This window comes from Jaculus jaculus, chromosome 4, assembly GCF_020740685.1.
Source record: "Jaculus jaculus isolate mJacJac1 chromosome 4, mJacJac1.mat.Y.cur, whole genome shotgun sequence".
Taxonomy (NCBI): Eukaryota; Metazoa; Chordata; class Mammalia; order Rodentia; family Dipodidae; genus Jaculus; species Jaculus jaculus.
This window is the reverse complement of record NC_059105.1, coordinates 140,828,119-140,900,207: the sequence shown is the minus strand read 5'-3', so window position 1 is coordinate 140,900,207 and position 72,089 is coordinate 140,828,119. Positions and strand designations below refer to the sequence as shown.

General features: G+C 37.2%; 1 non-coding gene across 1 annotated transcript; it reads left to right on the top strand.

Annotated features, from left to right (window-relative positions):
- Window positions 1-46,991: 46,991 nt before the first annotated feature.
- Window positions 46,992-47,182, top strand: LOC123460574. Its single transcript, XR_006637108.1, has one exon. It is a non-coding gene; the product is annotated as a U2 spliceosomal RNA (small nuclear RNA).
- Window positions 47,183-72,089: the final 24,907 nt, after the last annotated feature.

Below are 72,089 nucleotides of genomic sequence, written 5' to 3'. Positions count from 1 at the left end.
AGACTCTAGAGAGATGCTCTCACTGTTCTTTCTCCAAGAAAAATTGCTATATTCAACAAAATATCACTCAATTACTATGCTTATCCTCAATCCATTGAATAATGCCTTTTTCTTTTAAAGAATGCAGCAAAAAATATGGGAGAATCTATATGACAAGAAAAGATAGCCAGCTGTATAGCAACTATGAGCCACCTCTAGCACATCATCCAGGTTGTATTAAACATCATACACAACGTGGTGATTTCAAAGTGAGTCCTGTTCTCACTGCTAGCCTGACAACCTGCTCCAGGGATATGGTGATAGGTACTGAGGAAACTCAAAACTCAACAAATCAGAAATTCAGGACTAAAAAGACATCAACTCTAAGGTAGACCTAAAATACTTGCCAAGTCTCAGGGAATATTGCAGGACAGAGAGTGTAAAGATTGTAAGAGCTTTAGGATGGGAAGAAATATCTTGAGGCATTGCCCCCACCCCCAGAAAGAGACTGACTAATGCATTCATAACCCCATGGTTAATACCAACAACCCCATTGAGGAAGACCCTATATGGAATAAGGAAGGGAAAGGGTGGTATAAGAAAGGATAACACAAGGGGGAATGGGAACAACAGAGGACTTGTTCATATTGTAATGTTCAAAATCAATAAAATATTGCTATACCATACAAATATTAATATGTGAATTAAACTAATATTCATAATTCAATGATCATTCTAAATTTAACTACCTCTTAAATTTTATTATAAAAAGAATCCTGTGCTTATTTCTATAATAAGAATTAATAATTCTTTTGGTATTAATTTTCATTGGAATATACTAAATAAAAATTCTTGTAGTTTCTTAATGTTGAAAACTGTTAGAGTATATTTTGAAAAATTATTTTCATCATGATAACATCAACATAAAAAACACATGTATGAATAAGTATATGAGTTAGTGTAAAAAGACTTCTATAGGGGATGTTAGAAGAGCAATAGAATTATTGTTTAAATATGCTGATTTCTAATTCCACTGTAAGTAGAAAAATATGAGGAATTTCTTTTAGCATGTAATGAATGCCAAAATTTAACCAATATATCCATACTATGAAAACATTTAAATTTGCTTAAAATTCTTAATGATAGAGACAGACAAATTGGAAAACATCTATCATGTAACAGGAAATTAATAATGACATGACCCAAATATGAATATAAGTATTATCACAAGTATCACAACTAAGAGGTATATGAAAGTTTACCTAAGTAATAAAAATAATTGAAAAATAATTTTCATACATAAACACATTTTCTAAATTCATTGCATTAAAGAAAGAAGTTTAAATAATGTATAAACATCACTGCAAGAGAGTTTCTCCTGCTGATCACATGCATTTATTTTATATGCAACAATTTTCTCTATTAATATAACTAATTAAAAGTGGAATCATGTATTTCTTGCACTGAATATGAACTTAAGAATATAGTTTATTTTATTATTTTTATTTTTTGTTTATTTTTTATTTATTTGAGAGCAACAGACAGAGAGAGTAAGAGCAGAGAGAGACAGAGAGAGAGAATGTGCAGGGCCTCCAGCCCCTGCAGATGAACTCCAGATACATGAGCCTTGTGCATCTGGCTAATGTGGGTCCTGGGGAATTGAGCCTCAAACCAGGGTCCTTATGCTCCACAGGCAAGTGCTTAATCATTAAGCCACCTTTCCAGCACAATAATATAGTTTTCAAATACTACTATATCTAGGGCAAAATAAAGACTAAATAATATAAATACTTTTCAATGCATGGGAAAAATACCCATGAAAATTGGGCTATAAATTCATAGAAAACCCCATCCCTCTGCCTTTCTGAGCTAGTGAATGTGTGTAAGAACATTTGAGTTGATGCTAATGGGGTTCACTAAAACAGTCTTTTCATGTGACATTCTTTGGCAATAATAGAACCAAAAGCCTTTCTGAAGAGAAGAAAGGCTTTAATTCTCATATGTGGATGATGTATATTAATCAGCAGAAATCAAACATCATTTTTCCACTAAATGCTTTAATATGAATCTTTGTAAGAGCCACATTTTTATTATAAACAAATTCAATTTTCCAAAAATTTCAGTTTATTCTAATATTGTTTATGTTAAAGTCTTACTAATTATCTTTCAAACATTCTTTTACTTCTTCAATTACTGACAATTATTTTGGAATATTAGAACATTTATTTAAGTAGGTCAGGGTTGTTAGGCATGAAGTTTCCAGGTCTAATGCCAGTAAAAAGCAGCTATAGGAACACTTACTTACAGTTATTTTAACTATATGTGACATTATTGGAATGACCTGCCATATGAAATACTAAGTTTATAGGCATTGTAAACATTTATGAAACACTTCTGACTTCCAATATTTCAGAGATAAAGTACTGAATACAAATACACAGCATAAAGAGTGGTATAACTCACTATGAGTCAATGATTTTGAAGAAAATGTTATGCGTTTATTATTTAAAGCTTGCTATGCTTAATGTTCACTGTACATCTTTAAAGTGTCTCAATCATGTGATTTGTGGTTGATAAATAAATGTTATAGAAAATAAATTATCATGCTTTTATTTCATTATACATCACTACTGTACATAATTTTCTCTTTATGTCATTGAATCTTCTATGATAATAGTTCTTTAACACTGATCCGAGAAGGCATTACTTAAAATTTTAAACATACACAAAAGAGAACTAAACTCATGGCCAAAGCAAATCACTCAGTCAGTTCAATGTACCTCTTAGTGGTTGTAATTATGTTGAAGCTGTTGTTCATAGCTTAATGTCATTGTGTTCTCAGTCACTTTTTAACACTAGCTATTAATATTTAAATAAGTCAAATATCTAACACAAGCTCACTTAAACTATTAGGGAATATTAAACCTAAGTAATTTAACATAAACACTATATCTACATGATCTTTCATATAATATATATGATTTCTACTATAAGCTAAGCTGGATAATGATGAATGAGATCAGAAAAACAAAAAAGCAAACAAAATGTATTAAACAACATTTTTTTTTTTAAAAAAAGAGTGGATGCCATATCATTAAGGAAACTTACCTTGAGAGATGGGAGATAGCATATAATAACTAATAGGCCACAGACTATTTGCCCTGAGACTGATTCTGGTAATACAGTGCATAGCTTATGCAGAACCCATGTAGAATGTAGTCAACTACCAGATTTGAGGAGGCAGAGAAAGTGGCAAGGCAAAACCACTGCACTGATATCATTCAATTAACAGAGCAACAGCCAATAGCTACAGGTAGACAAATGTGTGGAGGTTGGCATTCAGTCACCTCTATGTATAAATGCAGTATTGAGATAAATGTTTGAAGAAACTATGAAATGGCCAAGTATGATGAAGTTAATGAATAATGATATTGAGACAAATAGATATTTTTCTTAAATGACCAACAAAATAAAATGTGAAATGACAAAACACAAAAATAATATTAAAAAAAACCTTCAGAAGTTTTAAAGAGGATATAGCTCTTCTTTTCTTAAAGAAACAAATGAGTTGGAAGTAAATAATTGAAGACAAAAAATCATGCATCAATAGTAATTTAAAGAAAATTACATCATGCATTATGTGATGGTATTTGCCTGTATTTCTAACAAGTGAGGAGGTGTAGATAATATGAGTGCCATAAATTGAAGACCAATTTGAGCTACGTAGTCAAACTCCATAATTAAGAATCTAGAATTACTATCTTGAAAGCAGAAAAAAAATAGGTTCAGATGATGCATCATGGTTGCCTATTAAATAAATAATTTCATATTATTAAATGGTTCAGTTTCTCAAGCAAATTAGTAATCTTAAATATCTGTGAAAATAGTTTTAGAGCTTTGAAACATGAAGAAAAATTGATAAAATAAAGTATCAGGACAGATTCAGAATTGACTTTCACGAATCCAATAATGTCAATAGAGACACTGTCAAAATTTAAGCAAGTTTAAGAGATCAAACACTACATCCAGCAACAGAACAGACATATTTTAAGCTTACACCTGCAAGTCAATGGAAAGAAGTGTGGTGATTCAATGCATGCATATAAGATAAGTCAGGTTGTTAGCATATATCCATGTTCTTAAATGATGAGTTTTTGATTGCATGAAATGGAATGGTGTGGAAATCTGTGGGGTCCAGTGTGTTACCCTAAATGTTTTTAATATAAGAATCAAGGCCAGGAAACGAAATTAGAAAATAATTTGAATTAAAGCAAGAAGTGCTGTACCTAACAGATATATAAATCAGCAAACACACACACACACACACACACACACACACACACAAATGACAATGAGGGAGCAGATAAAACACATTCAAATATTGAATACTGGGTAGTGAATACATTTTTTAAAATATTCAAATTAGACATTTTAAATACATATGCTAATAAGAGGTGAATTCATGCCCTTTGATATTGCAGATTTTTATAATTAATTCACAAGATATAGGTGGTGTAAATTAAACAAGAAAATAGTTCTTGAAACAAAATCTGTTGGGAAATATTCTGAAATAATCTTTGACATCCACAGAAAATAAAATGAGTGCTAAGATCATGTATTGGGCCAAATTATGCATCTCAACTCTCTGGCTGGTGGAACAAATTATAATTATTTATTTGTTTAGGATGCCAATTTCTACTTTATTGAAAAAGGAGATATTTTTTTCTGTAAGAAATCTTAGTCACAGGAAGAATTGTTAAATAAAACACCAATTTAATCAAGTTATGATGTTAGCAATTTTATATTAAATCTGTTTAAGGGCTGGAGAGATGACTCAGCAGTTAAGGCATTTTCCTGCAAGCCTAACAATCAAGGTTCAATTCTCCAATACCGACGTAAAGCCAAACGCACAAAGTGGAACACCCATCTGGAGTTAACTAGAAGTGATTAAAGGTGCCAGAATGCCCATTTTCTAAGTCTATTTCTGCTCTATCTCTCTCTGGTTGAAAATAAATGAATAAAATAATATCTTTTAAATGTGGGGCTGCAGAACTGCCTTAGTGGCTAAGGCACCCAGGTCTCTCTCTGTCTCTCGCTCTCTCTCTTATCATCTCTTTCTCTCTTTCTCAAATAATTAACTAAATAAAATATATTTAAAATTGTTTTAAAATGTGAAAAAAAATCCTTACTTTACACCTATTAATTTATACACAAAAATAATAGGTATGATTTCATATCTTTTTTTTTCCTAAGTAACTCATGATTTGAACATGCCTATTGCTTTTTAATTCTAGCCTATCTATATTCCAATGTATTTTATGTATGTCAGCATTCCCATTGTATACGGAATGGAAACTCATTTTTTTCCTTTCTTTATTAATTAGTATTGTATTCAGCAAATACAGTCAGTTTGGTACCATTATGAGGCTCACCCGTGATGTACCCCTCCCCATTGTCCCCTTGCTGTTGAGGTATATGGGTTAGCCCACAGTTATGGGTAAGATAAATGTCTCTGCATATCATGACCCAACATGTGGCTCTGACATTATTTCCACCCCCTCTTCCTCAAAATTACCCTGAGCAATGTTGGGTTCATTTTTGGTCTGCTTCAGTGATGAGGTCTTTTGGGCCTCTGAGGCTCTGGCTCTCTGATTTGGTAGAAGTTGATTTTTCTCTGTGTTGGTTTCCTTCCCCCTTGTGCTGGTATCCGGTTCATCAGGAAAATAGCACCCTTGTTAGTTTCCTAAATTTTTCTTAGTTTCAGCTGGGGTCCTTTTGAGGTATGATGGGGTGGCTCTCTCCTTAGGATCTACATCTATCTGAAAAAGGGAAGCAGATTATACAATAGAGAATAAGTTAGCACTAGGACAAATGAGATAACCCTTACTTTTTCGTGGAGATTTTAACAGGTCTAGGCCCTCTTGTAGCCCATAATTGATGTTAGCTTGATATTGGAGAGTGAGATCATGTTTGGATATGGTTCTGACTTGTTTCCCAGATCTAGCTATGGGCCCCATATCACTGAAGGGATCAGTTAGTCAAATCAAGAGCAGTTGGTTCCCCACCATGGCTGTGTGTCTATTGCACTTGTGTGGGCATTGCAACAGGTTATTTGCTGCTAAGTAGGTAAAACCATGAGTTGCTTGGACAGATATTGGTCATTTTCCCCCAGTCGCCCAAGTAGCACCTTCTGGCACAACACGTGCTGACTGTCTGGGGACTCTCTCCTAGCTTCCAGCCATGCCATTCCATTTTATGTGTCAGCTGCATATGGTGTTGTGGTGGTTTGATTCAGGTGTCCCCCATAAACTTAGGTGTTCTGAATGCTAGGTTCCCAGCTGATGGATATTTGGAAATTAATGCCTCCTGGAGGGAGTGTATTGTTGGGGATGGGCTTATGAGCTTTATAGCCAGTTTCGCCATGCCAGTGTTTGGCACACCCTCCTGTTGCTGTGTTCCATCTTATGTTGGCCAGGGGGTGATGTCCACCCTCTGCTCATGCCATCGTTTCCCCCTGCCATCGTGAAGCTTCCCCTCAAGCCTGTAAGCCAAAATAAGCCTCTTTTTCTCAGAAGCTACTCTTGGTTGGGTGATTGCTACCAGCAATGCGAACTGGCCTGCAACAGTAAAGTGGTACGGAGGAGTGGGGTTGCTGCTAGACACCTGACTATGTGGCTTCGGCCTTTTGTAGCTGATTTTCAAGGTGGAAGGAGTTGAAATCTTGCTCTAAGAGATGCCTTGCAGTACTGTAAGTACAGCCTGATGGACTAATCTGGTCAGAGCTGAAAGCCCTGAAGGCAGTAAGAACTATGGACTGTGAGGTTTGGCTTATGAGGGGGAGAAAAAGCTTTGCCTGGACTGGGCTAGCAGTTTGTGTGAGAAGCTTGCTCTTGTGCCCATGTCCTGAGAAGTTGTGCAGAGTTGCTTTGCGAAGAAATGAACTGGTGTGTGCAGAGGGATATGGCACAGAAAGAACAATCTTTGGGTGAACTATTGCCCGTTCAGCTGCAACTGAGAGATTACAACCTTTGAGACTGGGCTAGCTGACCTGCGCTGGGGCAACAAGAAGAATGTAGACTCTTTTGAAGGGGCCTGAGTGCTCAAGGAGTCCTGTTCTTCAAAGTCTGCTTTATTCCCCCCTAGATTAACAAATTGGCACCCTACCTGGTATTGTGGAGTATAAGAAATGCTGGAAAGAGGGTCATTGAGTTTGCAACACGGTCTTGTGTTTTGGAAATGGCCATGGGCAGTGTGAAGCAGGTTTGCTGGTTGCCTGCATAGAGACCCCATGGGGCCATGAGGATGAACTGTGGCTTGCAGTGGAGACCCAGTGGAGATGCCGGGACCATGAGATGGCTGCCGAGGAGCTGACGGACCCGATGAAGTTTCCCAGGACTGTGAGTAGCCTAGCTGGAGGGGCGGAATTGGAATGCCAGAGACTTGTTGCTGGTTAGAATTATCGGACTTGGAGATTTGTCACTGGCTAGAGTTGCTGGACTTGAAGCTACAGAGTATGATATTTGCACTGGTTGTTTAAAATCTTGTATTGGTTGAATGTTTCTTTGCTATGCCCAATGCCATCTTTTGCAGTGTGAATATTAATCTGTGCCAGTATGGGTTTTTTGCGGTTATATTTTGGTATTATGACTCAGTTAAAAGATCTTGAACTATGGGGATGTATGAACATCATTGAGATTGATAAAAACTATGGGGACTTTTAAAATGAGATGAATGCATTGTATTTTACATCATGTATGGATATCAGTTTATGGGGGCCAGGGGCGGAATGTGGTGGTTTGATTCAGGTGTCCCTCATAAACTTAGGTGTTCTGAATGCTAGGTTCCCAGCTGATGGATATTTGGGAATTAATGCCTCCTGGAGGGAGTGTATTGTTGGGGGCGGGCTTATGGGCTTTATAGCCAGTTTCGCCATGCCAGTGTTTGGCACACCCTCCTGTTGCTGTGTTCCATTTTATGTTGGCCAGGGGGTGATGTCCACCCTCTGCTCATGCCATCATTTCCCCCTGCCATTGTGAAGCTTTCCCTCAAGCCGGTAAGCCAAAATAAACCTCTTTTTCCCAGAAGCTACTCTTGGTGGGGTGATTTCTACCAGCAATGCGAACTGGACTGCAACAGGTGTCTTCAGCGGTAGGTTCTTAACACTAACCTTTGGTGGGTCATCAAGTACTGTGACAGAAATCTGTCTATCTTTCAGGAAACCTTGTAGGTCTCTCTGATCAAAAGCGCATTGTGGGTGATAGCCCCATGCTAGTACGGGGAGTTACAGGTCATTGCTCACTAAGAAAATAAGGAAAAAGATAATAATATGCAAGAGTTAGAGATAAGAGAGAGGGGCGGGGGAGAGGGAGAGGGAGGGAGGGAAGATGTAGAAGATTAAGGCTAGACTTGATCCTACACTCTCCAATGTCTTGTGGTTCAGGTGTTCCCTGTAAGGGCCTGGTGAAGGTTCAGACATTTGGTCTGCCTTTTAGGAAGTAGAATTTTATGGTACCATTGCCATTTGGGTCAAGATTTGGGTTTCCCACCCCTTCAATTCCCTCCCCTCCCTCCCCATCCATTCTAGTGTCTAGTCAACGAGATGCTTGCTGTGTATGTAAAGTACCTTGGGTAGATTCAGGTTAGGTGCTGCAGATGAGTGAGACTATGTGGCGATCTTTTTTCTGTGATTGGGTAAGTTCACTGAGAATGATCTGTTCCAGGTTCAACCATTTTCCTCAAATTTCATTGTGTCATTTTTTTCTTACTGATGTATAGAATTCCATTGTGTAGGTATACCACATCTTAGTTATCCATTCTTCTAGTGATGGACATCTGGGTTGTGTTCCTACTTCTCCACATCCTCACCAGCATGTATTTTCATTTGATTTTTTGATGTTTGCTATCCTTATTGGGGTAAGGTGGAATCTCTTAGTTGTTTTAATTTGTACTTCTCTGATGATTAGGGATGATGAACATTTTCTTAGGTGTGTGCTTACCAGTTGTATTTCTTCCTCTGTGAACTGCCTGTTCAGCTCTTTGCCCCATTTTGTGAGTGGGGTGTTTGACTTCTTACTGTTTAGATTTTTGAGTTCTTTGTAGATTCTAGAGATTAGGCATATATTGGTTGGATAAACCACAAATATTTTCTCCCAATCTGTGGGTATTCTATTGCCTTTGCTTATTGTATGCTTGTCTTTAAAGAAACTCTTCAGCTTCATGTGATCCCATTGGATAAGTGACTGTTTAAGATCGTGAGATACTGGGATTTTGTTCAGGAAGACTTTTTCCATTCCTATATAATGGAAAGTAATTCCTAAATTTTCTTAGAGTAGTATTCAAATTTCTGGTCTTATGTTGAGGTCTTTGGTCCATTTGTATCTCAGTGTAGTGCATGCTGAAATGTGTAGATGAAGTATCAGTTTCCTGCATATGGTTAGACAGTTTGTGCAGCACAATTAGTTGAAGATGCTGTCTTTTTTCCAGCCTATATTGTTTGGGCCTTTGTTGAATATCAAGTAGCTGTAGTTGCTTGGCCCAAAGTCTATTCCATTGGTCTATACTCTTGTTTTTACACAAGTACCATGCTGTTTTTATTACTATGGCTTTGTAATATAGCTTTAGATCGATCAGGTATGGTGATGCCTCCAAAAGTATTTCTTTCACTGAGGATATGTTTGGATATGCGAGGCCTTCTGCCTTTCCATATGAAATTTGAGATCATTTTTCTGTCTCTGTGAAGAACACTGTAGGGATTTTAATTGGAATTGCATTAAATCTGTATATTGCCTTTGGTAGGATTGTCATCTTCCCAATGTTAATTCTGCCTATCCAGGAGCATGGGAGGTCTTTCCATTTCCTCAAGTCCTCCTCAATTTCTTTTTTGAGTGTTTTTATGTTTTCATTGTATAGCTCTTTCACTTCCTTGGTTAACTTTATTCCAGGGTATTTTATTTATTTATTGTTGTTGCTATTGAAAATGGGACCATGTCCATTATTTCTTTCTCTGTGTCTTTGTCATTTGCATATAGAAAGGATACTGATTTTTGTGCACTGATTTTGTATCCTGTGACCTTGCTATATGAGTTAATCACCTTTAGAAGTTTTGGGATGGAGTCTCTTGGGTCTCTTACATATACAATCATGTCATCAGTGAATAGAGCTAACTTAACTTCTTCCTTACCAAATTGTATCCCTTTTATTTCCTTTTCATTTCCTTCTCCTGTCTTATTGCTTGAGCTAAGACTTCCAGTACTATATTGAAAAGCAGAGGTGAGAGTGGACAAACCTGTCTTATTCCTAATCTTATTGGGAATTACTCCAGTCTCTCTCCATTAAGAATTATTTGGTCCTTCGCAGTTAATATATGCACCAACTATGCCAATTCTCTCTAATGTTTTGATCATAAAGTGATGTTGTATCTTGTCAAAGGCCTTCTCTGCATCTATCGAAATGACACTTTGGTTTTATGTTTAACCTTGTTTATGTGATGTATTACATTGACAGGTTTCCATATGTTGAACCATCCTTGTGTTCCAGGGATGAACCCCACTTGGTCATGGTGGATAATGCTTTTGATGTGTTGTTGGATTCAGTTTGCGAGGGTTTTGTTCAGGATCATTGCATCTAAGTTCATCAGTGAAATAGGCAGGTGGTTTTCTTTTTTGTGGCATTTCTGCCTGGTTTTGGAATTAGGGTGATACTAGCTTCATAAAAGGAGTTGGGTAACTTTCCCCTGTTCTCCAATTGTGTGGCACAATTTTAGAAAGGTTGGTTTGAGTTCTTCCATGAAAGTTTGATAGAGTTCAGCTGAGAAGCCATGTGGTCCTGGACTCTTCTTTTGGGGAGGTTTTTTATTACTTTTTCAATATGCATGAGTGTGATGGGTTCATTGAGGTATTTAATCTGCTCTGAGTTTAGCTTTGATAGATGGTATGTGTCCAGGAATTTATCCATGTCCTCCACATTATCCAGTTTTGTGGAGTAGAAGTTTCTGAAATAAGTCCTGATGATTCTCCCAACTTCACTTATGTGGGTTGTGATCTCTACTTTTTTCATTTTGAATTTTGTTAATTTGAAGCTTTTCCTTTCTTTGCATGATCAAATTGGCCAGGAATTTGTCAAGCTTGTTTATTTTTCCAAAGAACCAGCTCTTTGTTTTGTCAATTGTCTTAATTGTTTCCTTGGTTTCCAATTCATTAATTTCTGCTTTGATTTTAATTATTTGTTTCCTTCTGGAGCTCTTTGGGTTGAATTTCTTATTTTTTCTTTTTCTTTTCCAGTGCTTTTAGGTGGATGGTTAGGTTGTTGATTTGGGATCTTTCTGTCTTTTTTATGAAGGCATTGAGTGCTATGAATTTTCTGCTGAGAACCACCTTCATATTGTCCCATAAGTTTTGGTACAATGTGTTATCATTGTTATTCAATTCCAGGAATTTGGCAATTTTAGGTTTTATTTCATCCACTATCTATTTATTGTTTAAAAGTGTGCTGTTCAGTTTCCTGGTGCCCTTGGGATTCTTGGTGGGTCTTTTGTTGTTGATTTCTAGCAATATAGCATTGTGATCTGATATCATGCAGGGAATTATGTCAATTTTCCTACATATGTGGAGCTAGTCTTTGTGACCCAGTGTATGGTCTACTTGAGAGAATATTCCATGGGCTGCTGAGAAGAATGTGTAGTCTGTGAATTTGGGATGGAAAGTTCTGTAGATGTCCATTAGGTCTAAGTGCTCTATGGTTTTATTGAGCTCTCTTACTTCCCTATTGAGTTTCTGTTTGTGTGATCTGTCTATTACTGATAATGGTGTATTGAAGTCCCCAGCTATGATGGTGTTGGTGGTTATTTCTATTTTATTGTCAAGCAGGTTTTATTTTATGAACTGTGGTGCCCCTGTGTTTGGTGCATACAGATTTAGGATTGTAATATCATCTTGATGGATTGTTCCCTTGATAAGTAGGGCGTAGCCTTTGTCTCTTTTGATTATTTTTGGTTTGAAGTCTATTTTATCTGATTTTAATATAGCAACTCCTGCTTGTTTCTTATTCCCATTTGCTTGGAATATTGTTTTCCACCCTTTAACCCTGAGGTGGTGTCTGTCTTTATTGGTGAAGTGTGTTTCTTGAAGGAAACAGATTGAAGGGTCTAATTTTTTGATCCATCCTGTTAGCTTGTGTCTCTTGATGGGTGAATAAAGGCCATTAATATTTAGGGTAATGACTATGAGATTTGATATGATCCCTGCCATATTGGGATGGTAGATGTGTGTTGGTGTTTTCATGGACTTTGAAGTTTTTGTGTGCCTACTCTGCGTTTGGCTATTGTGATGTGCTTCTTGTATGCATTTGAGTTTGATTATTTGTTTCTTCTCTGTGGAAAATTTCCTGAAATACTTTCTGTAGGTTTGGTTTTGTGTTCATATAGTTGTAAAGCTGAGTTTTTTCATGGAAAGTTTTTCTGTCACCATCTATTATGAGGGATACTTTTGCTGGGTAGAGTAGTTTGGGTTGGAAGCCATAGGTTGTTAGACTTTTCAGTGTTTCTTTCCAGGCCCTTCTAGCTTTCAGGATTTCCATTGAGAAGTCTGAAGTAATTCTAATGGGGTTACCTTTGAAAGTGGTGCACTGTTTTTCCCTAGCTGCTTTTAGGATTTTCTCTTTGTTTTCAGTGTTTAGAGTCTTAATGACAATACATCTTGGAGAGTTTCTCTTTTGGCCCAGTCTATTTGGAGTTCTGTTGGCTTCTTGTATCTTGATGGGCCTTTCTTTTAAAAGACTGGGGAAGTTTTCCTCAATTATTTTGTTAAATAAGTTCTCCATGCCTTTGGTCTGAATTTCTTCTCCTTCTGGTATTACAGTGATCCTGATATTAGTATGTTTAAGTGTATCCCACAATTCCCTCATGTTCTGTTCACAGGAACTTTTGAACTTACTGAAATTTCTGACCTCTCAAATTGTTTCTTCCATCTTGTCTTCCAGATCAGAGTTTCTATCCTCCACTTGGCTGACTCTATTCTTGAGGGCTTCTAGAGAGTTTTGGACTTGTTCAATTAAGTTTGCATTTTATACTAGTTTTCTATGTATAATTTCCATCCCTCTGACAAGCTCCCTTTTCACAACATTTTCTGATTTTCTTGATGATTCTTGGAATTCCTCCTTGCATTTCTTTATGTCTTCATTTAGCATGGCCAGCTGATTTTTAAGGTCTTTTTCTTTTTCACTCTCCCTCAAAACTCTTAACTCTCTTTGAACTCCTTCCAATTTCTTATTGATTAGTTCTGGTTTAGTGATGGCAGCATCCACATGATTGTCAGTCCTTTGTTGCTTTCCTACAAGATAGTCAGGGATGCATTGCTCATAGCTTCAATTTGATGTCCTGATCCTAATGACTCTTCTGTGTTTTAGTTATATATATTCATTGCAGAGCTAGGTGATCTAACTGGATTTTCTTGCATTTTATTTTTCATGTTATTTCTTTTGCGCTGTGGTCTGCCCATGACAGTGTATGGGCACATAGGTGATTGGATCAGCCTGGGCTCAAGCGCAATGGGAATCTGAGGCAGTCTGGTGCAGTTACCAAGCAGCCTGGGCTTTGGCTATCACTTGCCAAAGCTGCCTATCTACTGCCTGGCAGGGGCTCCAAATTTGCCTGAATTCTCAAGCATTAATAGGCAAATGCTGCCTGTGTTGGAGCTAGGAGGGACCCTGAGGTATCAAGCACTGAAGCATCTGAAACTCTGGCTGGGAATACTGGGATCCAGAAGCAGTCTGTGCTCCCCTGCCACAGGACAAAGTTGGATGGCTGGCATGGCAGACAGGTAGGGGATGGCACCTTAGCTGTTGTAAGTGAGAGACAAAGTCTGAGCTTGTCTGGCAGTTGCTGTGGGACTGGGCTCGCTGAATGTGCAGCAGCAGGAGCAGTATGCAAGCAAGTGGGCCGAGCAGTCTAAACTTCCACACACAGTGATGGATCTCGAGTAGCTGTGCTGTAGATACAGGAAGGGGTGGGCATCAGAGATTCCATGTTGTTGCCAGGATTCGCTGAGAGCGGTGGCCAGAGCATGGATGGGTGTGTGTTCTGAGCAGTATAAGCTTCCGCTCATGGGGATTGATTGACATGCAATGGCTGTGGCCATGGACATGGTGGCTATCTGGGGGGAGGGGTGGGCTCCCCACCCATGAGGGGGATCCACGATTAAATGTTTTCACCCCCTGAGCCCTCTTACTGACAATCTTTTGGAGATTGCTCTCCCCTAAAAGCCCCAGTGTACCATTAATGTCTTGCCTTTCTTTCCCTGGGATTTGCAGCACAGCTAGGTGGTCACCATCTTGGCCGGAAGCTGATTTCAGATCTTAAGGTTTAATTTCAGTAACAAATTTTGCTTTGGTATTTATAGTTAAAATTTTAAGATAATTTTATTTCATTTTATTTATTAATTAGCTTTGTACTCAGAGATTACAGTCAATTTGGTAGCATTATTATGCTCATCCATGTCGTACCCCTTCCTCCTGGCCCCTCCTTATTGAGATATATGTCATGCATTCTGGAGTTAGCCCACTGTTATGGGTAGTATAAATGTGTCTACATATCATGACCTAACATGTGGCTCTGACATTCTTTCCACTCCCTTTCCACAGAATTTCCCTGAGCCATTTTTGGCCTGCTTCAGTGATGAGGTGTTGGGGGCCTCTGGGTCTCTGAATGTCTGATTTGGTGGGAGTTGTTTTTTTCTCTGTGTTGATCTCCTTTACACTTGTGGTGGTTTCCAGCTCACCAAGAAAACAGCACCTTTGCTTGTTTCACCAATGGTTCTTAATTTCAGCTGGGGCCCTTTTGAGGTATGATGGGGTCGCTCTGTCCTTAGGATCTACATCTATCTGAAAAAGAGAAGTAGATTCTCCAACAGAGAGTAAGTTAACAACAGACAAGTGAGACAACCCTTACTTTTTTATAGAGAATTTAAAAAATGTAGGCCCTTTTGTAACCCACAATTGGTGGTAGCTTGATAATGGAGAGCAGGCTTATGTTTGGAGATGGTTCTGACTTGTTTCCCAGATGCAGCTATGGGTCCCATACTACTGAGGGAATCATTTAGTCAAATCAAGAATAGTTGGTTTCCCACCATGGCTGTGAGTCACTTGTGTGAGCATTACAACAAGTTATTTGCTGCTAAGTAGGTTAGACCATGAGTTGCTTGGACAGATATTGGTCATTTTCCCCCAGTCACCCATGTAGCACCTTTTGCCACTAGATGTGCTGACTCTCTGGGAACTGACTCTCTTTTAGTTTCCATCCATGCCATTCCATTTTATGTGTCAACTGCATACCGTGTCTTCAGTAGTAGGGTGTTATCACTAACCTTTGCTGGGTCATCAAGTACTCTGACAGAAATTTGTCACACTACATTCAAGTCAACTTCAATTTCATGTTGTTCATAAATTTAGTTTATAGATTCCATTAAAAATGTAATCATTAAGCCAGGCATGGTGGCTCATGCCTTTAATCCCAGCACTTGGGATGTAGAGGTAGGAGGATCACCATTTGTTCAAGGCCATCCTGAGAGTACATAGTGAATTCCAGGTCAAGGTAAACCTAGGCTAGGGTGACACCGTAACTTGAAAACTCAAAAAAAAAAAAAAAAGAAAAGAAAAAGAAAAAGAAAAAGTAATCATTACAGAAATTTTAATACGTGAGAAAAATATAGAATTAGCGGAAAGGGAATTGAATATATTCAAATTTATATAAATTTTAAACTAATTTAAAATTAAATAGAAAATGGATGTTATTAATTGAGAAAATTTAATCTTAGCCGAGTGTGGTGGTGCACGCCTTTAATCCCAGCACTCGGGAGGCAGAGGTAGGAGGATCTCTGAGAGTTCGAGGCCACCTTGAGACTACATAGTGAATTCCAGGTCAGCCTGAGCCAGAGTGAGACCCTACCTCGAAAAACCAAAAAAAAAAAAAAAAAAAAAAATTAATCTTTTTTATTTATTTTTGTTAAGCCCTGGTTTGCTTGGACAGGTTTTGGCCACTTCCCCCCAGTAGCTCATGTAGCACTTTGTAGCATTAGAATGGCTGTCTGGGGGTCTTTCTTTGGATCCTGGCCAGATCTCTTCATATACCGTGCTAACAGCATATGGTGTCTTCAATAGTAGGGTCTTACCATTTACCTCAAGTGGCTAATTAAGTGCTTTGACTGAAGCCTGTCTTGTTTTGGGAACCTTGTTGGTATCCAGTCAACAGCTCATTGTGGGTGATAACTGAATCCTGGTACTGGGAGTTACAGGCCAGAGCCAAGTACAAAATAATAAAGAAAAGAGAAGAAAAAAATTAAGATTATGCTTCATCCCACCCTCTCCAACTCCCTTCTCTTCAGGCGCTCCCTGTTCCTGTTCCTGTTGGGGGTACAACCTTTTAGCCTAGCTTAAAGGATAAAGGTTTTGATGATACCAGTTCATTTTGGGTTAAATTTAATGTTCTTCTTCATCCTTCCCCTCCCCCAAAGCCTTTCCTTCCCTATTGTCTGGACCACATGTTGTTGCCTATCAGATAAATTTTAAACTAATTTTAAATTTCAAAAGAAAATGAATGTTATTATTTAAGAAAGTTTAATCTGTTATCTTGAAGGAAACAAAAATAAAATATAAGAATTGTTCTGATGATATTACCTTTTGTATGTGATAAGCTACAGGAGGGCCTAAACCTACTAAGTTTGGGAAACAAAGCCTTATATGTATAAGAAAGGTAGTTGGAAATTAATTTTTTAAGCTGGAAGAATGTACTTTTTTCCCTTTATTAGTTAATGTGCATGCTCAGTACGTAAACAGCCATGTTGATACCATCATTAGCCTCATCCCTGTCGTCCCTCCTCCAAAGTGACCATCCTCTTGGGGAATGTGATTCATGCATTTTGTGGTAACCATCAGTTATGGAACAGAGACAATGATTCTGTGCATAATATCCCAACTTGTGGCTCTAACAATCTTTCCTCCCCCTCTTCTGTGAATATCCCTGAGCCATGTTGGGCTCATTTTAGGTCTACTTCAAAGATCAGGTCTTGGGAGCCTCTGTGTCTCTGGATATCTGATTTGGTAGGGGTTGAGTGTTCTCTGTGTCTATCTCCTTCACTATTGTGCTGATACGATGGTCAGTGAGAAAGCAACACTCTTCCTAATTTCCCCAGTTCCTCTATGGTTTCAGCTGGGGCACTGGTGAGGTGTGATGGGCTGATTCTCTCCTCAAATTCTGCATCTATCTGGAAAAGAGAAGAAGATTCAACAATGGAGTGTGAAGTCAGCACTTGATAATTGGGATAACCATTATTATTTTAGAGAGAATTTAAAAGGTGTAGGCCCTCTTGTAGCCCAAGATTGATGAGAGGTTGATATTGGAGAGTGAACTTGTTTTTTTGGACATGATTCTGACTTGTTTCCCAGCTCCAGCTATGGGTTCCATTCTACTGAGTGGATCTGTTAGCTAATTCAAGAGCAGCTGGTTACATGGTTACAAGTGCCACTATTGCACTTGGATGAGCATCACATCAGGTTGTTTGCTTCTTAGTAGCTTAGACCATGACTTACTTGAACAGATGTTGGCCATTTTCCCACAGTCACTCATGCAGCACCTTCTGGTACTAGACAAGTTGTCTGCATACTGACTCTCTTCTATATTCCAGCGAGGTGTCTCCATGTTTGGTACTAATAGCATATGCTGTCTTTGGCAGGAAGGTGTTATTATTGACCTTTGCCGGCTAATAATGTGCTCTGAGAGAAATCTGTATTGTTTTTGGAAACCTTGTAGGTCTCTTCTCACCAGCTCCTTGTGGATGTTAACTGCATCCTGGTACTGGGAGTTATAGGCCAATGCCAAGGGAAAAAGACAGGTAATATACAAGAGAAAGGAGAAAGAGAGAGAGAGAGAGAGAGAGAGAGAGAGAGAGAGACAGAGACAGAGACAGAGATAGGGAGAGAGAGAGAGAAACAGAAGATTAAAGTTAGTCTTCATCATATACTCTCCAGGGCCCTTTGATTCAGGTGTTCCCTCTAAGGACTTGATGAAGGTATATATAATTTAGTCTGTCTTTCATGATATAGGATTTTATGGTTCCATTTGTGTTGTGCCCCCTACTCTACCCACCTATCCTTCCCCAACCTCCCTGTTTTTCGGTCATCACGATGACTATTTTAGATAACCCCATCAGAATTACTTCAGACTTCTCAATGTAAACCCTGGAAGCCAGAAGGAATTGTAATGGAACACTGCAAAGTCTCCTAACCTTAAGGAGTCCCATATCCCCACCCTGCCTTGTCATATAGTAGATGGTGAAAGAAAAATTGTCCATGATAAAACTAAGCTTTAGGGCTGGAGAGATGGCTTAGCAGTTAAGCACTTGCCTGTGAAGCCTAAGGACCCTGGTTTGAGGCTCGATTCCCCAGGATCCACATTAGCCAGATGCAAGAGGGGGTGCATGCATCTGGAGTTCGTTTGCAGGGGCTGGGAGCCCTGGTGACCCATTCTTTCTCTTTCTGCCTCTTTCTCTCGCTGTCTGTCACTCTCAAATAAATAAATAAAAATAAATTAAAATAACCTCAGCTTTACAACTCTGTGAGCACAAAGCCCAATGTACAGAGAATACTTCAGGGACTTCTCCACACAGGAGAATCAAAGAACCAATCACAAGTGCCTACAAGAAGCAGATCACAATAACCAAACACAGAGAAGACACACACACACACACACACACACACACACACACACAAAAAAAAAAAAAAACCTACAAAATCACTGGGCATGGTGGCACACACCATTAATCCCAGCACTCCAGAGGCAGAGGTAGGAGGATTGCCAAGATTTAGAGGCTACCCTGAGACTACACAGTGAATTCCAGGTCAGCCTGAGACAGAGTGAGAACATACCTGGAAAAACAAAAAACAAACCAACCAAAACAAAAACAAAAATAAAAACAAAAACAAAAAACAACAAACTACAATGTCCAAGAAAACACCAAGCCACATAAACCACCACAATATGTCATGGATTAAGTTAAGCCTCACAGTTATTACCCTAAATATTAATGGCTTTAATTCACCCATCAAAAGATATAACAGGGGCTGGAGAGATCGTTTAGTGGTTAAGCGCTTGCCTGTGAAGCCTAAGAACCCCAGTTCAAGGCTTGATTCCCCAGGACCCATGTTAGCCAGATGCACAAGGGGGCGCATGCATCTGGAGTACGTTTGCAGTGGCTGGAAGCCCTGGCATGCCCATTCTATCTCTCTCTTTCTCTCTCTCTCTCTTTCTCTCTCTCTCTCTCTCTCTCTCTCTTTCTCTCCCTTTCTCTGTCACTCTCAAATAAATAAATAATAAACAAAAAAGAATTTTAAAAGATATAACATGGTGGATCAGAAAATTAGACTCCACAATCTGCTGTCTTCAAGAAACCCACCTCACCACTAAAGACAGACTTCCTCAAAGTGAAAGGGTGGAAAATAATATTCCAAGAAAACAGAAATAAGAAACAAACAGGCATAGCTATACTAGTATCAGTTAAAATAGACTTCAAAAGTAATCAGAAAAGACAAAGAAGACCACTTCTTACTTATCAAGGGAATGATCAAACAAGGATATCATAATCATCAACCTTTATGCACCAAAAGCAGGTACACCACAATTCATGAAAAAACAAAAACAAACAAACAAACAAACAAAAAAAAAAACAAAACTACATGACAACAAAATAGGAATAATCACCAACACCCTCATAGTTGGGGACTTCAATACTCCACTATCAGCAATAGATAGATCATCCAAACAGAAAATTAACAGGGATGTAAGAGAGCTGAACAAAACCATAGATCATTTAGACCTAACAGACAGGTACAGAACATTCTACCCCAAATCCACAGACTACACATTCTTCTCAGCAGCCCATGAAGCCTTCTCTAAAATAAATCATATACTAGGTCATAAAGCCTGCCTCCATGTAGTCAGGAAGATCAATATAATTTCCTGCATATCAGATCACAATGCTGTATTGCTAGAAATTAACAACAAAAGTTGTGCCAAAAATAAACACCATCTCCTGGAAACTGAACAACACACTTTTAAACAATAAATGAATAGTGAATGAAATAAAAAAAATGAAATTGCAAAATTTCTAGAATTGAATGACAATGAAAATACAACATACAAAACTTATGGGACACAATAAAGCAGTCCTTAAGGGAAAATTCATAGTACTAAATGCCTTCATAACAAAGACAGAGAGATCCCAAATCAATAACCTAATCATCTCATTCACCTAAAGGTACTGGAAAAACAAGAAGAATACAACCCAAAATGATCCATATAGAAAGAAATAATTAAGATCAGAGCAGAAATTAATGAACTGGAAACTAAGAAACAATTAAGAAAATTGATGAAACAAAGAGCTGGTTCTTTGAAAAAAATAAAATTAATAAGCCCCTGGCCAATTTGATCAAGTAAAAACAAAGAGAGAGAGAAGAGAGGGGGGAGGGGAGAGAGATTTCAAATTAATAGAATTAGAAATGAAAAGGAAGAGATCACAACAGACAATCATAAGTGAAATTGGGAGAATCATCAGGATTTCAAAAATCTCTACTCCACAAAACTAGATAATATAGAGGAAATAGATGAATTCCTGGACACATGCCACCTACCAAAGCTAAACTCAGAGCAGATTAATCTCCTAAACAAAGCTTTCATACCAATTAAGATTGAAGAGTAATCAAAAAACTCCCCCAAAAGAAGAGTCCAGGAGCAGATGGATTCTCAGCTGAATGCTATCAAACCTTCATTGAAGACCTGCAACCAGTTTTTCTCAAACTGTGCCATGCAATCAGAGAACAGGGAAAGCTCCCCAACTCATTTTATGAAGCTAGTATCACCCTACTACCAAACCCAGGCTGAGATGCCACAAGAAAAGAAAACTATAGGCCTATTTCACTGATGAATTTAGATCATGAACAAAATCCTCACAACCTGAATTCAACAACATACCAAAAGCATTATCGACCTGGATCTAGCAGGCTTTATTCCAGGAATTTAGGGTTGGTTCAACATATAAAAATCTGTCAATGTAATACACCACGTTATACAAGTGTAAACACAAAAACAACATGCTCGTTTCAATATGTGGAGAATAAGCCTTTGGCAAAATCCACAACATTACTGCATGATCAAAGCATTGGAGAGAATATTCATGGATCATTTATATCTCAATATAATAAAGGCTATATATAAAGCTTCTAAAACCCACATAATACTTAATGGGGAGAAACTGAAGAAATTCCTATTGATATCAGGAACAAGACAGGGATGCTCACTCTCCCCTCTGCTCTTCAACATAGTACAGAAAGTCCTAGCTCAAGCAATAAGACAGGAAAAAGAAATAAAAAGGATACAAATTGGAAAGGATGAAATTAGCCCTATTTGCAGATGACATGATTCTATACTTAAGTGACCTGAGAACATCCATCTCGAAACTCTTAAAGGTGATTAATTCCTTCACCAAGGATACAAAATCAACACACAAAAATCAGTAGTAGCCTTTCTATATGCAAAGGACACAGATAAAGAGAAAGAAATTAACAACATTGTCCCATTTTCAATAGCAACAAAAAAGATAAAAATACCCTGGAATAACATTAACAAAGGATGTGAAAGACTTATACAATGGAAATATAAAAACACTGAAGAAAGAAATTGAGGAGGACTTGAGAAAATGGAAAAACCTCCCATGCTCTTGGATAGGTAAAATATGTACTATAAAGAAGTAAAAGATTTGCAGACATCCCTCTTGTATCAAACAGATACATGTAAATATAAAGAGAAAGGTTGATTTGATAAAAGGCCTTCTGTTCTTAAACCTTCTATATAAGGATAATTAAGAAAATGTAGATAGATATTTATAAGGAATAAATATTTCAACATCATCACTTTCAACCCCATAGGTCTGAACAGAAATCATACTAAATATAGTCTATTATACCTAAATAACAACACATAAATACACCATACACACACACACACACACACACACACACACACACACACACACACAAACACACACACATACACTATGCTATAATTAGTGTTTCTAACATTCAAAGTTAATGAGAATTCAAGAAAATTTAAGTTGCCACAAATGAATAGTCTATGGATTTTATAGTGGTCAAAAATAGAAGGTCTAAAGCTGGGCCTGGTGGCACATACCTTTAATCCCAGCACTTGGGAGGCAGAGGTAGGAGGTGCACCATGAGTTCGAGGCCACCCTGAGACTCCATAGTGAATTCCAGGTCAGCCTGGGCTAGAGTGAGACCCTACCTTGAAAAATCAAAAACAAATAAACAACAACAAAAAGAATGTCTACAAGAAAGGCAACAGTCTGTGAACTGGGCTGGAGAGATGGCTTAACAGTTAAGGACCATGACTGTGGAGCCTAAGGACCCAGGTTTGATTCTCTAGGTGTTATGTAAGCCAGATGCACATGGTGGCACATGTGCCTGGAGTTCATTTGCAGTGGCTAGAGGCCCTGGTGCACCCATTCTCACACTCTCTCTTTCTCTTCTGTCTTTAATAAATAAATAAATAAAAATAAAATCTTTAAAAAAGAGTCTATGAACTGAATATTCCTGATAAAGAAGATACTTTTTTTTCCTGATTTTCCTTTTGATTCAAAAGACAAAAAACATATGCTACAGAGATATGTGTTTAAATTTATTTTATAGGTTAAAATTGTTGGTAGGAGCTCAAAAATTCTTATATGCTGAGGAAATCAAAATTCAAAATATAGGTCACAATAAATCAGGAGGCAATGCTGAATGCTTAATAAAATGCATCTATATAGTGAATCAAACTGATCAAAAACATGACCAATACCTTTTTAATTTAAATTTTCTCATATATATGTATATATATATGGTGACAGCGCATACTTTTCTAATATTTTAGTTATTTATTTATTTGAGAGAGAGAGAAGCAGAAAGAGATAGAGAGTAGGAATGCAAGGGCCTCTAGCCACTGCTAAGGATTGTTGAATTGCTCATCATTCAGGCACTGATAGGGTTCTAAAGCAATACCTATTTATTAATTTAGATTTATATCCTGTAGGTAAAAATGATAGGCAAACTTGTTACATTTGCTTAATATTTCAGAAGGCTATACTCACATAATCAATTAGACCTGGGGAATGATTAGCTTATAAATTCATTCAAGGGCTGGAGAGATGGCTTAGCGGTTAAGCGCTTGCCTGTGAAGCCTAAGGACCCCGGTTCGAGGCTCGGTTCCCCAGGTCCTATGTTAGCCAGATGCACAAGGGGTGCACGCATCTGGAGTTTGTTTGCAGAGGCTGGAAGCCCTGGCGCAACCATTCCCTCTCTCTCCCTCTACCTGTCTTTCTCTTTGTGTCTGTCGCTGTCAAATAAATAAATAAAAAAAAAAATTAAAAAATTAAATTCATTCAATTTTTTGGTAAAATATAGTCTATTGGAATTAGTATGATTGTATATTGTATTACTTACTTTATAGTTATGACTAAACTTGATGGGATAATTTTGAAACTACCTTTTACATGGAATTTTGAAGAATTTGAAAATGTTGGAAAAAGAAGTCACAAAAATACGTAAGTAGACATTAATGACTGATTCTCATGGTAATTAAGTCCAGAATGCTGAAAGTATGTGGAGTAAAAACTATGCTCATGAGGATTTGGATGTAATGAGGACTCTATCTACAAATTGGACTCGAGGCCACTTGTACTTTAGTGTGCAAAAACTGAGTATTTTGAACATGTCCCTACAATTTTAGTGAGACTATGGATTAATTTATTTTGTACTGGAAATATCAGGGCAGCCTAGAGTTTAAGGTGTATCAGAGTTACTACTGGATGCTTTTAGCCAGGCTTCTAATAATTAGAAGGAGGAGGAGAGCAGGAAGGTTTGAAGTACATGAAGTTCAGTGACAAATGAGAATCAACATATTAACGTTGCAATCAATGTAAATGCGAACAAACAAGACAGCTAGGATAGTTAGAGAAAGAAAATACTTCACTAAAATAACCCATGTTCTTTGCAATGATACCTTATAAGATATGTTGATAGTATGAGACACTACCCAGTGAACCCTCCAGGCTGTAAAAATATAAATTCACTTTAAAGATTTTTCATTTGAAAATAGAATATGCAAAAAAGAGAATGGCTGAACAGAAACCCTCACCAAAGTATCTTCCTGAAAAACCATCATGGAAGGTGATTCATGGTGTTTAGCTACGTGGACACTCAGTCATGTTCTATGGATGACCAGCTATATCTCAAGTTGGTATCAGGAATACATCCTTCAGATGATGCTTATTTTTCCAGGCAGTTAGAAAGGAGTGATAGGATCATGGAAGCATAGGCACAAGGTAAAGGCCTGTAAGGATAGGGATTTTGTAGCAGGAGCAGATTCCTTGTCAGTAGTGCCTGAGGGAATGATGTGTGAACATTTAAGGTGAAGCTTAAATGAAAGTGGATGGACTCAGAATGTTAGAGATACCAGGGATGAGGATTGTTAACCAAGGAAAGGTGGAAGTACAAAATGTGGCTGGTTTAAAAGAAATCGCATATGTGCTTCAGGTGATAGAGCATGAGGATAATGGCCATTCTTACCTGTTGGAGATCTGTTGATGTCACTGTATACGCCAGATACTGGACTTTCCCTGGTGAATTTCAGTTTTGCTTGGCCTAATATTTCTATTTCAAGTATGAAATTTTAGTTTTGAATTTTTTTAGGGGATCACTTGAAACAAAGATTACCTTCAGTTTCAGAAGAAACTTTTTAATTTTTTTTAATTTAATTTATTAGTTTTCAGCAAATACAGGCAGTTTGGTACCATTGTTTAGGCTCATCCATGACCTACGCCCTCCCAATGGCCCCTCCTTGTTGATGTAAATGGGTCATGCACTGTGGAGTTAGCCCACAGTTATTGGTATGATAAATGTCTCTGCATATCATGACCCAACATGTGTCTCTGACATTCTTTCCGCCCCCTCTTCCACAAAATTTCCCTGAGCCATGTTGTGTTCATTTTTGGTCTGCTTCAGTGATGAGGTGTTGGGGGGCTCGGGGTCTCTGGATATCTGATTTGGTAGGAGTTGATTGTTCTTTGTGTAGATCTCCTTCACCCTTGTCCTGGTACCCTATTTACCAAGAAAACAGCACCCTTGCTTGTTTCACCAATTATTCTTAATTTCAGCTGGAGTCCATTTGAGGTATGATGGGCTGATTCTCTCCTGAGGATCTGTGTCTATCTGAAAAAGAGAATCAGATTATCCCATGGAGAGTAAAGGTAGCACCAGACAAATGGGATAACCCTTATTCTTTTTTTTTTTTTTTATAGAGAATTTAATAGGTGTAGGCCCTCTTGTAGCCCACAATTGTTGGTAGCTTGATAACGCAGAGCTGACTCTGTTTGGATATGGTTCTGACTTGTTTCCCAGCTCCAACTATGGGTCCTGTTCCACTGAGAGGATCAGTTAGCCAAATCAAGAGCAGTTGGTTTCCTACCATGACTGTGTGCCACTATTGCACTTGCGTGACTTTTGAGTATTGACTTTCTAACAGAATTACACCTTGTGAGACTATTGGAACTCTTGAAATTTTACTGACTGTATAAGAATTTTGTGATGCCCTGAGCTTCTGTCTCCACAGGCTCATGTTTTGAATACTGTGTTCTGAGTTTGTATGATTCTTGTACTTTAAATTTATTACTTCTAGCATTGCATAGGTAGAATTCTCTGCTTTTGAGAGCTCCTGTGATTAGATGAAGTTTCAAATTATTATCCTAAGTGAAATATCACATCCTCCATGAAAGGGGATTTTAGGGAAAAATCTTGGGCAGGAAACATTTTATAAATACTACCTGCCATAATATCTTTTAGGAAAGAAGAATTATGCCTTGTGTTACTGCAATTGCACTGAGACGCCAGAAGTCTTAACATAGTGTGTCATTAGTCTTATAAACAGGGCTTTAAATTTGGATTTTATTCTAGGACAGTTAAAATGAGTTTTGGAAGCTCCAGCATAGGTATTTGCCATAAATCTTTTGTTGCAATTACCTTCCCCTTTCTGGGACTGACATCCAACCAGAAGCAGTGCATGAGAGGAAAGGATTCATTTAAGCCTACAGTTTCAGGGGGTGGGGGTGAGTTCATCATGGTAAAGATGCTGTTCATTTTATCATATCTATACAGCAGAGAGACAGTAGTGATCAAACAGAGCTGAAGCTATCTCTGAACACATCTAAGTCTGAACTCAAGATCTACACTCACTAACACACCTCCTTCAGCAGTCTGCCTGCTGAAGACTAAGTAGAACCTTAATCAAAAGAACCTGGGACTGGAGCTGCAAATGGTGATGCATGCCTTTAATTCCAACACTTGGGAGGCATAGGTAGGTGGATCATGGTGAGTTTGAGGCCACCCTGAGACTACATAGTGAATTCCAGCTTAGCCTGGGCTACAGCAAGACCCTATATCAAAATGGAAAAATACAAAAAAAGATTGTGAGACTGCTGGAGACATGTCTCAATGGTTAAATGTACATGCTTGCAAAGCCTGATGGTTTGAGATTAAATCCCCGGTATTTAGATACAGTCAGATGAATAAAGTTGCACATGCATTTAGAGTTCAATTGCAATGGCAAGAGGCCCTTGTGTACCCATACTTGCTGTCTGTCCCTCCTGTCTCCCTTCTGTCTTCCTTCCTCTTCTCTCTCCCTACTTAAAAGTAGGTAATAAATAAGTTATTTTTTAAATAATTGAGACTAAATGGCCTCTTATATTCAAATCACAACATATTTCTCACCATTCCAATATGTTTTTTACCTCATCAGTTATTTGCTCCAAGCTGTAGGCTTTATAATATCATAATGTGAAGCAAATTTTTAAAATTATCTATTTATTTATTTTAGAGATAGAGAGAAAGAGAGAGATAGAATGGGTGTATCAGGGCCTCCTACCATTGCAAACGAACTCCAGACGCATGTGCCACCTTGTGCTTCTGGCTTAAGTGGGTGCTGGGGAACCGAGCAAGGGTCCTTAGGCTTTGCAGGCAAATGTCTTAACTGCTAATCCATCTCTCGAGCCCCTGCAAATTTTTAATATAATGGTGACTGGTCTACTATCAATCTCAAATATATTAATATTAGTGTAGACTAACTAGGTGATACATGATTGTGAAATATTTGTGAATATTTCTTCCATTTAAATAATATAATAAAAAAACTACAATGAAGCAAATTCACAGAGTGCCTTTTATCTCACCAATTAAAATGGACTGCAAGGACTAAAGTTGAAATTTCTTTAAAATATTAGAGATATTTTTTTGAGACAGTGCTAGCAATTTGGAAAAATATTGTGATCAACATTGCAACTTAATTTTTTAAGTCATGTATTTTTTGTTTCACACAAGATATCATTCTGGAAGACAAGAAAAAGGGTGTTCATTTTTTTTTATTACATTTTAATAAGATTGTATTACTTGTCTTCTCAGAGGTTCTGTGACATATAACATGCAGCAAAAATAAAAGTAAAACAAAGACAAATATAAATATGTTTAATGTATGCACTCTTGAAATGCAAATGAACTTCTGATAAATAGGCAGATGCTGCATGCTGCTACTTTCATCTACGTGAGCATATTTAGAAGCACTGTAATTAGATATCTTCTGTATTCCAGACATGTACATATTTGAGTCAAATAAACCACAACTATAAACAAACATTCTCTAGCATCCACATGTCTGTGCAACACCATCCATTTAACATTTAAACATTACAACAAATATCATTCAAATTATCCAAGTTCCAGTGAACACATGTTATCTTTACTGATTTCTACATGAGGCACTCTGAACTTGTTATGTAAACACATTCATCTAAATGAAGAACCATTTTTAATTCAGATTATTAAGCCAATTATAAAACCTGTTTTTTAAATCTTTTTGTCATACAATAAGGAAGTATAAACTAATAACAATAAAGAAAAAATGTGTAGTTTATAAAATATCTTAGTGTTGGTCTGGGGCATATTTCCCCACAATGAACTTTTTGACATGTCTGCAGAAATACTTGCTTAGAAAAATTGATGGAAGTTATACTTGATAGCTAAGGCTTAGATGCCACAGAACCTGATGATCATCTTCTAATGAACAATTATACTGAATCTCATGATTGTAAGTGCAGTCATAAGCAATAGTGTTCTCCAATATCTTCTCCCATAATTCAGTTCTAAATCTAGAATGACATCACAAATATTCAACCTAGCATAGCTGAAAATTATCTGAAGAAAATCAAATTGAGTACACTGGGTAGTTCTTTCTACTTAATCCCTGTGCAATTAGTGGCTGTCAGTATGAAGGATATTTTCTTTTTTCACTTACTTTTTATCTATGTTTTCATCAGTATTCAAAGTAATATGTTCCCTTATGTCATTTTCACACATATTTCGTTTTAGTTGATGCTTTGGCTTCTCTTCCACATCTCTCTACCCCTCCCCACTTACAATCTTCCACCGCCAGTATTTCCCTTTCCACTTTCATTCCACATGTATTCATTTGCTATCCCCAGTCCTTACAAAGCTCTTGTATCCCCATGGGCCTCTTGCAAGTTTCATGACTTATGCTCACACTCATTCCCCATAAACACATTTGAAGGAGACTTTTTAAAAAATTTTATTTATTTATTTGAGAGAGACAGACACAGAGAGAAAGACAGATAGAGGGAGAGAGAGAGAATGGGCGCGCCAGGGCTTCCAGCCTCTGCAAATGAACTCCAGACGCGTGTGCCCCCTTGTGCATCTGGCTAACGTGGGACCTGGGGAACCGAGCCTCGAACTGGGGTCCTTAGGCTTCACAGGCAAACGCTTAACCGCCAAGCCATCTCTCCAGATCTTGAAGGAGATTTTTAATATAACCACAAAATACTATAATCTCCACATGATCATCTTACAATTTCCCTGATTCATCAGGGCTTGCTGAGGGGTTCATAGACAAAGTGAGTACAGGGATCAAAATGGAATTAGTTGGCTGCTTATAGAAAGAAACTTCATGGGCTGGGAAGATGGCTCAACAGTTCAAGGCACTTGCTTGCAAAGCCTGAGAACCTGGGTTCATTTCCCCTCTACCTACATAAAGTACTGGTGTATGCATCTGCAGTTTGTTTGCAGTGACAACAGGCCCTGATGATCCCCTTCCTCCCTTCCTTCCTTCCTTCCTTCCTTCCTTCCTTCCTTCCTTCCTTCCTTCCTTCCTTCCTTCCTTCCTTCCTTCTTCCTTTTCCTTCTTTCTTTCCCTTTTTCTTTCTTTCCTTCTTTCTCTCTGTCTTTCTCTGATAAATAAATCTTAAAAAGAGGGCCAGACTCCCTTAAAAAAAAAGAAACGTCATCTTGCTAAAGTTAACTTGACCACTTGCAATCTTTTCCAATCTAAATGCATAGTTGTTGTAATCTTCAGGTCGTTAAAATCTAAGCCTATCCTAAATATCTTAAGATAAACAAAGATGATCCTGCATGATATATTGGATTTTTCAAGGAATATTTATGACATACTTGTATGCATAATGGATAATTTTTGGTGAGTGATAAATGACAAACAAAACAGTAAAACTAAACAAAAAATATTATCCCTTGTAATTGGGAATAGGCTAAAATAAACAAACATATCCCAAAACTATATTCAATATTTTGGTACATGCTGATAAATATTATGGAAGAATAAGTAAAATTGAACAAGATATTTCATTTTCATAACACCAGAGTATGGGAAAAATTGTGGCTACAGTAGTCATTAATGAAATCATATTTCTACTCATATTTGAAGGAAATAGATGGTAAGACAGATGGATATTGGCCAACATTGGTCCAAGCACAGAGAACTTTTCCCATTCAGTAGCCTAAAAGTATGAATTTATTTAGCAGATATCATGACAAAGAGACAGACTAATGTGGTACAGTAAGGGTGAGGAGGAATAAGAGTTACAGTAATAAGGATTAAATGAGGAATTACCTTTATATGACTGTACTAATGACCACCATAGTTTGTTCCTCTATTCTTAAAGAAAAAAAAAAAGAAAAGAAAACTTTTTCTTACCATTTAAGGTAAAATGCTGAAAGTTATAATATTAATTCAAAGTATAGAGCCTGGTGCTGGTTTTCCTACCCCATCTAGACGAAGCTTTTCTTTCTTTAACCTAATGACCAGAAATAGAAAGGATAATGATTGCCCTCATATATTCCAGATAAAGTGGAAGGCCAAGTACAATGTAACCATAATTTGTCCCATTGGTATAGGTAGAGTAACACATAGGAACGAAGTTGCATTGGTTTTCAGCCCTAACAGCTCAATTTTCAGAAAAATTGTGAGTTAGCTAATAGTACAATGATAATCTAAAATGGATTGCAATGGGAATAATTTCTTCAGGGAAACAATATAAATCAAGGTTATATGTACCCAAGATCTGCTCAAATATTTATTGTAAACATTGACCCATGACAGGCATTTCTAAAAATCTTAAGACAAATTAGCAAGTCCTTAGTACTAAGATTTAATTAGTCTTGGATTTTGCTTCTAGCATTTACTTTTTGAAAGTCATTTAGTTTACTCAGTGAACCATATGTCAAAGAACATAAGGGCAATATGTGGATATTTTCATTTAACCAATGAAGACCACTGGTTCTCTTGAAAATAATCATTTAAAAATTCCACCAACATTGGGATTCCAAGGTATTTACTGTGTCATGATTCATATAAAAATTAATTTTGAAATACAATTGTTATAACTCAGTATTTGTTTGATTACTAAACTATACATCTTTTATTTTATGTTACCTTTTCTGAACTTTCTTATAATGTGGTTGGAAAGTCACTTCCTATTCTTTTTCCTGGAGGCATTTCATGCTTTTGAAAGGATATAAATCCAAGTACGCTCCACATTCTTAACTGGATATTTCCTCTGAGACACTTTAATCCATTCATTGGTTGTTAAAGTGATAGAAAGCAGGTCACTGGCTTTCTGGCAGTGAGGAAAAGAAGGAATGGAAGGCAAAAGCACAAGGAAACATTCAGACATGTTGGCAATATTACTAATCCTGATTTGGGCAATGTGTTCCTGGATTATATACTTATATCAAACCTCACTTCAGGTGCAATTTGAAATATGTAGTTTGTTATACTTCATTTATACCCAAATACATGGGAGAGCAAAAAAAAAAAAAAAAAAAAAGTGCCAAATCTATTGTTTGATTCTGTTTCAAATAGGCCTCTTCTAGTTTAGATTTTCCTTGTTGCAGTGACAAAGGGAGGAGAAATTATCAATGTCTATTTTGCTTGTAGATGACAGATTTGCTATTGGAAGTCATCTCTTTCTGAAAATAGAAAGAAGTACACTAGTAAACCTTCTTTCTGATATCTGTACCAATAGCTATACTTCTTTAAGTTAAATATGTTCCATACACTACCAAAAATGGATGCACATTAGCCATGCTTCTAGCATATTCCCTGAGATTTTTAAGATTTTTAAGCTACTAATTATGTTAAGAATTTTGTTCCATCAATACACTAATAAAAGACGATTTTTATCAGTATTGTTGAAATGATACTAACAAATAAATTCCAACATACTCCCATCAATTTCTTATATATCATTCACCTTATAGTGAGTCTCTGAAATGTCCTAATAGAGGATAGTAAAGAGTTATGAAGACAACAAGAGGCCCACGAACATATAGATGAAGTTTTTTGGAAATTTTCCTTGGAGACTCATGTTGCCATAGCAGCTACAACATGGAACATGGTTGGTAGACTCCTTTATAAGGAGTAGATAACAAGTGAGGTTGTTCGAAGAGTAGGAAAAATATAATGACATTATTGAAGTTTTGTTGTTATAAATCCCAAAGTATGACCATTAGGTTGAATAAATGCAAGCTATTCATTTACTGGAAGACAAAAATCATTAGACTATTTAGGACAACTCCAAAAGCAGGTTATTTTATCTTCCATTTGTGTACTAAAATAGGAAGGAATGACATGGTAGAAAATTGGTAAAAGTGACATTAACCAAGATATGTAATAACCCAGAGTAAATTGTAGTCATAATATCCAGTGCAGCTTGGAGAATAAGAAAATAAAAACAATGATAGATGCTACATGTATTTAATATGTCTATGATGTGATAGCAATATAATTGTACTTTAAGTTTCTTCACATTGATTTTAATATATTCTTTATTCTTTCCAGTTATCTTTACACAGTTTGAGTGATAATACTTAGGCCAAAGTCTATACTGTATTGATTCGAGATGGTAATGGAACATGAGGTGAAATAAGGATATGCCATGAGAATAAATAGTGAAATTGAGAGTTAGAGAGGTGTGTCTTTGTTTCTATGAGAAAAGTTTAACTGAGGCAGAAATATGGCACATAGATTCTGGTCCATTTCAGGTATTTACAGGTGACATTCCTACAATCATTTCCTTTTTCTATGACAATAACATGCACAACTCACTTTTGGTCAGTTAGTCAAACATGGCCACCTTAAGCAATAACACAAAGTTAATGTTTCAGAGGAAAAGAAACAGTGGTACATATTTTCACATAAGAATAGCTATACATACTTTCCAGGAGCCTAGGGAAGATGGCTTGAGGCACATTATGATTTTCATCCTCCATACTCTGAAGTGATTTACTTTCCCTTAAAATCAGTTAGTTTATTTGCTTTGCAATTGAAAAGGCTGATAGTTGGAAGTCTCCTAAGTACAATAATCACAATGGAGGGCAGAAATTCTTGAGAGAAATAGAGACTGAATGTTGCCAGAACTGAAGCAGACCATCAAGCCTCAAGTTTAAAGCTCATATCAAATCTCAAGTAGGAAAACCAAAAACAATTTCACACTGAAAATCATCAGAGTAAAAGTATACAATACCAAAGAGAAAAAATAATATAAAGTCTGAAAGACTGATAGACTTCTTATTTGAACAAAAGATGCCAAACATCAGCAGAACAATGCTTTCAAAATAGTATGGTGCTAAATAAATGTCGATTCAGAATTTGATTCTCATATTAATAACCATTTAAGCATGAGGGATATTGTAATAAAAAATAAAATCAATATCTCAAGTAGTGTACTCATAGATCTTTCTTTTTTTAATGTTTTATATTTATTTATTTATTTGAGAGGGCAAGTGAGTGAGAGAGAGTGAGAGAGAAAGAGAAAGAGAGAGAGAGAATGGGCACACCAGGGTCTCTAACCACTGAACATGAACTTCAGACGTATGCACCACCTTGTGCATCTGGCTTATGTGGCTACTGGAGAACTCAAACCTGGGTCCTTAGGCTTTACAGGCAAATACCTTTACTGCCATCTTTAAACAAATACCTTTAAGCCATCTTAAAGTGGGATTGCAAGTATTCACCACGTAGTTTTAGGTTATTAGTTGTGAGAGCAGCAGTCTGTCAGTATGTCCCTGAATATTCCTACATACCCTTTGGCTGTTACATTCTTCCTGCCCCTCTTTCACAAACTTCCCTGAGACTTTGTGGGTCTGCTTTAATTCTACTTTACTGTTCAGTTCTCAGCAGCTTCTGAATTTATTCTTTGGTGTGTTTTGATTATCCCCAGTGTTTGCCTGCTTCACTTAGGCCCAGAGTAGCAGGCTCCCTGGGAAAGCAGCATGCTTGCTCTTCTCACCACTTCCTCTGTGGTTTCCAATGGATGCTGTGTGAGGGGTGGTTCATCTTCTGTCAGTTTCAACTGCCTTCTGAAAAACAAAAACAGATTCCCTAATGGAGGGTGATAACAGGATAGTTTAAAATGGATAAGCATTGCTAGTTTAGAGAGATTTTGATAGGGGTAGCCACAACTTTGGACAAAGGCTAGTGGAAACTTCTCATTGGAGTCCATTATCTTGGTCTCTGTAGGGTTCTGATTTGGTTCCTACTTCTAGTTATGGATTCCTTTGCACTGAGTGGATATAATAGCCAATGAAAGAGCCATTGGTTACCCACCTAGGCTGTGTGCCACTATTGCACAGATGTGTATATCTTGTGAAGACATATGATGTATCCATATAAACTTTCTACTTAATTAACAAAAAGAGAATCATCAGAAAAAAAAAACTCACTAAAAGGTTATGGTAAGTAAATAGATCAAGCAAATAAAGCTCAAATAAAAACAATAATGATTAATGTACAGTTTTTAAAAATTATTATTTTGGGAAAGTTGCACATAAAATGTCCCACTTTTAAATGCCTACTTAGGAGAATTTTAGCAAATGTATGACTTGTATCCATCAGAAAACTCAAGATATGTGCATGTCCATGAATACAAAATTTGCCATGTGTTTCATTGTGGTTAATTTCTGTGTAGTAGCATTGAAATAGACTGTTCCATTCCTGCAAAAGAATAAAACTGTTGCTGGGAGCATGCCTTTGTGAAAACCCTGGCTTATCTCCTTTGCAGCTCCATAAGAGTTAATCATGATAAACCTTGTTCCTGCCAGACTCTGACCCAGAAGAAAAGTTCTAAAGAGGTTATAACATTGGCCTGTTAAAGCATGATTAGGGATTTCTCTACTAACTGAACAATGATATCATAGCATACTAGATCTAAGCATAGTCCCAGATTCTTCCTCCCTATCTGCACCTACCCTTCCCTCACCTTTTTTAGTCACAAGAATTTCCCCTAAAATCTCTATCACATCAAGCTACATTTTGGAAACTTACTGCAGGAAATGTTTTTTTTTTGGTTCATGGTTAGAGGGTAACAGCCTACTATGATGGTAAAATGATGGCAGCAGGGACATGACTAGATAGTTATTCTGTCATAGTCAGGAAGCAGAGAGTGATGAATGCCGGTGCTCAGGTGTCTTCCTCTTTTATCTCTTTTTATTCAGTAGGGGAATTCATTCTGTGTGATGGTGACACTCACAGTTTGGTTGGATTTTCCTTCCTGATGTGATAACTTTGGAAACACCCTCCCATGTGATTACCAAATCCAGTTGCTAATGGTAACTAACAATCACAGACATAGGCTTACACCGATGATGACAGATAAAGTAAGAAAAATAAGTTTTTGATATGGTCTCAATTATCTACCAAGAAATTCATGCTGGTACTTTGTTTCTACACTTTATTTTACATACATATATGTTTTCCATTTAACATGTTTTTTTCTAAACTAGTGTTTGTCCTATAATACCATCTCAATTCTGATAGATTCATGAACTTTTACTTAATATATTTGAGGGAAGATTCATCCTATGGTAAATTTGGTGCTTATAAAATGTTATATTGCCAGTACTGGAAGTATATTTCAAGGAAATGGAGTGTGTGTTGCAGAGCTACTTGCTTCATGCAGTGCAGCACTTTTTTTTTTTTTTTTTTTGGTTTGTTTTTTTTGCAGGAGGGTCTTGCTCTAGCCCAGGCTGACCTGGATTCAGTATGTAATCTCAGGGTGTCCTTGAACTCATGGTGAGGTTCCTACCTCTGCCTCCCAAGTGCTAGGACTAAAGACATGTGCCACCATGCTCGACTAACTGCAGCATTTTCTTTCATAAAGTCAGCAACTTCCTGGGCACTGGCCAATGTGATGGGAAAGGAATTTGTAGCATGCATACAAAATGGAATGTTCCAAGTAGCTAAACAAGTAAATATTGAACATCTTCAGGACAGAGAAGGGAGATATGCAATAACAGATATGGTGAATACATGCTTTACATTTTACTACATGTATGCATGTAATTATAATTTATGATTTGAAAGAAAAATAAAATGCATTTAAATAAAAAATAAAAAATATTCGGATACATCATTTTACCCCAATGAATGTAGAAGCTAAGTAAATAAATACTTATTGTATAAAAACATTTCTTTAACATTTTTTGGAACTTTAAACTTTTCAGATTAAGCTAATTTTTCATTTTTTGTGTATTTTATTTAAATCCCATCTATTGTTGGCTTCTGCTATAATACATAATGAATCTCTAAATGATTGCCTATGCATATATAATACGTGCACAAGATGCTATAAGCAGTGGTCTTAGGGTTCCCATCCTGCAATTCTCCATTCATTGATTCAACAATATTTCGTCTTATTCCACACTGACAAGTAAGGTTTAGGGTTTTATTATTTTCTTTTAAAGCTCATTTTCCTGAGTACACTCTCTGAGCTTACAAGTTGGTCTAACATTGAAGCATTTGGAGAGCATAGGTGAACTGTTCACTGAATACAAAGAGACTTCTACTGGGTGGGGAAAGGAGCGTAGGTCAGTGATAATAGCAATGAGACATTATAATGAACAAAAAGGGGCCCATCACAAGTTAATTTAATAAAGCCTTTTATTACATACATTACCCAAATCATGTCTTAAAATTTAAGAAAAAAGATGTTTTGAAGATTATTTTTGATCTCTTAAACTACTTCATTTGTTTCCATTAAAGATCTACCAGTGTTTAGAAAATAAAGAAGAAACCATATCTCTAATAGTAACATAAAATTACAGAAAGAAAATTCAAGTCTCAACTTCAAGTATAAAAATACATTCTAAAGCACCTAACAAGTACTGATATTCATTTTATAGTCACACAGTATATTGCTTTTTGTAAAACAGCTTCCTCAATGATAAATGCTGCAAAAATAATTCATGTTCAGGCTAGAACAAAATTGGCAGTAAAGATTAAACTCACATTACACTAGAAAGTCGTGGGATTTCAAGCTGAGCCTCGAGCAACTAGAAGTTCTAGTTAGAAATGTGTCAGGAAGATTAAATAGTGTGCAGGTTTTCCTCTGGGTAGTATGGACAAGACTGAATTTTCAAACATACTTTATTGTTCAAGAATTGTAGTTGATATTGTAAAGTAACTTTCATTTAACAAACATTAATCAGCTTTTATTATGTGCCCAAAACACTCTAGATTTTAGGACATAGTAAATAAAACGAAAGGGTATTTCCTTTGGAAGTTTGTCCCTAAACTTCCAAGTCATCACAACAACATACAGAGTTTTCTGATTTATGGAACGGCATATACAGTCTTTAAAATATGCTATAAGTATTAAAAAATTGAAAAGATATTTTCAGCACTTTAGAAATAATATACCTTATGACCTTTTTGTTATCAGTTCAAAGTAATCCACTATGTCAAAACCTAAACCTGACAAAAAAGATTATACTGTTACTAATAAAAGATTCTTCACTGCAATTAAAGAATATCCCAAAAAAGTATCTTATAGTTTGAGTGTGTGATTTTCTCAATTGCTGTCTAGTGCCTTAAGAAATTATCATAAACTATAGGACTAAAGAGAGATTCAATGGCAGCATTCACTACATAATTCCTATGTCACACAGGGAAATATTTAGATGGGCTTATTTTATTTTAGTATAATAGTTTAGTTATAAAATACAATATGCTCAGTTTAACAACACTTTGCTGTAATCTACTCATATCATCTATTTTTCTGCTGAAATGAATAACTCAAGTTGATTTCATTCACATAGTGGTTTCAGTGAATGGTTGTAAAATTAATTTGTAGTGACACAGTATTTTTGTTAAAATGAGACAAAAAGTTACCATCATAGTTTTATGTACCACTTAGGATAACTTCCCATTTTCACTAATGTTGCAATGTTTAAACTTGTAAACTGGACCTTGACAAGCCATGGATATGGAATTTGAACTTCTGACAAGATAGTCTATATTATTATCAATTGTCATGGTTGGCCTCTGACTCATAGCAATCTATGCTTATTTGATATTCAAATTAATAGTAAATGATTTGAATTAATATTAAATTTATATGAGAATTACACAAATACAGGCATGAAGATAATTATGCATGTTATATTTGCTGACTTTTGAGGTAACTGATACTTTATCCCTAAAACATTTTCTAAGTTGATGGTACAGTTAATGGTAGACATTCAACTAAACTCTATATTTCCTTGCTTCTCCGGTTTTCATTTAGAACTTTGACATCATTTCAGCACTTTTTATTTATTTATTTTTTTGGTTCAGTGCCTTCTTGCTAAGTAGATCAGAATTTCCTCCAGGGTCCCCATAGGCTCACTGCAGGGCCCACTAAAACTTTCATTGAGAAATAATCTCCTGTTAACTTTGACTTGTGTGGCAAATGCTCACTTATTTATGGCTGACATTGTCGCATGTCAAAAGAACATAAAACTGAAGTTATAGCTAATAACCTGCCACTTGGTATTATACCTGCATTCTTGGCTCTTTTGCAGTTAAGGTTGTATGAGTATTTCCATTAAAAATTGATTTTCAGTGGTTTGTAACTTAACTGCAAATGATCTGTCCATGAGAGATGAAAACTGATATATGAGTGTATCCCTCAGGAGCTGGGACATAATTAAATTTGCATGGCTGCTTGAAAGTGAAATCGCTGTAGGTTAAGGGTGACAGTAAAAAGCCACGGGTTTAGGGGAACATTGTAAATTAAATTTAGCTTAGTTTCTTTACATTTTTAATTAGCAAATACTATTAATTTAAATAATCATTTTGATTTCATAAAAGTTATAAAAATGTTGAAGTGCATAGGACCTTGTCTTTAAAAATCTGAAAGTTTGTTAATAGTTGTTTTAGATTAATATGTATAGATATTAGGAACATTTCCCAGAAAGTGTGTTTCTGACATTTCCTATGCTATTCACCTCATATTATCCACTTAATATTGAGGCATGATCTCTCATTGATTGTTAAGTAAGTTAGACTGGCTGGCCAGTGAATTTAAGGAACCTCTTTATCTCTGTCTTTCCATTACTAGAATAACCACACCCTATCATACCTCATCTGTTCTTAATATGGGTTCTCAGAATTTAACTCAGGTCCTCATCCTTGCACTGAAAGGCCTTTACTAACTGAGTTATCCCTCCGGGTTATGTTTTCAGTTTTCTTTGTATTGGAATAACATTCCATTGTGCAAATTTGCCACATTTTCTAATTGATTCATATGTTGGTAGATATCTTGCCATGTCAAAGGATAGTTAGCTTAACTTCAATCATTTCTTTTACTGGTTAGCACTTGGTAATGAAACTAGAAGAAAAGCTAAGGAATTACTAAGGAGAGAACAAAAAGAAAGTTAAGGTGTATCATGTACTTTTCTCACTGTTGGGACAAAATACACCACTTAAAACAGCTTAAGATAGGAAGGCTAATTTTGGCTTATAGTGCCAGGGAGTAGTCTTTCTTTCATGGCTGGGAAAAGCATGTCAGGAGCAGAAAGCAGGAAACACAGTATAACTTCAGCAGTGACAAGGGAGAGGGAAAGAGAGAGAGAGAGAGAGAGAGAGGGAGGGAGGGAGGGAGGGAGGGAGGGAGGGAGGGAGGGGGGAGGGAGGGAGGGAGGGGGGAGGGAAGGGGGGGAGGGAAGGAGGAGGAAGAGGAAGAGGAAGAGGGAGAGAAAGAGAGAGATGCTAATTAAAGGAGAGCTATATGTGCCAGTGGTACATTTTCTTGAAAAATGCTCCAATTCCCAAGGATTCCAGAACCCTCTCAAACAGAATCATGGAGTGGTGACTATTCAAAATCATGAGTCTATACGTATTATTTTACACTCCAAGTCCATAATCAATGAAAAATATTATATGATGAAAATACCCACAAAATGGGTTGAGTGCAGAAAACATAACAGAGTTAATTTAGAATAAAAATATTTAAAGAGACACATAAGAAATAACTATTGTTTCCTATCAGAAATTGAAGGAAGTTACATTCTATGGCGGTAAATTAATGAACCTTAATTGTAATACCGTAATACAGAAAAAAGAAATATGTAAGGAAAAAGAAATAAGCCAATGGCATAGAAAAAACACACCTTTAAAATCAGAAGATCTTGGTTTGAATTTTTGTGTCACTCTACTCACTATATAACCATATGGGAATTTCATTTCAGCTTTATATATCTTTGTAAAAACCCATTGTGCCAAATTAAAACAAATGTTTAGCCTTGTACAAGTTAAATAAAAGTCTGTGAAGTTAAACTTATTCTAAATCTTACAGAATAATACAACCTGGAATGCATTCAGGCTTGTTTCCTTGTATGGTCCATTCCCTTTCAGATTCTATGAGATAGAATGAAAGCATCAAGATGTTAAAGAATATAGGAACAACACTTCAACTTTCCATATTACTTATGCACATTTTTAATTGCAAAATGCCCCTCATGAAATTGTGTTTTGAATACTTGTCCCCTAGATGTTGGCAATTTGGGAAAGACGTTGAACCTACCAGAGGTGGAGCTTTGTTAGGGGAGGGGTGTTATGGTTTGGGGTTGGCTCTGGGGTAATATATCCCAGTTCCAAACACAGTTCTGGGATTACTTCCTTCCTGCTTCTGTGGATATACACCATCCAGCTGTTTGTCTGCTTATGCCATGCTTTCACCATAATGATGCAACTTCCTCTCAAAATTGGAAGATGAAATGAAGCCTTTCCTCCCATAAACAGTTTTTGGGCAGGTGTTGTCCCAGCTTAAAGAAGGTAGGTGTTAAAATAGATGTTCACTTGTCACCTTATTTTAATGAATATATATTAGATAATTTCAATATTCCAATTAATAAGTCAAACACTAATTGAGGATTGTCTTTGATGGAGTCTGGATGGATCCTGCCACTGTAATGGAAAGTGTGAGTGTGAAGGGGGCTCCAGGATTGGTACTTTGGTCACGGTAATATGTAAATGGGATGCATTGCTTTGGGTTGCAAGGAAATGACAATGATAGTTCAGATTTGAATATCATGAGGAGTTTAATGGCTTCATAGGAATTTTTGAAAAAAATTTTAAATCACATGAGTTGCTAACTAGTATTAAAACTAATTTTGCAATTAAACAAAAATATTCTTGTATTATTGATTCTTTCCTCTTTCAGTTCTTACAGTAAAATTACTTAGCCAAAAATGTTACTTTTCTATTTACAATGAAACATTAAAATGATGAGAGCAATTATGCTTAAGCTTTGTTAATTTTAATACATTTTAAGTAACCATAACCTTGTACTACAATGGTAAAGGATATTTTGCTTTGGAATAATCTCTGAATTGTACTATATATTGATTGACTTCCTATAAAACAGGTAATCATATCTGACTAGCATGGCCAACAGGCTGTTTTGACTTTACTAAATTCTTAGAGGCACTAGGATATAAAAAGAAATTGAAACCCAGGATGTTATTGCTGTTGTTATGTATAAAAATGACATTAAAATACAACTGTATCTTTGTGCTTCCCCTGGGCCATTGTCCTTTATGTTTTCACTTTATTCACTTTCTTTTTGTTAGCCTGTCGTGAATATAAATTTCATAGGAGATCAAAGGCTAGCAAGCACAATATGAGTGTTGGAAATACCCACTGTAAGGCAAGAATTAGTTAAGCTCCTTGTCTCCACCTCCTAAATTTATATAAAGGTCTATTTCTTCAGTAAGTATATTTTATTTTCATGGAAGAGTGACTTACTTGGCATATGTATAACTACATGGAGATTCTGAATGTGTTTGAAAACTGGAATATGTTAGCTTAAAATCTAATTTTTCACATGAATTACTTGCCTTAGTAGATTGGATGGTACCTTCTTAAATCATGTGTGACAGAATTTTAGTTTCTCTTTTAAACCATTTACAATAAATGTTTTGTCTTATGATAGTTCAATGCTGATATTTTCAGCTTCTAAAATGTATTTATAAAAATATACCAGTAATAAAAATATGTCAGCTATAGGAAAGTTTGCAAGGTTTATATGTATATTTTTAGTTATACTTTGATCCAGATTTTCCAGAGCTAAATTCATGATTTTGTTACTCTTTTACTCTTTTAAAGTAATGGATATTTCCTGATTATTTTGAAGAAAACATTATGTTCTGTTTAAAATCATTTGCTCTGTCACTTGGATCTGGACAACCATCTCTTCTTCCTCTAGAGATTTCTCAGGAAAGTCAAAATATGCCTACAGATGTTGGAAGCATGTTCACAAATTAGGGAAGGAAAATGGTGAGAAATATGTGGAAAAAAAAGGCTTCATTTAGTTATCAAGATTATTTTACCAAACCATTCAGCTATTATTTCCATAAATTTAGAAGAATGAAGATAATGACATAAAATATTAATTAATTCAAAGACCTTTGGCTTATAATTATATTTCTCTTTATAATTATTTGGTTGATTTTTTCAGCTCTAGTATATGCTATAATTATACTGAATTATACCTCAAACTCCTCTCTCTACTTTGATATACAATAATTTGATGTCATAAAGGCATACCTGTTTTGAAGAGATGAAAAAGATTGTAAGTGGGGTGGTGGCACACACTTTTAATCCCAACACTCAAGAGGCAATAGGAGGATCTCTGTAGATTGAGGATAGCCTGAGATTACACGGTGAACTCCAGGTCATTCTGGTCTATTGAGAAAGATTCTACCTCAAAAAAACAAAAAAACAAAAAAACAAAAAAAAAAAACTGTGATTACTATACACTTACTACTCTCTTATTATTTTTGGTGTAATTTTGTGTTTATAGAAAAGTAGCAAGAAGAGTATAAAACATTTCTTTCACATAATGTTAATATTTTACTATTTTTGAAAAAAAGGAGATAGTATGTCTTTTCGCCATATACAATTCATGATTGTATGGTTCAGTGCACAAAGTTATATTATTTGCTGTAATCTCCATTCTAAAATTCAAGTAGAGAATATATGTGTACCAATTATAGCCTCCATGTCATTACTTTAACATTTTTCCAGCTATGTCTAACTTGTTGAAATACACCTGAGTATAGGAGATTGGGAAAGGCTCAGTGGTTAACTGCATTTGCTGTCCTAGCTTGACAACCAGAGTTCAGATCCCTAGAGCCCTTGTCAAGCTGGACACATGCATGCAGTGTAAACTACATGAGCCTAACATAATGGAAGATTCTGTGAAGCTATTCTGAAGGTCATGGGACTTTTAGTTTGATATTCACAGTGGAAACAAACAGCAAGAAAGATACTGTCTCTAAAACAGTAAAGATGAAAACCAGCATTCTAAGTTCTGTTTTGACTTTGCAAGTGGGCAAATGAAGACAAGGACAATTTATATAAAACTCTAAGCATGTGTGTCAGCTTTACACTATAAATCAAATAATGAATTTTAAAAATGTTTCCTTTAAGTATGTAAAAATAATATCCACTTTAAAATTAAATACTAGTAAAAAACGAGCAGCCTATTAAGTTTAGATAATATTCTCGTGCTACTTTGCAAAGACCTGGTACTTTCTACACTATTGTACTATAGATATTGTGGGTCTCTGGATCCTTGGGTCTGCGGTTCTCCCCAAGTGTCCAGGCAACCATGGAGAGCAAGGTCCTGCGCCCAAGGAAAGAACCACTTTCGGGAGGCAGTCTCTGTGAATAGTGCTGTTTATTCAATAGGGAAATGGGTTTATAAGCAGTTGAGAGGTGAGAAGATGGTCCTAAGGGGATTGGTGGGAGCTGATGCCTAGGGATGTTCATTCCAGCACACAGGGGGAGAGTCAGGTGATCTACATAGTGGTGGAAAGAGGATCTCTGGGAATGGACTGTGTGAAGGCAGCTGGCTGGTAAGAAGTTTCCTAGGCAACTGGCCAAAAGTCACAAGGCTGTGGGCATAGCCTAAGGTCACATGTGTCTGGCTTGGAGAGGGAGCGGCCTCCTATAGCCCAAGGGTACTTAGCCCTGCCTGGCAGCTCAGGCCCATCTCCAGAAGGCTCCAGCCTGTGCCTGGCAGTGCCCAACAATATATCTCTTGACAAGGAGCTCACCTCATTTGCAGTTACCTCCAAGTATTTTTTTTTACAAAAAGTCATATTAGCCTACTTCAAAGTGGTTTTCCAAAATTTTGCTTAAGAAAATAAAATTAATGTCCTCTTATCTTAGTAAGGGGAATGTCATAATAATAATCATAATAATGAATACCAGTGGGATGTTAATGAAATCTACTCCATAGGTTGAAATGCAATAATGCCATATACTCCTCAGCCTTCTCCAAATGGACCCAAACATCAAAATTTGCATTGCTGTTTACATTTCCCACCATAATAATTGGTACTTTGTCACTATTTCTTTCCTACCTTGCAAGCATTGTTCTAACTGAATACACTCTGTGGGTAGAAGAATCATCTCTCATCAAGGCTGTCAAATCTACCATTTCTCTTTTTAGTTACTCTTGTTAGTGGCTCTCCTCCTGCTCTTCCTTACTTCAGACATGCCACTCATTCAGCAGATGCACTGACAGATACTTGACTGACGTGTAAATTTATTCACAGGAAAGAAAAGAACATTTTTGTTCTGATGTTTTATTTTTATCTGTGTGTGCCATCTCTATGTGACAGACTATAAAGCCATATTCATATTAAATGCATTTTAAATAAAGAGCAATTTGCCATATCAATATTGTCTTCCCACCTCTTTTATTTCCATGGCCTTAGAAGGCTTAGTGAAAATAAGATTTCTCACATAAGTGACAGTAATCCAAGTAATGGTGAATAGCCATTCTTTTTCTTATTATTATTTCTGGTTTGTTCAGCAAACACAGGCAAAAAAAAAAAAAAAAAAAAAAAATCATCTTCTTATACCACGGAAACAAGTGGATTGACATCCTGTCTTGTTCTTTTCTTAAAAATTCACAGATTTTAATTCAAGGGCAATAGAAAATGAAATAATCAAGTTGAATAACTAAAAAACAACAGTCAAGAAGACAGCCTGTATTCCATTTTATGTAGGAGAAATCTCATCTGTAAATGCCAAATTTTCTTTATATTGGTAAAATGAAAACAGCAGCTACTTATAATGAAACTTTGTAGGCTGTGTTTATTCTCTTTAACAGTATAAGTATTAAATGCTAATATTTTTATAAAATGATGCATGAAAATACATATGTTTTCTATATTGAAAAGTATTCAAATCTGACATAATGATCACAGTCTTAATTAAATCAGTCACCTGGAATGTTAGAAATAAATGATCTATTCATGAACATGAGGTCAGTTTTAGAAATAACATGAAGGAAGTATTACAAACCTATCAGATGCTGTGCAGACCATTTTATGCTATTAAGCCACCTCTTTAAATGACTTTGCTAAAACTATAATACTGGGTATGGTTATAAAACTATAAACTGGGTATGGTGGTGCAAGCCTTTAGTCACAGTGAATTCCAGTTCCACCTAGGTTACAGTGAGACACTACCTTGAAACAAAACAAAACAAAACAAAACCACTAGAATGCCTCCATTTTAAGCCATTTACTTGCTTCTCACTGTCTTAATTGTAACTCATATTGCCATGACATCTGGAGTGAATAGTGAGCTCTTTACCTTCTGTATTCATGCTTTTACATTTGCTGGTTTTGTTAGAGTAGAACACCCTCTAGAAATTGTTAAATAGATGTATTCATGTTTGTGGCATATTCATCTGATAGTATTGTAAATGAGGCTGTGTACTCTTGAGTCCAGAGTTTTTCAAAGTTTGAGATGAATATACCACACTGTATATTGTGGAAAAAAATAAAGAAAAACAACACATTTTATTGATTAAGTTGGATGAATTAAGATATCTTTATAAGAAGTGGTATTGCAAGGAGGCTGTTTTCTTATAACATGCATGACCTTTAGAATGCAAACTTTTGCCCCATAATTAAAAGTGAGTGTCAAGGTCACAGTTTACCAGCATACAGTAACTACATAATTAATGGTTTTCCAGTAAATGGACCAATGTGAGAATGTTAAGTACCTATATATGTGTGTATGTGTATATACTAATTGTTGTATATGTTTATGATTGTGTATATATATATATATATATATATATATATATATATATATATATATATATATACACACACACACACACACACACACACACACATATATGTGTGTGTGTGTGTGTGTGTGTGTTGGGAGCTATGAACCAAACCTTGGCCATGTTAACAGAAACCACCATATAGCAAGTTAAGTTTCTACTTCCTCACCTAATATTCAACTACCAGAAACAATGGGATCATACACCTGGATGAACACTCCCCCATCCTGCCAGTAGCTGATGAAGAACAAAGGCATTGTGGTTTAACCAGTAACTCTGTGATCTTTGCCCTAACCATGTCCCCTTCCCCCTACAACTCCTTGCCCTGACCATGTCCCCTTCCTCCTACAAGCTTATATAAACCCACGTGGAAAAAGTAAAACCTCGAGGCTTGACAAACGGCTAGCATGGTCTCCTTCTTGTGTCTGTTTGCCTTTTTCCACTCAGGTTAACTTCTCCTCAGGTCCTTGTTCAACACCCCCACTGGCCGGGGCAAGTGGTACCCAATGTGGGGCTCAAGGTCCGAAGTGTGACCTGAGTGTCGCTGGAGTGGTTGGCCATCCTCGCCATTGGACCGCCACCCTAATGGGGGTGAGTGAAGGTTCACATAGATCACTACAGGCAATACACCTGTAATACAGATCTGCTCCATGATCACCACAGAAAAACCCGCCTGTGATACAGATCTGCTAAGGTAAGACAAGCGACACAGACTTCTAGGCAAACCATGTAAAGGGTATTTAGTCAGATTTACAAGACACAAGAACTGAGGGATTTCTTTTTGCACTTCTTTTCTTCCTTTTACTTTGTGTTGGTGCCATAGTGTGGGATTGCAACATAGCGACAGGGCAACTGAAGCCTCTTGGCTAGAGGTACCTTCTGGCATTGGCTGAAGGCCTCTAGCTCCCTGTGAAAATCCCGACAGTCCATTCGGGTTTGGCAAAGACCTCCTATCTAGCCTCTCTTCCTACCAATAAACCTGGTTATGCAACAGCCAGTAAATGCTCTAAGAGCGGCTGAGAGTTCTTAAATTTGAGGACAGGCTTATGTCAAGCTCACTGGAGAATCTCCCGTGCCAGACTACTTTACTGTTAGTGATAGGATTAATCAATTTGGTGTAATTTTTTAATAGCCTTATAAGTAAGATAATTAATCGCTTCTTGGCCTTTTGGCTAAGATCAAGTGTAGTATCTGTTCTTATCAGTTTAATATCTGATACATCCTCTATCTGAGGACAATATATTAAATGCATTTTTGGAGCTTGGAGTTGGAATAGGAGCCTGCTCTGTCCACTCCTCGCATTGACCTGGTATTGCATTACCTCTAGGAATGATGAAACCCCTCAGAGAAATAAAAAGAAAAAGAAAGATAATTAATGATGGGGTGAGATGAATTGATTAAAGGAACTGGGGAGGAATTTTTCAATGATTACTTGTTTAAAATGCTTTTTGAGTGGTACTTACATCAGAATGTTAAAGTATATAAATAAAGGTGTGTGGATATAAAAAAAAAAAAAGAAATTTTCAGGCTAAACCTAAACACCATGCCTAAAGTTAAAGGTTTTTAAACTATTTAAAAACTTTAGGAAACAAAAAAAGAAAACTAATTTTCAGGCTAAAATATGTTTGGATAGCTTGCTTAAGTTTTATCAAATTTAATTCATGGGTAAAACATAAAATTGTTTTATATTTATAAAAATTTCTGTGGTACATAAAATCAATAGCTATCAAGTTTAATCCAAAATCATTGGTTGTAAAATAAAGTTTTTCCTTTCAAAAAAATTATCAAGGGTTATATTAATATTTAGCTAGCTGTTTTGGCTCAGAAAAGACCAGATTCTACTCTATTGTATGTAAAGTAACTGTCTCAATTTTTGCATCTTAAGTCCAGTGCTTATAACAAAATTAACTCATAAGACATATTCCCTACTTTAGGGCACAACCTCGTGCTCAAACAATGGTCCTCATCTGAAAAAAAAAAAAGAAAAAAAAAAAAAAAAATATATATATATATATATATATATATATATATATATATATATATATATATAATATACTATTAAACATACCCTCCGAAAGTTAAAAACAAAGGATTTATATCCCATAAAAGAGTCTCCAAGAAATATCCTTCATCATGCCTTGTTTATCCTAAACTTTTTAACCCTTGATACTCAGGGAAATTCAGCTGCTGATCACTTTTGGCACACAAATACAAAAAAATACCTTTCCTGAAGCTATGTGGAAAGATCCTTTAACCTTAAAATGGAATGGCCCAGACCTAGTACTCATTTGGGGCCAAGGACCAATATGCTTGTTTGACAAGAAAGAAAATTCTGTGAGATGGCTGCCAGAGAGTCTTGTAAAACAGGCTGATGATCCTCAAATGACGTCTCACATATCCAGGGAAGAAACACTTCCCTGAGAAAATCTCCCTTTTTTCCTAACAGGACAAAGCTGGAAGGACCTCTACTTATCTTAATCCTCTCACTCACAATTGGACCCATTATTATAAATAAAATCATGTCTTTTATATGTCAACAGATTGAAGCCATTAAGATGTAGCCTTTACAGTTCCATTATCACAGACTGGAGCTGGCGGATCAAGGCGTTGCCACTGAAGACCTACCACCTGCAGCTGTCACTCTCCCTTGATCTTACATTCTGTACTCATTTACTATACTGCGTACATTCTGTACTCATTTACTATACTGCTGTCCTCTACACCTCTGCTATTGCTGCAGTCTACCTGTCATGGCCAAATAGCTACCCTTCCTATGGGAGCTGCATGAGGATCCAGACCTATGCATGTCAGCTCACAATGAATTGTGTGCGATATGGGCAACAATGTGGGTGCGAGGCAAAGCACTGCAGGGGAAGGTCCCTATCTGACCACTCTGGATTCCCTGAGAGGTATACCTGGCTTGCATGGAGGTTGGTACCATAACTGTTATTACTAAGGCCGTGCCTTGCTCTCCGGCCACATAGGCCCTGCCACCCCTCCCCAAAAGGTACCAAGGGCCAAAGATTGTGGGAAAAAGACACCCTCATGGGAGGAGTTGGGTCCCTACTCCCCCAGTTGGTTAATGCCCACCACTGCAAAGTGGGCCTCCCCCTCTTTTTGTATAAAACAAGGGAGGAAATGTTAGGAGCTATGAACCAAACCTCAGCCATGTTAACACAAACCGCCATATAGCAAGTTAAGTTTCTACTTCCTCACCTAATATTCAACTACCAGAAACAATGAGATCGTACGCCTGGATGAACACTCCCCCATCCTGCTGGTAGCTGATGAAGAAACAAAGGCATTGCGATTTAACCAGTAACTCTGTGATCCTTGCCCTAACCATGTCCCCTGTCCCCTTCCACCTACAACGCCTTTCCCTGACCATGTCCCCTTCCCCCTACATCCCTATATATACCTACGTGGAAAAAATAAAATCTCGAGGCCTTTACAAATGGCTAACATGGTCTCCTTCTTGTGTCTGTTTGCCTTTTTCCACTCAAGTTAACTTCTCCTTGGGTCCTTGTTCAACTCCCCGCAGGCCAGGGCATATGTGTGTGTGTGTTTCTAAATTACATTTTTATTTTTCAACGTCCTTAGTTTATTTCATCTAACTGGATCTTTCAGGAACAAGAAAGTGTGAACTCTTTATGTAATTGCTATTGTGATAGTCTTAAGATAAAGCTAAATAAGTGATCCACTAACTACTTATTAATATTATAAATACCCAACACACACACACACACACACACACACACACACACACACACACACATAATTAAGTATATACTTTGTAGAGACACATCAAGAATTTGTACCATGATTTCCCTCCTCCCTGTCCCTATCTAGTTGAAAGCACTCCTCAGTTGGATTTCTGGTATTCCCCATGGGGTTGTAGGTTATGAGTTATGAGAGCAGCTGTCAATCATTGCATGTGGGAGGTGGGTAATGATTCTTAGAATCTTTCTGCTCCCTCTACCACCATATTCCCTGAGCAATGGTAGGCATGTTTTAAGTCTACTTTACTGTCTACTCTCAGGACCTTCTGGAAGTTTACCTATATTTTGAAAATACTTGAAAAAAATGATTTAGGAAACAAATCTCATTTCTTGGATCTTATCCTTTGTTATTACAGAGGATCCAAATAAAATTAGTAACATGGGGTAAAACATAGTGCTAATGATGCATGATGGTAGTTTTACCTGACTTTATAGAAGTAAAAGACTTTCCATCTTAGTCTTTAAATGATTTTTTTCTTTCTATTAGCAGACAGACATAGCTAGGAGCCAGCACCTGTCAGACAAGTTTTTCTGACCCTCTTTTATCTCATTTTTTAGCCACTCACCAGATGTCTTCATTGGACAACTGATTCCTGGTACATAATTGAATGATTCATTGTGTATAGATACATAAATTTTACATACAAAATAATGGAGCAGTCATTTCCTTTGAAAAATGGAAATCCAAAACCTCACTGCTCCATGATAGACCAAGATAAAGGATGGATCATATTTTCTCAGAAAATAGAAGAAAAAACAAACTCAGTCCAATACACTTGGACATGGATAGTCACAAGATATTAACAGTCATTCCATGTCAAACACTATGAGATAAACACTTTTCTTTGATGAACAGTTCCAAAACATATGAACTACAAGATATCCTTTTCATTCACCAGCATCATCTCAATACTCATTTTTCTTAGTGTTAATATGAATGGTATGCACTGAATTATTTGAGAAATAATTTTAGAAATAAATTAATGGTCTCCTATGGGTAAAAATATTGCTGTATAAAGAATTATATGGTTAATGTGGGTTGATATTACTTGTTAACCTTTATTATAGAATATTTAGTCATTTTAATATATTTAAATAATGAAAAAAGTAGTAAATAACAAATGTATCTAGTAGTAAGAAAATCTGTATCTACAACATGTTTGCTTTTCCATTTTTTATCTTCTGTGATTTTTGTTTTGTTTATAAGTAGTCTGTCAATGGGGAATGTATCATTAAATGTGTTATAATTTTTCTATTATATTTCCATAAGTGCTTACTTACTTTTTCCCCACTAGATATGCTATGAATATTTTCTGCCCTTAGCTGTAATGTAGAAATGTGTCCATATTTTGTACTCAAAAGAAGAATACATTTTTAATTTCTTACATTTTCATCCTAGAATGTTGATTCTTCTCAATTATGTTGTCTTAGATTTATGGTAGTCTAATTTTACAATGCTTAATTATTAAATGTATGTGAAATATAGTTAGCTATAGGGTACAAAATTTCTAGAATTAATATATCACATGAATTTGCCTTTTTCTATAAACTTACTTAAGTTGACTATAGAAAATTTGAAAACAATTTTTAACATAGTAAATTATCAGAAGGAAATGCATGTATGCAAAAATCATTTTGCTTTGTGTTCAGCAATTTATTTGATTAAACATATTTGTATTTCAGTTAATATTTATAGATTTTCTGGACAGAAAGCCTCTTAATGTGCAAATAATATTAAATGTATACCAATTTACATAGTATCTACTTACCATGCAAAGTACAATCTTGAAAGATTTGTTTCTCAAGCCCACCTTTAATGTTTTTGTATTTTGTGGCTATTCATTTAGTAATTGAATTGGGAAGCTTGTCAAACTGTGCCTGAAATTGGAGTAGAATGCCTTCTCCCAAAATTAAAGAGTCCATCACCAAAAGTCTTTGTAGATAAGTAAGGGAAACCAGGCATTCAGGGATTTCATTCCTCATAAATGTTTTGCTAAACCTAAGGTTCATGGATATATTGCTTTCCAACCTCCAGCCAGCATGATCTTACACTAAGTATGTTAACTGTGTCACAGCACTCCTTGGAATATTGCTGTTTAGTGTTGTGTGTGTGTTTGTGCGTGTCACATATAATACAGATTTGTCTAGAATATCACATAAGGCTACTCTACCAAACTGATATGCATAGACCTTGGGAAAAAAAAAAATCAGGCAATCTATATCTTGGGATCATACTATGTAAAAGGTGTAATGGATAGGTTCCCTTCACTTATATGGAGTTTCCTAGTGGCATCTCCCACTGTTAAGATTCTCTAGGTCATTGATGAAATAATTTCTTTGAATCTTATGACTTTTACTTTTAATAATTTCTTTTCTTTTAACTTTTATATTGTTTATTTTTATGACAAAGTTACATAGATATAGCATGTGATATGATATTTAAATATACAGAATGGACACTGCAACATATTTTAAGAAAAAAATAGGGCTGGAGAGATGGCTTAGTGGTTAAGGTCTTTGCTGGTGAAGCATAAGGAAGCTGGTTAGTTTCCCTAGGATCCTTGTGTGGTGGTTTGATTCAGGTGGCCCCCATAAACTTAGGTGTCCTGGATACTAGGTTCCCCAGCTGATGGCAATTGGAAATTAATGCTTCCTAGAGGCAGTGCATTGTTGGGGCCAGGCTTATGGGTATAATAGCCAGCCAGTTTACCCATGCCACTGTTTGGCACAATCTCCTGTTGCCATGGTCCACTTTATGTTGGCCAGGGGGTGATGTCCACCCTCTGCTCATGTAGTCATTTTCCTGCCATCATCGAGCTTCTCCCTGCAGCCTATAAGCCAAAATAAAATAAACCTCTTTTTCCCACAAGCTGTTATTGGTTGGGTGATTTCTACCAGCAATGTGAACCCAACTGCAACACCTTATAAACCAGATGCACAAGAGGGATCAAATGTATGGAGTTTGCAATGGCTAGAAGCCCTGGCACCCTCTCTCTCAATCTCTCTGTCTCCCTCCCTCCCTCTTTCTTTTTGTAATAAATTAAATTAAATTAAATTAAATTAAATTAAATTAAAGTAAAAGAAAAAAAGCTTAGGACACTATAGTAGTTTGAATAAATGTCCCCAATACATTCAAGAATTTACTAAAACTTCTTGAATTTGAAGCCACCTTCCTGGAGGAGGTGTCACTGAAAGGATCTTAAGGTCCATACCCAAGGTGTGGGGGATTCGAAATCCCAACCTAAAGATATGCAAAGTGCTGAGTTCTGCCTGGAATTCCTAAGTGTGTTTGTGTGTGGCATGGCCTTTCAGGTTTTTGTGTTGTGGCTTTTTCTCACTCTGCTTGGACCTGGAAAAGCAGGCCAGCTTCTTCTGCCATTATGGAACTTTCCTCTGTATCTGCAAGCTTCAATAAATCCCTTCCTTCATAATGTGCCTGGTCTGGCAATTTATCTCAGTGACCTGAAGCTGTCTGGTATAGACAGAGTCTTTGTTGAAAAGAAAAGAAATAAAAAGATAATCATATTAACAATTTAAGTTGACCATATTGCTTCCTAAAAATTCAGTATTTACCTCTTTAAATTATAGGATGTAATTTTGTTCTGAACGTTACATGAGTTCATATACATGATCCTGGATGCATATATAAGTAGATAAAAACATTTTCTCCAGGTAATTTAAATATTTTAATATAATATCAGCATATATGTCTATATCTATCTATTCTCCACAGAGAAGAAACAAATAACCAAACACAAATGCCTACAAGCTGCAGATCACAACAACCAAACCCAGAGTAGACACAAACAATTTCAAATTCCATGAAAACACCAACACACCTCTACCACCACAAAATGGCAGGGATCAAATCAAATCTCATAGTCATCACTCTAAATATTAATGGTCTTAATTCACCCATCAAGAGACACAAGCTAACAGAGTGGATCAAAAAATTAGACCCCCAATCTGCTGCCTTCAAGAAACCCACCTTACCACTAAAGACAGAAACCTCCTTAGGGTGAAAGGGTGGAAAACAATATTCCAAGCAAATGGGAATAAGAAACAAGCAGGTTTAGCTATATTAATATCGGATAAAATTGACTTCAAACCAAAAGCAATCAAAAGAGACAAAGAAAGCTACTTCCTACTTATAAAGGGACCAATCCATCAAGAGGATATTACAGTCATAAATCTATATGCACCAAACACAGGGGCACCACAGTTCATAAAACAAAACCTACTTGACAATAAAACAGAAATATCCACCAACACCATCATAGCTGGGGACTTCAACACAACATTATCAGTAATAGACAGATCATCCAAACAGAAACTCAACAGGGAAGTAAGAGAGCTCAACAAAACCATAGAACACTTAGACCTAATGGACATCTACAGAACTTTCCATCCCAAATCCACAGACTACACATTTTTCTCAGCAGCCCATGGAACATTTTCTAACATAGACCATATACTGAATCACAAAGACTGCCTCCACATATTTAGGAAAATCGACATAATTGACTGCATGATATCAGATCATCATGCTATATTCCTAGAAATCAGCATCATTAGAAGAATGGATAACGAATATGTGGTATATCTACACAATGGAATTCTATACAGCAGTAAGAGAAAACGACATAAAGAAATTTGAGGAAAAATGGTTGAACCTGGAACAGATCATTCTCAGTGAACTTACCCAATCACAGAAAAAAAAAATCTCCACATAGTCTCACTCATCTACAACACCTAACCTGAATCTACCCAAGATACCTTACATACCCAGCAAGCACCTCATGGACTAGACAATAGGATGGATGGGGAGGGCGGGGAGGGCATCGAAGGGTGGAAAACAGTAATCTGGACCCAAATGGCAATGGTACCATAATATTCTACTTCCTAAAAGACAGACCAAATGGCTGAACCTTCACTAGACCCTTACAGGAAACACCTGAACCACAAGACACTGGAGAAGGTAGGATCAAGACTAACCTAAATCTTCTACATCTTCCTTCCCTTCCTCTCCCCCTCTCTCCCCCCTTCTCTAACTCTTATATATTAGCTATGTTTTTCCTCAGTTTCTTAGTGGACACTGACCTGTAACCCCCACTTCCAGCTTGGGGCTACCATCCACAATGAGCTTTTGATCAGAGAAACCCACAAAGCGTCCCAAAACAATGACAGACTTCTGTCAGAGTACTTGATGTCCCACCAAAGGCCAGTGGTAAGACCCTATTGCTGAAGATCCATACGCAGCTGACAAGTAAAATTTAATGGCATGGCTGGAAGCCAGGAGAGAGTCAGTCCCCACAAAGTCAGCATGTCTAGTGTCAGAAGGTACTACATGTGTGACTGGGGGAAATGACCAATATCTCTCCCAGCAACTCATTGTCTAACTTAATTAGCAAGAAATAATCTGATGTGATGCCCACACAAGTGCAATAGTGGCACCCAGCCATGGTGGGGAACCAACTGCTCTTGATTTGGCTAACTGATTTCCTCAGTGGTATGAGACCCATAGCTGGAGCTGGGAATCAAGTCAGAACCATACCCAAACATAAGCCCACTCTCCAATATCAAGCTACCATCAATCATGGGGTACAAGAGGACCTACACCTATCAAACAAGTAATTGTTATCTCAATTTTCCAGGTGTTAACTTACTCTCTGTTGGAGAATCTGCTTCTTTTTTTCAGATAGATACAGATCCTAAGGAGAGAGCTGCCCCAACATACCTCAAAAGGAACCCGACTGAAACTAAGGACAATTGATGAAATAAGCAAGGGTGATGTTTTCCTGATGAACCGGATACCAACACAAAGGGGAAGGAGACCAACACAGAGAAAAATCAACTCCTACCAAATCATAGAGCCAGAGCCTCAGAGGCTCCCAACACCTCAGCACTGAAGCAGACCAAAAATGAACCCAACATGGCTCAGGAAAATTTTGTGGAAGAGGGGGCGGAAAGAATGTCAGAGTCACATGTTGGTTCATGATATGTAGAGACATTTAGCATACCAATAACTGTGGCTAATTCCACAATGCATGACCCATTTACATCAACAAGGAGGGTCCAGTGGAAGGGGGTAGATCATGGATGAGCCTAAACAATGGTACCAAACTGCCTGTATTTGCTGAAAAGAAAACTAATAAATTAAATTAAAAAAAAAAAAAGAGCTCATGGGCTGGAGAGATGGCGTAGCGGTTAAGCGCTTGCCTGTGAAGACTAAGGACCCCGGTTTGAGGCTCGGTTCCCCAGGTCCCACATTAGCCAGATGCACAAGGGGGCACACATGTCTGGAGTTCGTTTGCAGAGGCTGGAAGCCCTGGCACACCCATTCTCTCTCTCCCTCTATCTGTCTTTCTCTCTGTGTCTGTCGCTCTCAAATAAATAAATAAAATTTTTTTCAAAAAGAGCTCATAATCATATGCTGGAGAATGTGTGTGTGTGTGTGTATCAGGTTTTGACAGAGGTATCATACTGCCAGTTAGCTTTCTATTTAAAGAACAATGGGAGGCCCATTCTTTTGTTGTCCATCTTATGTGGGCCTGGGGGTGATGTCTATCCTCTGCTTATGTCATTGTTTTTCCCCTACTTTCGTTGTGCTTCCTTAGAGCCTGTAAGCCAAAATAAACCTCTTTTTCCCATAAGCTGCTCTTGGTTGGGGGAATTTCTACTGCAATGAGGACCTGACTGCAACAGTAAAGTGGTACCGAGGAGTGGAATTTCTGCAAGACACCTGTGTAGCTTTGGCCTTTTGGAGATGATTTTCAAGAGGAATGTGGAAGGATTTGAAACCTTGGCCTAAGATGCTTTGCAGTGCTGTAAGTACAGCTTGCTGGACTATTCTGGTCAGAGTTGAAAGACCTGAATGCAATAAGAACTATGGACTGTGAGCTTTGGCTTATGAGGGTGAGAAAGAGTTTTGTTTGGATTGGGCTGGCAGTATATGTGAAAAGTTTGCTGTTATGCCCGTGTCCGGAGAAGTTGTGCAGGGTTGCATTGCAGAGAAAAGGATTGGTATGAGTAGAGGGATATGGCACAGAAAAGAAAAAAAAAGAAAAAAAAGAAAGAAATCTTTGGGCTTAAACTGTTGCCCATTCACCTGAAAATTTTTGAGATATTACAACCTTTGAGGTTGGGCCAGCCAACCTACACTGGGGCAACAGAAAGAATGTAGACTATTTTGAAGGGGTCTGAGAACTTAAGGAGTGTCCTGTTCTTCAAAATCTGATTTATTCCCCTCTGGATTAACAAGTTGGCACACTACTTGGTATTGTGGAGTATAAGAAATATCGGAGAGGGTCATTGAGTTTGCAAAATGGTTTTGTTTTGGAAAAGGCCATGAGCAGTGTGAAGCAGGTTTGCTGGACACCGTTATGGAGACCCAATGGAGCCATGAAGATGAACTGTGTATTGCAGTGGACATCCAGTGGAGATTCTGTGACCATGAGAAGGCTGCTAAGGAAAGCTGCTGACCCTGATGAAGTTTTCCAGGACTGTGAGTAGCCTATCTTTAGGGATGGAATTGGAAGTTCAGAGACTTGTTGCTGGTTAGTTATTGGGCTGGGTGGGAGATTTGTCACTAAGTAGAGTTGTTGGACTTGGAGCTAGTTTGGTGTTTGACCTGTTTTAAATTATGTATTACTTGAGTATTTCTTTGTTATGCGCAATGCCATCTTTTGCAGTGTGAATGTTTATTCTGTGCCATTATCGGTGTTTTTTTTTTTTTTTCTTTCTTTATTGGTATTATGGCTCAGTTAAAAGACCTTGGATTATGGGGATATCTGAATATCATTAGGGTGGATAAAAACTATGGGAACTTTTAAAGTTGAATGAATGCATTTCATTTTACATCAGGTACAGTTATCAGTTTATGGGGGCCAGGGGTGGAATGTGGTGGTTTGATTCTGGTGTCTGCCATAAACTTTTGTTCTGTATGCTATGTTCCTCAGCTGATGGCAATTGGAAATTAAAGCCTTCCGGAGTCAGTGTATTGTTGGGGGTGGGCTTATGGGTATTATAGCCAATTTCACCTTGCAGGGTTGGGCACTCTGTTTCTGTTGTCCACCCTCTCTGCTCATGCAATCATGGAGCTTCCCCTTGAGCCTGTAAGCCAAAATAAACCTCTTTTCCCCACAAAAAAAATATATATATAATAAAATAAAATAAAGGACAATGTGAGAAGAAATGTTACATATGGAATTGTTTTTTTTTTTTTATTTCAAAGTTTTAAATATGGCTTTTTGTTATGGGATAATGTGAGAGAAAAGAAATCATTATAAAATAAACATTCTACGTTTTCACTCAATATCTCAAGTCTATACTATAGCTATCAGATAAAACCCATGTGCTGAAATTTGAGTATTAAAAAAAAATCTTTTACATGGAAGTATGAAACCTCTGGATTTTGTTGAAAGATTTAAATATCACTCTGATCATATATTCTTATATTACCTGATTAAAATAAAATATTAACATTAGCCGGGCATGGTGGCGCATGCCTTTAATCCCAGCACTCGGGACGCAGAGGTAGGAGGATTGCCATGAGTTCAAGGCCACCCTGAGATGACAGAGTTAATTCCAGGTCAGCCTGGACCAGAGTGAGACCCTACCTCAAAAAAACCAAAAAAAAAAAAAAAAGTTAACATTACTGTAAGATACAATTTTTTCTAATCCATTCTTGTATTTTTATTTGAATTATACGAATACTTTTTAATACTTTTCTTTTGCAATACAAAAGTGTCATAAATGAGTGAATTAACATTTTATGAGTTATATACATATATGAAAGATGTGTGCGTGTGCATAGTAGTTGTGATGTGGCATACACACATACATTTGTGTACTTGCATGTAGCAACGGCTCCTCATGAACACTGTGAGGCCAAAGGTGAAAGTTGGGTGTTCCCCCATTCCTAATCCACACTTTTCCTGGGATTGGATTCTCCTCACTGATTCTAGAATTTTGGCAATTTTGCAAGCCCGAGAGATTGCCCAGTCTCTGCTCCCACAGTGGTGTTATAGGCATGTGGCCACACCCAAGTACTTGCTTCAGTTCTGGTGAATAGAACTCCATGGTTCCAGGCTTTCTCAGGCCCTCATTCCTAAGCAGAAAGCACTCTTAATGACTAAGCCATCTCTCAAGTACTGAAGATTTTTGGTTATTTGTTTTAAGTTATCAATGATTTAGTAAATTTACTACACAAGAATACTTAATATTTAAGTTTGTTTGTATATATACACTGTGGGAAGCCATGCTGGCTTTATCAGGCTTTGCTGTGTCAGCTACTGTGGGAAGCCTTGCTGGCTTTATCAGGCTTTGCTGTGTCAGCTTGTTTACTGCTTTTGTATCCTAATTGTCTGTGCATGAGCACATGATGTTATCCTAACATGGCTGCTCACCTATCCCGATTGGGTGATGCATAGTCAACTGATGAGACTTAAGCCAATCAGACGACACTGCACAATCATCTGACCACTAGTATATAAGCTTGGGGCTCTGTAGGGTCAGGGTCCTTCTCTCTTTCAGTCTGGAGCTCCCAATAAAGTGTGCTTGAGAAGAATCCTGTTGTTGTTGTTCTTCCTGCTGGCGGGAGGGGCGCAACAAGTGGTGCCGAAACCCGGGAACTTGTCAACAAACGGCCAATTGAGAGGACCCCTGAGGATACTTCCGAGGGAGGATTCAGAACTCAACACACGGAGCGGCGGTACCGGTAAGTTCCCCTGGTGCTATATGATAAGTTTTGGCCTGTAACTGATCTCTAAGTAACATACATAAGGTTGCAAAATGGGACAACACCACTCCACCTTTTTGGAGCCACTTCAGGAAGTACTAACACAACGTAGACTTAAGATTTCAGATAAAACTCTTAAAGGGTTTTTGGAAGAAGTGGCTATGATAGCGCCTTGGTTTGAGCTGACTGGAGGTTTAAATTTGACCTGCTGGGATAAATTAGGCAGAGACATTGACCGTGAGTCAGAAACGCGAAAGTTGCGCGCAGGTACACAGCCCTTATGGCGTTTGGTGCGATCCTGTTTGGAGGACAAACATTGTGAAGAAGTGATCAGGGAAGGTCAACGCATATTAGCACATCATCAAGATAGTATGTCAGAGTCTGAAGAAAGTAAAAGGGGAAAACAAAAAAAGGTTAAAATAAAAGGAGAACCTAGGTTTCAAATAGAACAGAATAAAAGTGCACAGAATAAAAATGAATCACAAAAGGAAGGGCCAAATTCAGGTCCTAAGTTATATCCAGATTTAATGGAACTTGCAAATTTATATATAGAAAGTTCTAGTGAATCTGAGGGAGAAGAATTAACTCCAGAGGAAGAACAGGATTTTGAGGAAGTAGAGACTGAATGTGGTCGGGAGTGTTCTAGACCCAGACAAGATGGCGTCTCTGCTTCTCCTCCAGCTTATGCTTCTATGAGTAAAAAGTGTAAACAACAAGATGGCCGACTTCCGTTTGGGGCACGTCCTTCATCCGGATGTAGTCTGATAAAACCAGATACTTGGAAAAAGCTGGCTAGTGCTTATCCAGTCTTTGAGGATCCTAATACCAATAATAGATATCATAAAGCTATAGGATATAAGGATGTACTTGAAAATGTCTGGAAAGGCCCGGATCCAGTTATAGCCAGATCCAGGGGAGCTGTTTGTGTTTTTCCACCGGGCCAAGCTGATCCTATCTGGGTGCCAGAGCGGTTGACTCGAATCGTGCGTCATGAGACAACAAGGAATGACAACCTCCGTATTACTACTGATGATCCTGAGCCTGTTCCTGCCGATGATGATAAAGGGAATTAAGATGCAGTTTTGGGCTGTGGCCAGAACATGGCCTGTCCCTATGCCAGTTCATTCATATTCTAGTGTCTTACCTACTCTATTTTCCACATCTTGCCAAGGGGAAATGCCTTGCATCAGGGATCCTATGCAAACACCAACAATTTATAATCAAACTTCTTTTCATCTGAATGGCACTTTGTGTTTTTTCCAGGGTAATAAGAACCTAGCTCCCCCATGTATTGTATTACAAAAACAAAATCTTAGTGCTTGGCAGGACCCATTAGAAAAGTCTAAAGTTGATATGAGTATAATACTTGCAACTTTAACTCAGATTACTAAGAAAAAACAAAATGGGTCAGGAGAGGGAGGTAATGTTACAAATGTTAATATTACCACATTATTGATACAGAGTGAAGTGACTGTCCCTTCTAGACAGCCCAATCTTAAGATATATGCTAGTAATGTAAAAGGTGCTCCCTGGTGTGAACCTAATTATGCATTTCCTCCGATTTTTACTCCATGTCAGAGTTCAGATAAAATCCAGAAACAGATCTTACAGGGATTTCAAATGACCCCTCCATTAAGGCGTTACCAATTTAAAAGTAAAGGAGAGGATACTCTTAGTAATAGTGCTGGTTGGCCCTGGTATAAATGGCTTCTGTCCAATGAGGCCGGTGCAATGGCAGATGTGTCAGCTTTAGCAGGATTATTGGGAACTAAACATGCATTATGGAATGTTTCAGCAGTTAGAGTTAATATTAATGATAAAATTTATATTAAAGACATAAATAAAAATCACCAATGGATTAATAGTAGCTTTAATCCAGCCTCAATTTGTGTACAAGCTCCATTCTTTTTTCTGACAGCAAATGTTAGCACTAACATCTCTTTGATAGATTGTAGAAATATCACATGTTGGCTTGCAGAGTGCTGGAATGCTAGAGTTAATCTAGCTTTAATAGTAAAATTACCTACTTTTGTCCCCATTCCAGTAGAGGCGGATCCAAATACCTTTCCTTTAGTAGGACTTATTCGTCATAAAAGAGATTTTGGTATTACTGCAGCAATCATTTCCGCCATCGTCATTTCAGCTGCAGCAGCAACTACTGCTGCTATTGCCATGACATCTCAGGCCCAAACTGTGGAAGTTGTTAATAATATAGTAGAAAAGACTTCTACAGCATTAGAAACACAAGAAGCAATTAATACACACCTTCTTGCTGGTATTCATCTAGTCAATCAAAGAGTAGATTTGGTGCAGAATCAAGTAGAGAAATTATATAAAATAATACAACTTGGATGTGTGTCTCAGTATCAACATTTGTGTATTACTCCTTTGCAATTTAATTTTACTGCTTCTTTTAATCAGAGTCGCAAGCTAGCTGAATTTTTGGCAGGAAACTGGACGCGTGAAGGAGAGCAGCTATCTCGGAAGTTACTGTTCCAGATTGTACAGCTGAATGGAACTCATTTGGAGCCAATCTCTTTGGGAGATTTTACTTCTTGGTTATCTTCTGCATTTTCTTTCTTTAAGGAATGGGTGGGGGTGGCTATGTTTGGAGCAGCCCTTTTGTGTGGTATGGTGTTCTGTCTCTGGCTTATCTGTCGAATCAGACGACAACGTCACCAGGATAACATAAAGACTGTTCAGGCACTTATAGCTTTGGATCAAGGAGCATCTCCACAAGTGTGGCTGGCAAGCCTGCAAAATGGTTAGTTCCACCCTGCTTACTGTAAGGCCTTTGCACACCAAGTGACCTTGTTGTCATTGCACCTTGGAAGGCTTACATTCCTGCATGAGCAGCCTTTGCACCCTGAAGGGATTTTTCCATTGCACTCGGGAAGGTGCTGAAGCAGGCTTTTGGTCTTGGGCTCTACCCTTGATCGGACTGGCCATCATGAGGGCCGGTCCTGGATCGGGTATCCTGAGGTTCAAAACAATTTTAAAAGGGGAAACTGTGGGAAGCCATGCTGGCTTTATCAGGCTTTGCTGTGTCAGCTACTGTGGGAAGCCTTGCTGGCTTTATCAGGCTTTGCTGTGTCAGCTTGTTTACTGCTTTTGTATCCTAATTGTCTGTGCATGAGCACATGATGTTATCCTAACATGGCTGCTCACCTATCCCGATTGGGTGATGCATAGTCAACTGATGAGACTTAAGCCAATCAGACGACACTGCACAATCATCTGACCACTAGTATATAAGCTTGGGGCTCTGTAGGGTCAGGGTCCTTCTCTCTTTCAGTCTGGAGCTCCCAATAAAGTGTGCTTGAGAAGAATCCTGTTGTTGTTGTTCTTCCTGCTGGCGGGAGGGGCGCAACAATACACTATATATCAGGAAAACATATTAGCAACTCAATTAGAAGTTCATATAATGTAAACCTAGATACTGTTTTATATATTCCAGTGACATACACTTTAAATTTAAATTTGGTGCTCTTAAAATAGTTTATTCAATGTTTTGGAAATATTTTATTGTTTATGATATGTCATAAGATGGTTTTAAACTCATTTTATTGGATATCACTTATACTGATGACAAATATTTCTAGCCTGTGACCATTTAAGTTGCTAGGGATTTAAGTACAAATATAAATATAAAGAGCTACATTCCTGCCGTTATAATATAGAAAATAAAATAATGCATGGCTAAATAAGGAAATGTAGAAATTTCAAGTAATAGGGGTGCTATGAAGATATTTTCAAGTTTGGGACTTGAGAGGTAAACACTAACTCTCTGACATAGAGCCTAGAGCCTAGTGGCATGGCCTGTTTGCATAGAGCTGCAACTTACATGAGAAAAGACAAAACAGTGAAAATCATCCTAGCAGAAGGAATTTGAGTTTGACAGCCTTTAAATATATATCTGTGTTGTGCATTTAAGGCCAAAAAAAAAAAAAAAAAACCTGTCTTGACTGTCTTGAACAAGGGAGAGAAGCACAGTTAACTGCCACATGACATTCAGGGATCACATATGGTTAGCCTCTGGTAAGGTGGGTGCAAGATGCTATAGACCAACAAAGAGTCAGAATTTGTGTGGATCATTAAATGGTGTGAACTGGGAGAGTTTCTCAGTGGAGCTGGAAGGAAGCTCTGAAATAAAGCACAGAGGGGTTTAACATTTAATAGGGACACTGTTAAACTGAAGCTCATGAGACTGAGTTGCCTGAAATAAGAGGTATATGAAGCTGTTACAGATGCTGTCCAGAAAAGGACCAGGTCCTGAGGTGACTTCTCCAGCATTCTGCTGGCAGCAAGGCTAGACAGCATTTGGATATACCTCTACTGGCATGACAACAAAGAGAATTTGTATAATGACAATTTGGGAAATGATAGCATAACTTATTTACATTAGGCTGACTTTGTCTATATATAAAAGGCAAAAACAAGTTTGGGGTAGAACCATCCACAAAGAAGTCTTTCTCAGCTAAACTCAAGACTGCTAATAATTTAGAACGTTCATGTGTTGTCCAGTAGTGAACTGCTAGGGGTCAAGGTCAAAGTTTCAATATGGTTTTAGGAGTGTGAAACATTATTTTGTTGGTTTGGCCCATAGATGTTAATTTACTAGCTTCCATAGCAATTCTACATCCTTTCTTTGAGACTCTATAATTAAATTTATGACATCTCAAAAATGTTCTTTCATAAGAATGTAGCATATGAGAGAATACAAGTAGAACTCATATTTTTCATCATTGGCAAGTTACTTCACTAGGTTTGATATATTTGACAAATTCAAAGACTTGGAAGAAAAGACTCAACTTGATAAAATATAAAATATCTTAGAATAGCTACATAGTTACATTATTTAATGCTTATTTTGACCCAACAATTATGTAAAAACAACAAAAATAATCCATGATTTTCAAATAATACATTCATGTGCATTGTGATAGAAATAGGATACCAGGGATGGAGAATGGCTAAGTGAGTAAGGTACTTGCCTGTGAAGCTAAGGACCCAGGTTCAACTCCCCAGTAACCACTTAAGCTACTCTTATAAGGTGGCACTTGTGTCTGAAATTTGTTTGCAGTGGCTACTGGCCATGGTATCCCTATCTCTCTCTCTCTCTCATTAGGCTGGGTGTGGTGGGGCACACCTTTAATCCTAGCCCTCAGGAGGCCAAGGTAGGAAGATCACTGTGAGTTTGAATTTCCAGATCAACCTGGACTAGAATGAGACCCTACCTCAAAAATAAATAAATAAATAAATAAATAAATAAATAAATAAATAAAAATAAAATAAAAATAAAAATAATAAAAAGAAAAAGAGAAGAAAGAAAAAAAGAAGTGGTATTCCTGAGAAGTTATGTCTCAGAAGGTTATCTTACAATGCCTAAATGCTGAAAGATTTTAATTCATGGATGTCTGATTTCTTTAGTGTTTTATTGTCTGATATTTGAGCCCAGATTCTTAAAGTGTGGGCTGTGACCTGATAAAGGGTCATGGAACAAAGTGAAGGTCACAAAAAATTGGCAAAACTGAGAGGTTTCTGATCAAATATTCAATTGTATCCAAGATGTTTCTAGCTGTGCTTTCCCATGTTGCATGGCACAACTTCACGGTGGCCTTGGTTCTGAACATACAATGTGCACATGTTGCACTCTGCATTCCATCACATTGCACAATGCCAATCACTGAATGCTCCCTGAAACTCTGTGGCTCAGGGACAAGCACACTGTTTGTTCTGAACTTCAGTGCTTGTACTGTGCATGACAAAGTTTTCTGCTCTTATGAAAACATAGCATTTTAATAACAGAAAATAAAACATGGAATACTTCCCTAGAGTAATTCCTCAGCATGTATCAAATTACTATGCATTTAGATTCTGTAACATTTGAATGTTTGAAGTGCTGGTTTGAGTTTCAGAAAATATCATGAAATGAATTTTGACTTGGATGGAGTAAAGCAGATTTCCAACAACTTCTGAATTGGTTTGAAGTGTATCTCTGCCATCTTTTTCTACAAATCTATGCACAGTGGCATTCTTTTTAAAAATTTTTTTCACACTTGTTATTTATTGTAATAGTGGGACAAATAGGATTCAGTGAATTTCAATGTGGGAATATACCATGCTTTGATCAGGTCCATCCACCCATGTAATCTCTCAAAATTATCAAGTGGAAATGTCTGTCAGCTGTAAAAGACTGAAGTTACTCTAAATCCTACAATATCAAATAATTAGCCACTATTACACTCTTTATGCAAAAGCAATTGCAACTATCTCATTAGCAAGCAGATTTATTTCATTTTGAATAAATGGTAAATTTATATACATACAAAAGATTTGTTTCAGAAATGAATTTATTTATGATTTATTATCAGTCACTATTTGAATTGTATATCTTGTAAAAGTACGTATAGGGTCAATGGGGTCAAAAGTGAAAAATATTTAAGAAATGCTACTTTCAAGATAAGCACTATGTTGATAGCTATCTAACTTGAAGAAGTTAGTCACTAAATTACTTAAAGTTGGTTCTTAATGCATTGGGAAGCTTTCAGAAATGCAAACCATCTTTTTATAAAGATGTTTGTAGGATACCTAGTTTATGTGACATTAAACTCTAGCTCCTCCTAAAATCCATAAAATAGTAAGACATGTATTGACTTAGTTGCTTTATATCATACAGTTATCACTATTTATTGAAAATTAAAACACATTAAAATGGCATATTTGAAAACAAAAATTATTATGTTTTTTCAGTTGATTTAAGACATGAAAATATATACCATTTTGTAAAATTTTTAATTAAGAAATTTAACACATGAACATACTTTAATTTGATCTTAGTCCTGTCCTCTCTTTGGTCCCCTCCCTTTCCCATTCTACTAAAGATACTCCTCTCTCCAAAAGGTACTTCCAGTAACTTTTTTTTTTTTTAATAGATGAACACAAAGCGTTTGCAATATTTAAAAGTAGTATTTTGAGCACACACAATAGATAGTAATGGTAACAAGTATGTGTATATATCAGAGAAATTGAAAGTTTTATATCTGAGATTTTGGAAGTATTTTTCCAAGAATATATGTTACATAGGAAAAATCAAATTCTATATTGTTTATTAAACATAAAATTCTACATATTTATGAAACACCATGTATTATTTGAACATAAGTATAAATGGTATAATTTCAAATTAAGATAATTTTCATATATATATATATATATATATATATGTCTTTAAACATTTATAATTTGTTTTTTTTTTTAATTTAATTTATTAGTTTTCTTTTCAGTAAATACAGGCAGTTTGGTACCATTATTTAGGCTCATCTGTGATCTACCCCCTCCCATTAGACCCTCCTTGTTATTGAAAATGGGTCGTGCATTGTGGAGTTAGCCCCCAGTTATTAGTATGATAAATGTCTCTGAAAATCATGACCCAACATGTAACTCTGACATTCTTTCCGCCCCCTCTTCCACAAGATTTCCCTGAGCCATGTTGGATTCATTTTTGGTCTGCTTCAGTGCTGAGGTGTTGGGGGCCTCTGAGGCTCTGGCTCTCTGATTTGGTAGGAGTTGATTTTTCTCTGCATTGATCTCCTTCCCCTTTGTGCTGGTATCCAGTTCACAGGAAAACATCACCCTTGCTTATTTTGCCAGTTGTCCTTAGTTTCAGTTGGGCCCCTTCTGAGGTATGTTGGGGCAGCTCTCTTCTTAGGATCTGCATCTATCTGGAAAAGAGAAGCAGATTCTCCAACGGAGAGTAAATTAGCACCCAGAAAATTGAGATAACACTTACTTTTTTGATAGACAGTTTGATAGGTGTAGGCCCTCTTATACCCTGTGATTGATGGTAGCTTGATATTGTAGAGTGGGCTTGTGTTTGGGTATGGTTCTGACTTGTTTCCCAGCTCCAGCTAAGGGTCTACTACCACTGAGTGGATCAGTTAGCCAAATCAAGAGCAATTGATTCCTCACCATGGCTGTGTACCACTATTGCACTTGTGTGGGCATCACATCCGGTTATTTGTTGCTAATTAGGTTAAACAATGTGTTGCTTGGACAGATCTTGGTCATTTCCCCCAGTCGCCTATGTAGCGCCTTCTGGCACTAGACATGCTGACTGTCTGGGGACTGACTCTCTCCTGGCTTCCAGCCATGTCTTTCCATTTTGTGTGTCAGCTGCGTATGGAGTCTTCAGCAATAGGGTCTTACCACTGGCCTTTGGTGGGTCATCAAGTACTCTGACAGAAGTCTGTCATTGTTTTGGGAAACCTTGTAGGTTTCTCTGATCAAAAGCTCATTGTGGATTGTAGACCCAAGCTGGAAGTGGGGGTTACAGGTCAGTGTCCACTAAGAAATTGAGGAAAAAGATAACTAATATACAAGAGTTAGAGAGGAGAGAGATAGAGGGGAGAGGGGGAGAGGGAGGGAAGGAAGATGTAGGAGATTTAGGTCAGTCTTGATCCTACCCTCTCCAGTGTCTTGTGGTTCAGGTGTTTCCTGTAAGGGACTAGTGAAGGTTCAGTCATTTGGTCTGTCTTTTAGGAAGTAGAATTTTATGGTACCATTGCCGTTTGGGTCCGGATTACTGTTTTCCACCCTTTGATTCCCTCCCCGCCCTCCCATCCATCTTATTGTCTAGTCCATGAGGTACTTGCTGGGTATGTAAGGCATCTTGGGCAAATTCAGGTTATGTACTGCAGATGAGTGAGACTATGTGTCGATTTTTTTTCTGTGATTGGGTAAGTTCGCTGAGAATGATCTGTTCCAGGTTCAACCATTTTTCCTCAAATTTCTTTGTGTCATTTTTTCTTACTACTGTGTATAATTCCATTGTGTAGATATACCACATCTTCATTATCCATCCTTCTAGTGATGGACATCTGGGTTGATTCCAGCTTTTAGCTATTACGAATTGAGCTGCTACAAAAATGGTTGAGCAAATCTCTCTGGCCTGTGATTTGAAGGTTTTAGGGTAGATGCCCAGTAAGTGTATAACTGGGTCTGTTGGTATTTCTATAGTCAGCTTTTTCAGGAGTCTCCATATTGCTTTCCAAAGTGGTTGTACCATCCTGCATTCCCACCAACAGTGAATGAGTGTCCCTGCTTCTCCACATCCTCGCCAGCATTTATTTTCATTTGACCTTTTGATGTTGGCTATCCTTATTGGGGTAAGGTGGAATCTCATAGTTGTTTTAATTTGCATTTCTCTGATGATTAGGGATGATGAACATTTTCTTAGGTGTGTGTTTGCCATTTGTATCTCTTCCTCTGTGAATTGCCTGTTTAACTCTGTGCCCCATTTTGTGAGTGGGGTATTTGTCTTCTTATTGTTTAGACTTTTCAGTTCTTTGTAAATTCTAGAGATAAGGCCTCTATCAGTTGGATAACCTGCAAATATTTTCTCCCACTCTGTGGGTATTCTATTGGCTTTGTTTATTATATGCTTATCTGTAAAGAAACTCTTCAGCTTCATATGATCCCAATGGTTGAGTGACTGTTTAAGAACTTGAGCCACTGGGGTTTTATTCAGGAAGTCTTTTTCCATTCCTATATCATGGAAAGTACTTCCTAAATTTTCTTCCAGTAGTTTTCGAGTTTCTGGTCTTATGTTGAGGTCTTTGATCCATTTGGATTTGAGTGTTGTGCATGGTGAAATGTGTGGATCAAGTTTTAGTTTCCTGCATGTGGTTATCCAGTTTGTCCAGCACCATTTGTTGAAGATGCTTTCTTTTTTCCAGTCTATATTGTTTGGGCCTTTGTCGAATATCAAGTAGCTATAGTTGCTTGGCCATAAATCCGGGTCCTCAAGTCTATTCCATTGGTCTATACTCCTGTTTTTATGCCAGTACCATGCTGTTTTTATTACTATGGCTTTGTAGTATAACTTTATATCGGGTATGGTGATGCCACCAGAGGTATTTCTTTTGCTGAGGATATGTTTGGATATGCGAGGCCTTCTGCCTTTCCATATGAAATTTGAGATCATTTTTTCTATGTCTGTGAAGAACATTGTAGGGATTTTAATTGGAATTGCGTTAAATCTATATATTGCCTTTGGTAGGATTGTCATCTTCACAATGTTAATTCTGCCTATCCAGGAGCATGGGAGGTCTTTCCATCGTTTCAAGTCCTCCTCAATTTCTTTTTTGAGAGTTTTTATATTTTCATTGTATAGATCTTTTACTTCCTTGGTTAACATTATTCCAAGGTATTTTATTATATTTTTTGCTATTGAAAATGGGACTATGTCCTTTATTTCTTTTTCTGTGTCTTTGTCATTTGCATACAGAAATGCTTCCGATTTTTGTGCATTGATTTTGTATCCTGCTACTTTGCTATAGGAGTTAATCACCTTCAGGAGTTTTGGGATGGAGTCTCTCGGGTCTCTTACATATACAATCATGTCATCAGCGAATAGAGCTAACTTAACTTCTTCCTTTCCAAATTGTATCCCTTTTATTTCCTTCTCCTTCCTTATTGCTTGGGCTAGGACTTCCAGAACTATATTGAAAAGCAGAGGTGAGAGAGGACATCCCTGTCTTGTTCCTGATCTCAATGGGAATTCCTCCAGTCTCTCTCCATTAAGAATTATTTGGGCCTTTGGAGCTTTGTATATTGCCTTTATTATATTAAGATGTGAACCGGCCATGCCGATTCTCTCCAATGTTTTGATCATGAAGTGATGTTGTATCTTGTCAAAGGCCTTTTCTGCATCTATCGAAATGATCATGTGATTTTTATGTTTAAGCTTGTTTATGTGGTGTATTACATTGACAGATTTTCGTATGTTGAACCACCCTTGTGTTCCTGGGATAAATCCCACTTGGTCAAGGTGGATAATGCTTTTGATGTGTTGTTGGATTCGGTTTGCGAGAATTTTGTTGAGGATCTTTGCGTCTATGTTCATTAGGGAAATAGGCCGATAGTTTTCTTTTCTTGTGGCGTCTCTGCCTGGTTTTGGGATTAGGGTGATACTAGCTTCATAGAAGGAGTTGGGTAGTTTTCCCTGTTCTTCAATTGTGTGGCACAGTTTTAGGAAGATTGGTTTGAGTTCTTCCATGAAGGTTTGATAAAATTCGGCTGGGAATCCATCTGGTCCTGGACTCTTCTTTTTTGGGAGGTTTTTATTACTTTTTCAATCTCCATGAGCGTGATGGGTTCATTGAGGTGGTTGATCTGCTCTGAGTTTAACTTTGGTAGATGATATGCATCCAGGAATTTATCCATCTCCTCCACATTTTCCAGTTTTTTGGAGTAGAGGTTTTTGAAATAAGTCCTGATGATTCTGCCGATTTCACTGATGTCTGTTGTAATCTCTCCTTTTTCATTTTGAATTTTGTTAATTTGGAGTCTCTCCTTTTTTTGCTTGATCAAATTGGCCAGAGGTTTGTCAATCTTGTTTATTTTTTCAAAGAACCAGCTCTTTGTTTTGTCAATTGCCTTAATTGTTTCCTTGGTTTCCAATTCATTAATTTCTGCTCTGATTTTAATTATTTCCTTCCTTCTGGAGCTCTTTGGGTTGGATTTTTCTTGTTTTTCCAATGCCTTTAGGTGGATGGTTAAGCTATTGATTTGGGATTTTTCTGTCTTTTTTATGAAGGCATTGAGTGCTATGAATTTTCCCCCGAGGACTGCCTTCATTGTGTCCCACAAGTTTTGGTATGATGTGTTCTCATTGTCATTCAATTCCAGGAATTTTGCAATTTCATTTTTTATTTCATCCACTATCCATTTATTGTTTAAGAGTGTGCTATTCAGTTTCCAGTTGCCGTTGGGGCTCTTGTTGGTTTTTTTGTTGTTGATTTCTAGGAATATAGCATTATGATCTGATATCATGCAGGGAATTATGTCGATTTTCCTAAATATGTGGAGGCTATCTTTGTGACCCAGTATATGGTCTATTTTAGAGAATGTTCCATGGGCTGCTGAGAAGAATGTGTAGTCTGTGGATTTGGGGTGGAAAGTTCTGTAGATGTCTGTTAGGTCTAAGTGCTCTATGGTTTTGTTGAGCTCTCTTACTTCCCTGTTGAGCTTCTGTTTGGATGATCTGTCTATTACTGATAATGGTGTGTTAAAGTCCCCAGCTATGATGTTGTTGGTGGTTATTTCTGTTTTATTGTCAAGTAGGTTTTGTTTTATGAACTGCGGTGCCCCTGTGTTTGGTGCATACAGATTTATGATTGTAATATCCTCTTGATGGATTGTTCCCTTTACAAGTAGGAAGTAGCCTTCTTTGTCTTTTTTGATTGTTTTTGGTTTGAAGTCAACTTTATCTGATATTAATATAGCTACACCTGCTTGTTTCTTATTCCCATTTGCTTGGAATATTGTTTTCCACCCTTTCACCCTGAGGAGGTTTCTGTCTTTAGTGGTAAGGTGGGTTTCTTGAAGGCAGCAGATTGAGGGGTCTAATTTTTTGATCCACCCTGTGAGCCTGTGTCTCTTGATGGGTGAATTAAGGCCATTAATGTTTAGGGTGATGACTGTGAGATTTGATTTGATCCCTGTCATTTTGTGGTGGTAGAGGTGTGTTGGCATTTCCATGGAATTTTTTTTTTTTTTTTTTTTGTATCCTCTCTGGGTTTGATTGCTGTGATCTTCTTCTTGTAGGCATTTGTGTTTGGTTATTTGTTTCTTCTCTGTGGAGAATTTCCTGGAGTACTTTCTGTAGGTTTGGTTTTGTGTTCATATAATTGTAAAGCTGAGTTTTATCATGGAAAGTTTTCCTTTCAC